The following is a 72,089-nucleotide window of genomic DNA, read 5'->3' as shown; positions in this document are numbered from 1 at the left end:
ATATTTCAAGGCCTTTGTAAGCAACACTGGAGACTCAAACGTATTCAAAATGGATCAATGTGTGTCTGAGCAAAAGAAAAACGCCCTTTATACAATATTTAATGCAAGTAGAACCGCAATATCCACTTTGTTGAAAATGTAAATATGAATGTTTAATTTATTTGAATGTGTAACTGTGCCATAGTATTCATGCACGTAGTGCTCATTCATATTTCATTCTTATGAATATCAGAATACTCTGTAGGCTCTGATGTCAAGTTTGGTGTCATCATTGCTGATGTGTGCTGTGTATGTGCATGTGTGTATGTGTGTGTGCAAACTGTCCTCCAGCTCTTTGGTCTTCACAGACAAATTTACAGAGAATAACAAAGATATGAAGAATAAAATACAAAGAGGGTTCATAAAATTGCTCTTTTTGATTGTTGAAAATGTTGCTACATTTCTGTACTTAAAAAAACAGTGAAATAAAAATTGAATCCTAATATAATATGTAAAAAAAAAAAGGATATTTTTTTAAATGGTGAGGGAAAAATCTTAAAGCAGAAGTAAGTGGTCCGGTCGTTTTCGCTAATGCTGCGTTCCAGGCAGGCTTTTGAAATCATATATTACAGCTTCAAGTCAGAATTTACGACTTTGTAGCGTTTCAAGCAACAGACTCGTGTTTTTCCGACCTGTTTTACCGGTGAAAGTCACTATAACGGCCACTCGTAACTTCCGACCGGTGAACTCGTACCAGATCGAACTGGTACCACTTCACGGTCGGAAAAATACGAGTTTCCTTGAACGCACCATAACAGTCCTCGTCCCTACGTCGCCACATTCACGGCGTTCCTTGGCTGCACACACAGCCCTGCATGCCGTTCTCTCTCCTCATTGGATAAAAACTGTAGGATACGATAAATGTTTTCTCTTCGACTCAGAGCAGAGCAGAGGGACTGACAGACCCGTGTTTCAGACCAAACACTCTATGTAAGTGATTGCTGTCGGAAGATATAACTATTTAAGACTTATATTAACACAAATATATCACTTACTTCTGCTTTAAGGCACATCTGTCATTTTGACAGATTGAAATTCACACCCATGGCCGTCTGGCCATGTGCATTTGTTTACAATGAAGCCTGCGTATAATCAATGATTGGAGCGGTGGATAACGTTATATAACATACGATGTCATGAAGTCACTATACGGTGTCAGTGAAAATATGACAATCGATAATGATTTAACGGGCAAGATTCAACTGCAGTGTCCGAGGGACCAACAGTAGTCAGACGCTGTTGTTAAGTTACGTGTGTCTCGGTACAGGTAGAGCAGTCGGGGGTATGACATCATTGTTACAGAAAAGATCAGTTTCGGGTGTTTTCGGACCACAGATGTGCAATGCTTCATAAAAGTAATGTCCAGGTGCTTCAGCTGGCCTTTGAGAGAGACTTGACCCGAAAATGTACAACCCAGTGGAAAGACACTGTTCTTTGAACTTAGGTTTAGTGGCCATACAACTCTTCTAAAGGTAAGCCTTCTTTGTATTTTGCCCGCCATAGCTGAGTGGGGTTTTGTCCTGTCTGAATGTATGCTGCATCTGGCTGTGTGGTGTAGCTAGTAGCAGCTTCAGTTGCTTCAGTGACGCACAATGGCTGCGTGCGTGCGTGCGTGAAAGAGAGATGAGAGGCTGTGAGAGAGAGGGGGCTAATTTTTAGACAACGCGAGTGCACTATGCGGTGCCTATTCGAAAACGTGCTCCTTTGGATGTTTTGGTATAACACATGGATTAGCATGTTGATTGTTGACAGAAAACTGATGTCATCATGTATTTACGTTATTGAGTGGCAGAAAGTGACCCTCACATTCACTGAAAGCCCTCCGGTTAAGCCTACCACACACATAAAGATAATCTGGCTGATTTTGCCCCGATTTTCCCCCTTCCGACCAAAGACAAAAATCGGCCGATTATCTTAAGCTCTTAAGATTATTTTATAAGATTCTCTTGTAGTGTGTGGTGTGTTAAGAGTCAAAATTCTCCCGACAATCGGCTCGGAAAACGTTCGGCGCCGATAATCGTAAGTATTAAACATGTTCCATATTTACGATTATCGGGGCCGACAACCGTGGCCGTTTCAATCAAAAGTCATCTTGTGTGTGGGAAGCCGGTGTTGTGCAGAGAAGCGCCTGCTTGCCGAGCTCTGCATGCTGCTCGTGGCAAGTCACTTCTCCGCACAACACCGGCAATCCCACAGAGAGCCACAGTGCAGCCCTGGCATTACATGAGGTTCCCACAGACATTCACGCATACACGGGAGATTTCCTGATAGCAAAGACGGTAGCGCTCATAGCCGGCCGGCAACAGCCAGCAATCGAGCAGCCATGTTTAAACGATCATGTGACCGCCGCTCACAGCCCGTCATGTGACAGCGCACGGGTCCCTATTGGACAGTCACTTGACTGCTCGGCGTCCGGAGCCACATACACACAGACACACACAGATGGGATCGTTGTAATGGCTGAAGTGTCCCGCTTTCATTAAAAAAAAAAAATTACATTGCTCTCATTGTCCATTCCGGAAATAGACCCGAAAGAGTAGCTACAACGACACCCCTGGTATCGCTGGTGATGCCGCGGGTCTCTTTCTGAGTTTTCTGACAGGAGGATCAAGATTCTGAAAAATCTTAATCTGTTCAATCACAGATTTTTTATCTTCATGTGTGGGGTTTCTCACAGATAAAAAACCGGTTGAGATTTATAAAATCTTTATGTGTGTACCCCCCTTTAGATGTGCTCTGCTCTGGAGCATTCTCTGTTCAGCTTGTTTGGACTTGATATGAATTAAAAATGAATGAAAATTGAATGCTATTGAATATGTTATTATTATCATTTAAAAAAATTAAAGTGACGAGTAAAAAATAGATTGTGACGGAATTTTTATGACCCCGTCAGTCAAACCTCTGGTGTGATCATAGGTTTTTGGTTGATTAAACCTCTTTCTGCATGAACCACCGTTAGCAGAGGTGTTTGTGTCTTCTCTGTCTATGATCCTCATCATCCTCTTCCCTTTTTCATTTTACACTAACTGGCGAGGTGGAAATGTTCAAAGCCAAAACATGGTGGCTTTAACGTCCAGCCAGGGTTGACTTTTTCAGTATTTAGCCAGGATACAAATCCCAGTTTGCAGTGTCACAACACTGTGTGCTGCAGACACTGTGACACAATTGCAGCTATAGCCATCAATTGCACTAGCTTTTCTCCTCTAATACCTGCAAGGCAACAGTTAAGCAGACCCCTGGTGACAGTGATTATCAGCAGAAGTCACAGAGTGAATTGAGCTTGTAACTCAAACTACTGCCCTTTTCTAAGACTATTTGCTTCACGTGAGCTTTATCGAGTGAGCAAGTTCTTTTTCCTTACATTTATTAAGATGTAACACTTTTAAATACTCTAGAAGGAATTTGACGCACAAATTGTCCTCAGTCTCATGTTTGAGGCTGCCAGATCGCATGAGCTGTCAAATCAACATTTTGCAAAACCAGAAAACTGATGCCACTAGGGTAGCCCCCATCTCCCTTCACCATAGTGAACACAACCTATATCTATACAACTTGGTAGAAAAAGTATGAAAGGAAAAGGAAAGGAAATATCTGATCTGTGTCCATAACAACTGTGCATTACATTATTGATGGCAGAGTGACGCAGCATTGTTAGCAGATCAGAGGCCACACAGGAGCTGATTAAGACTTGGGACTTTGCAAAATCTGACTTTGACAGTGACTCAGTGAGATCTTTTGTTTTTTACATTCAGGTAATACCAAATGAGAGACAACAGCACCTGCCAACAAAAAAAAATAACATCTGCATCATGCATTAACAATCATCCTATGAAAGACTTTTAGTTTCTCTGGCAGATGTTTTTATTACATTGGGCTTTAATCAGGAGGTCTGTTCATTGTGATGTTTGACTTTTCAAAAGTTTACCCAGACTCACAGTGACAGTAGCTGCAGCTGGGCAAACTGTGCTTCTTGTGTGGCCAACAACTTTTAAAGCTTAAGTTCTCCTCACACTGAGCTAAAAACTTTTTCCTCCCCGATGTTCTTTGCCTTCTGCTGTCTTAGCCCTCCCTCTCCATCCTCTCACTCCCTTTCTGTCTGTGCAATTGATACAAGCCTGTTTGGCTGGCAACAGGCAGGAATGCAACCTGAGTGGGCTGAGTAGAGGGAAGGGGCAGAGGCCAAGGCAACACAGAGCTGATCCGAGAACAGCCTCTGCCAAGGTAAACACACAGTGAAAGAGTCGGGGGCCGTTGATGTAAATATAGAAAGATTATGGTGCTTTGACATGTATCCCACTCCATCTGATTCACATCCTGGAGCATTAGCTATCCAGATACGCTCTGAGGAAAGCAGCAAGTGGAAAAATAATGAAAAAAAGTTTTTTGAAAGATGTGAGGTAACATCCATATATTTCTGAACAAGTCTATTTTCAAAACTGCAAAGACTAAGAAAGAAAGGTGTAAAAAAAAAAAAAAAAAAAAAAGACTAAGATAACCTGAAATCAAGTGAGTATTGAAAAAAAGCAGCATCAATCATTACCTGGGACAAAAAAAAAACCTTGGAATTTCCTGATCAAAGATGGACTGGAGAATTAAATATGATACTATTCAGCGTGGTTTACACGTAACCAGGATATCATTATAATTTACAATGTCAATAAATATTCATAAATCTTGTAGAAAAACATGGTGAAAGACTTTCTAAGACTTGCCTAAGAAGGTTTGTAAGTTCTCTACATTTCCAAAGACAACCAGTGACCTTTTTGAGTTTTCTGAGTACGTTGCAGATAAGAAATCCTAAAAGTCAATTTGGCATACTGTACTCTCATTGGTGCAAGTGAAGCTCCCAACACTCAGCCAGGTGGCCAGTGGTGTAGCTTTGTCTGTCAGTCAGTCACACTCACATTTATATAGGACTGGCCTACAGTCCAGGCAAAATAGCAAGAGGACAATGAGCTTGTTATAAGCAAAACAGAGACACTTACTGTATATACCTGAAACACTGTGTTAAAGGGACTCCTGCTTATAATGTGTGTAGTAAGTATGTAGTGTGTAAGTTATTCCTCTATTGAGTTTGCAGTACATAAGTTGTTTATTGGTGTATTTTTGCAATTATATTACTTTCTTGATAAACCCACAGTCTAACAAAGTTTAAAACAGGTCAAAACACACCCACGTACTATAACACTTTATAAAGTTATTTATTTATTTTCCAGCCACAGTGAGAATTTGAACTTAGGCGACACAAACAGCAGCTTATTGTATGTATTATGTAAGTTGTTGAGGGAAGTTTGGAGGATATTTATACACTGTTCGATATTCCCGCACAAGAAGTCAACGAGCAGGCTACTCTTCTACTCCACAAAAAACTTTTTTTTCCCCCGTCTTTGTGGTTTTTATTTAACATCTCCTTTATGGAATGTGACAGCTTCGATCGCCTGGAGACTTTCTGTGTTCTTACTGTATCTGATTGGAGACAACACAAGGTCATCTATCTGGTGCAAACAAGACTCTCGAGGCATCCGCCCACCACTATCATCAGCTGACAAGGTTAATGCATTCAGGCTGATGTAGAGTACACACAGATTACACAGAAAAGTTGTGTCTGTCTAACCTCTCAGACCCCAGAGCACCTCGCAACCTAATCAGGATTGGTATTTCACATCATCATAACATAACACGTTCAGACTGTGTAAAGGAATCACATCACGCCACCTAGATTTTAATCAATTTAGCCAATAGAGAGTTTGTGGTCTGAAAATATCAAAATATTTGAGACAGATTTTCAGTTATGGGTTTTTAGAATTGCGCATCTGTGGTTTTGTTTCTTTGGTGCAATAGCAGCTACATGCTTTAATTTTCCAACATTGAATTTTAAACCAGCACAATTTAGCTCATCTCTTTTAAGGAATAATGTGAGTCTGTTGATGTGTTAAGTGTGTGAGATTGTCTTGTGCTCATATAATAAGTCTTTGTTCACTACAAAACTTTTCTCTCTAAAAAAAAGCCAATGCCAAACCTTTCCATCTGCCCTGGAAAGTCAGAGCAGAGTTTATTTTTCAAAAGAAACTTCAAAGCATAAAGACACTGAAAGCCTGGTTTTAGGTCTAACATGTTTCTTTTGTGTTAATGTTTATGACAATCAAAGTTAAAGCTGCTCTAATCAATATTTTCATTTGAACAATGGCTGAAATGACTGCAAAATGCGAGAGAGGCTGCTGGAAGTAATAAAAACAAATTACTTATCACTCTGCTCTGTAGTTTCCCTTCAGCTTGGAGCGTTTTAACAGCTTTAAACTCATGTTTGGTTTTTCTCTTTACAGACTCCATCTTTGCCGTTCTTTTGGTTCAGTCTCATCAGTTCAGTTTCCATACTCAGCCGGCAGCTATTTTCAGCAAAGAGCTAAGAAACCCCAATGTACACTAAATGTACTGCCAAATGGCAAACAGACAAAGTTAGCAACCAGCTGGTGAACAAAGTGGAGCATTTAGCAGCTCAAAAGCCAGATTGTCTTCAATGGAGACCTTAACAGAGCTAAAAGGAGGGGTTGGATGTTGGACTTCAGTTTGACAGGTGGACAAACACAACTCCAGGTGAATGTCTGTCAGGTTCGAAAACAATGTGTTTTCAAATAGCACTTTAGGCTGTGACAAATAGCAGTGTTGTGTTTACAGCTTGTTTTGTTACCTATGAGTGGCTTGAATAACAGTTATGGATATGAGAAAAGTCTGACCAATCATTGCATTTGGTCGAAATACAATGATTGGATGAGCATCCTGAACGCGCTCAAGCACTCCTTTCACCCCCAACCAGGAAATACACTGTTTTGTAAAACAGACCAACAAAGACCACAAGCCACCGCTTCAGCAACAGGAAGACTGTTTTTGAAAGAACCACCACTAAGAGAGTTTCTGTGATATGTCTGAGCATGGGGCATGGGGGTGTAAACCTCACTCCACTCTTGCTGGTGTGATCTACTCCAATACTATGTCATGGTGGCAGCGGTAACAATGTATTTGGATGTTTAAATTTCCTCTAAGTGTGCTATGTGAAATGCCAGAAAGGTAGTAGGAGTTACTTTTAAAGGCTGGGGACCGCTCAATATAATAAGATAATAAAATAATAATAGCCTATAAAATATCTTTTTTTGATTTTAAGGTATAGGTTTAGGTTCTATATTCATACTGTCCAGAGAAATACACACAACCTGCATTCAGAAACTGAGCCCATCAGGCAACCGATCTCAGCCCCAAACCCAGGCTCCACCTGGACCCGATCCATCTTGCAGCATTTGGTTTATGTGTTTTACCTGAAATCTGCTGTATTTTTCACAGCCCAGCATTAGAAGCAATGCAACTCACAGGCCAGTGGGTTTTTAGGGGTTAAAGCTCATCATAATATGAGTGTGTACAGTACAGACAACTCTGCCTTAGTAATATATTTTATGAATACTGAATTTTCATATCCTTTGCTTTGATCATTTTAAAACATTATAATTTTTCCCTCCTATTGAGTCTCAGATTTTTGGACCTCACTGTCCCTTTTGTGATGCCTGGTTGTGCATCCAGTCACCAAATACCACTCCAGAATCCATTTGATGTTGATTGAGCCAGTAACACCTCTACTTGCTGTTCATGTGGTGAATATCAGTTGTGTGTCAGCTAGAGCCAGTGTTTCTTTGTGTAAAATAGACTTAAGTGATTCCAACAACCTAAATCTGTATAATTTGCGGTTGAAGCTGGGCTCATTGTTCAGTGGGCAGATGGACGTTCGGACAAGGCAGGTGGGGTGCTAGACGGACAGACTGGAGGGAGGGCCTCTTGCCGCGGCCCACAATGCCTTGCCACAGTCCCTCATGGTATGCAATGCCACCTTTTTTTCCCCTGCCCTCCATGTGTCTGTTTCACCCACATGTAAACAGACACACACATATATAAACACTCTGAGCTCGTGGTTTGGGTGCGAACTGAGAAAAGACGATCTACGCCATCTGTTGTGTAGACTTAAGGATTTCCCGGCTGAAGCACAGCAGAGATTCCCAGGAGGGAGAGAAGGAGATGGAAATAACTTATTTTTGTTTGAACCTCTTTTCTTTTTCTGGGGGAACAGTGTGCCATGGTTAAAGTTGACATTACCTATGGGAATACCTGTGCCAAAAAAATGCCTGCACCTCTAACAGTGACTTGGGACTCTGTGGCAGCTTTAGTACTGTACCAGCTACCAACACAGTGCTGTCAAAAGAGAAATGTAGTCATCCAAAAGCACCACTCACAATAACTCTGACCTTAGTAGTGATGCAAAAATGCTGCTTTTACAGTGAGAGGGCTCCGTGGCGCCTTGTGTATAGCTCCTGGTGTGATGAATATTGAGGTACAGGCACTCTGCTTTGGTGAGAATGTCATATTGTCATATAACCTCTGAATGTCATGATGTTAAAGAAGAGTATGGGTGCAATTTAGAAGACAAGCTCACTGTGTGTGTGTGTGGAGAATGGGAAAAACAGCTGAGTTGGCTTTCTGCAAGAGTGTGTGCAGGGGACACAAACACACCAGAAGATACAAAAGAAGTGGTTCAAACAATTCAAAGTGTGTGTGAGTGAGTGTGTGTTCATGCAAGACACCGGCTCTTTCAAACACAGCGTTAAAAGTGGTAGGGCTGCAGGCAAGGCCATCCATCAGAGCAGGGCACAGGCAGGTAACTCCCACAACTCTCTCTCTCACTCGCTCTCCTCTCACTCTGGTTTACTCTCATCCCTCACAACATTATTATCACTCTATTTAACCCTGAACCAAAAATGCTGGATTTGGAAGTGACTTAACAGTGACGAGGGCAACAGAAAGATTGAGAAATCATGGGAAATAATAGACTGAACAAAAATTAAATAGGGTACTGAGTAACACCTAATTCTGTTATGATATACTGTATGTCCACATTATCTTAAGCCTTAAAGCTGAACTAATAGACAGTTTTATAAAGGTAAAGGTACTTTATTAGTCACATATACAGCTAGTACAGTGAAATTCTTTCTCTGCATTTAACCCATCCCTGAGGAGCAGTGGGCAGCCACGGTGCGGCGCCCGGGGACCAACTCCAGATTATGAGCCAGTGCCTTTGGTCAGGGGCGCTGACTGGAGGATTAACCTAGCCGACATGTTTTTTTTTTTATGTCATCAGTGGATCAAATGATGATGTGCAACATAGTTCCACACTTTTACTTTAATTTTATTTATGTTTTTCTGCAAACATAGCACCATTCATGCACCTTCAAAGCCTCTTTTATAATGACCCAAATAGCCTACCTCAGTATGTGTTTTAATTTTAAGTCAGTATTGAATTTGCAACTGGAGACTTTAGGCTGTACATTCATTAAACAGTTTGATGGTGCCTCTGTTCTGTATCAAACAGCATATATTAATTCAATTTAGTTATTTATTTATTTGCATTACTTTTCAGTCATTTTGTTTGGCGCTGTATTTTGTTTTGAACTTTGTGTTGTAGCTGTAGACCAACAAATGACAGAACAGCTGCATACCTGGATTTATGGTTTAATAATGACGTTAAGTTTGTTTTATATTCTGAAATGTCAGCAATGTGACTCCTGCTCCTTGCTGTAATGAGCCATTAGACTGAAGATCTTGGGTTTAGCTTTTTAGCTTTAATCATATTTGTTTCCCTTGTGTGTAATGAAAAATGTATTCACACCATTTCTGAAACATTTATTTGTGGCATCAAGTACTGTCTTATTTTACAGCTATCTAGCATTTAAAATCTGACTCTGCTGCACGCCACAAGTAACATAACTTGATCGACCAATGTTTGACAAGACTGACATCTCGATGAAATGTTGTCAAATTAACATTGGACAAAGAGGAATATAGAAACAAAGCCTCCAATATGTAACTGCTCAAGATCTCCTTTCACCCCCGACCAGGAAATAAACTGTTTTGTAAAACAGACCAACAAAGACCACAAGCCACCGCTTTGGCAAAAGGAAGACTGTTTTTGAAAGAACCACCACCAAGAGAGTTTCTGTGATATGTCTGTCACACACACACACACACACACACACACACACACACACACACACACACACACACACACACACACACACACACAGTCCCATGTGTGGCTGTACCGACATGTACTGGCTAGTTCAAGCATGGGGGAGTAAACCTCAATCCACTCTTGCTGGTATGATTGTTGTCCACTCCAATACTATGTCATGGTGGCAGCGGTAACAATGCATTTGGATGTTTACATTTCCTCTAAGTGTGCTATGTGAAATGCCAGAAAGGTAAGAGTTACTTTAAAAGGCTGGGGACCGCCCAAGATAATGAGATAATAAAACAACAATAATAAAAAAAACAAAAAAAAAAACATATATATATATATATATATTCTTTTTTTAAGGTAGGCTATAGGTTTAGGTTCTATATTCATACTGTCCACAGAGAAATACACACAACCTGCATTAATTAGGCAACCGATCTCAGCCCCAAACCCAGGCTCCACCTGGACCCAATCCAAGTGCACTATCAGGAGAGGAATATAATATAGAAACCAAGCCTCAAAATGAGCTGTTATGACATTTGTCACTTGTGATGTCATAACAAAGCAGTCACTGCACTAACCCAAGACCTATTATTGATATCTCAGCCAATCACAAAAGAGGGATCCAGAGAGAAAAGTTAAAAAAAAAAAAAAAAAAAAACTGTGCAGATGTGCGCATGGTTTTATATGTTCTTAAAACCATCTGAATTCATATGAATCAACATTTCAAATAAAATAGGGAATAAAGTAAAATATTGTTGTTGTTTGTTTTAAGTATATTTTTTGGGCTTTCAATGCCTTCAATTGATAGCACAGTTGAGAGAGAGAGAGAGAGGAAATGGGGAGGCAGAGAGGGGGAATGACATGCAGGAAAGGGCTGCCCGATGAGGGATTCGAACCGGGGCCGCCTGCAGTGAGGACTATAGCCTCAACATGGGGTGGCAGCTAAACGCCGCCCAAATATTGTTTTTAAAAAAAATAATAACCAATGAACCTATTGTGCCATTGCTTTCAAGAAAAAAAAGATCACATCATCATAATGGAAACATAGTGAGAACTCCTTGTTTATCTTTGACAGCCACTGTAGTTGTGATTGTATCAACAGGCATCATAGATTTCTCTCAGCCCATGGAGAAGCACGTCATATTCCTTCAATTTCAAAGACAAAACCAGAAAATGTGGCATTTTAAGTCTCACCAACAGCAGAAACAATGCACTGGACTGCTGATCCATCGGGATCCCAATTATTTCCCTAATTCAAAGCACCGATTTTACACACAAACACCAGAAATGTGTTTCCTGTGTAATGTTGCTGTCTGAATGCGGCACCATAGACGTGCCATTGATTTAGCTCCAAGTGATTTTCCAGCCTTTTTTTCTGGATCCTTGGCAGGATTTTTCTTCCTCAAAGACAAGGTTGCCAGGGCAACAGCCCCAGGTTAAGATGACTTCAAAATTCTGGTTTGATTCCACTTGCAAGGTGTGTATGTAAGTGTGTGACAGCTTTTAGGCATATACACACAGAGTATGTCTTTTCTGTCAACTCTTAGTTAACTGACTCTGTGGCAGCTTTAGTACTGTACCAGCTACCAACACAGTGCTGTCAAAAGAGAAATGTAGTCATCCAAAAGCACCACTCACAATAACTCTGAGCTTAGTAGTGATGCAAAAATGCTGCTTTTACAGCGAGAGGGCTCCGTGGCGCCTTGTGTATAGCTCCTGGTGTGATGAATATTGAGGTACAGGCACTCTGCTTTGGTGAGAATGTCATATTGTCATATAACCTCTGAATGTCATGATATTAAAGAAGAGTATGGGTGCAATTTAGAAGACAAGCTGAGTTGGCTTTCTGCAAGAGTGTGTGCAGGGGACACAAACACATCAGAAGATACAAAAGAAGTGGTTCAAACAATTCAAAGTGTGTGTGAGTGAGTGTGTGTTCATGCAAGACACCGGCTCTTTCAAACACAGCGTTAAAAGTGGTAGGGCTGCAGGCAAGGCCATCCATCAGAGCAGGGCACAGGCAGGTAACTCCCACAACTCTCTCTCTCACTCGCTCTCCTCTCACTCTGGTTTACTCTCATCCCTCACAACATTATTATCACTCTATTTAACCCTAAACCAAAAATACTGGATTTGGAAGTGACTTAACAGTGACGAGGGCAACAGAAAGATTGAGAAATCATGGGAAATAATAGTCTGAACAAAAATTAAATAGGGTACTGAGTAACACCTAATTCTGTTGTGATATATGTCCACATTATCTTAAGCCTTAAAGCTGAACTAATAGACAGTTTTATAAAGGTAAAGGTACTTTATTAGTCACATATACAGCTAGTACAGTGAAATTCTTTCTCTGCATTTAACCCATCCCTGAGGAGCAGTGGGCAGCCACGGTGCGGCGCCCGGGGACCAACTCCAGATTATGAGCCAGTGCCTTTGGTCAGGGGCGCTGACTGGAGGATTAACCTAGCCGACATGTTTTTTTTTTATGTCATCAGTGGATCAAATGATGATGTGCAACATAGTTCCACACTTTTACTTTAATTTTATTTATGTTTTTCTGCAAACATAGCACCATTCATGCACCTTCAAAGCCTCTTTTATAATGACCCAAATAGCCTACCTCAGTATGTGTTTTAATTTTAAGTCAGTATTGAATTTGCAACTGGAGACTTTAGGCTGTACATTCATTAAACAGTTTGATGGTGCCTCTGTTCTGTATCAAACAGCATATATTAATTCAATTTAGTTATTTATTTATTTGCATTACTTTTCAGTCATTTTGTTTGGCGCTGTATTTTGTTTTGAACTTTGTGTTGTAGCTGTAGACCAACAAATGACAGAACAGCTGCATACCTGGATTTATGGTTTAATAATGACGTTAAGTTTGTTTTATATTCTGAAATGTCAGCAATGTGACTCCTGCTCCTTGCTGTAATGAGCCATTAGACTGAAGATCTTGGGTTTAGCTTTTTAGCTTTAATCATATTTGTTTCCCTTGTGTGTAATGAAAAATGTATTCACACCATTTCTGAAACATTTATTTGTGGCATCAAGTACTGTCTTATTTTACAGCTATCTAGCATTTAAAATCTGACTCTGCTGCACGCCACAAGTAACATAACTTGATCGACCAATGTTTGACAAGACTGACATCTCGATGAAATGTTGTCAAATTAACATTGGACAAAGAGGAATATAGAAACAAAGCCTCCAATATGTAACTGCTCAAGATCTCCTTTCACCCCCGACCAGGAAATAAACTGTTTTGTAAAACAGACCAACAAAGACCACAAGCCACCGCTTTGGCAAAAGGAAGACTGTTTTTGAAAGAACCACCACCAAGAGAGTTTCTGTGATATGTCTGTCACACACACACACACACACACACACACACACACACACACACACACACACACACACACACACACACACACACAGTCCCATGTGTGGCTGTACCGACATGTACTGGCTAGTTCAAGCATGGGGGAGTAAACCTCAATCCACTCTTGCTGGTATGATTGTTGTCCACTCCAATACTATGTCATGGTGGCAGCGGTAACAATGCATTTGGATGTTTACATTTCCTCTAAGTGTGCTATGTGAAATGCCAGAAAGGTAAGAGTTACTTTAAAAGGCTGGGGACCGCCCAAGATAATGAGATAATAAAACAACAATAATAAAAAAAACAAAAAAAAAAACATATATATATATATATATTCTTTTTTTAAGGTAGGCTATAGGTTTAGGTTCTATATTCATACTGTCCACAGAGAAATACACACAACCTGCATTAATTAGGCAACCGATCTCAGCCCCAAACCCAGGCTCCACCTGGACCCAATCCAAGTGCACTATCAGGAGAGGAATATAATATAGAAACCAAGCCTCAAAATGAGCTGTTATGACATTTGTCACTTGTGATGTCATAACAAAGCAGTCACTGCACTAACCCAAGACCTATTATTGATATCTCAGCCAATCACAAAAGAGGGATCCAGAGAGAAAAGTTAAAAAAAAAAAAAAAAAAAACTGTGCAGATGTGCGCATGGTTTTATATGTTCTTAAAACCATCTGAATTCATATGAATCAACATTTCAAATAAAATAGGGAATAAAGTAAAATATTGTTGTTGTTTGTTTTAAGTATATTTTTTGGGCTTTCAATGCCTTCAATTGATAGCACAGTTGAGAGAGAGAGAGAGAGAGAGAGGAAATGGGGAGGCAGAGAGGGGGAATGACATGCAGGAAAGGGCTGCCCGATGAGGGATTCGAACCGGGGCCGCCTGCAGTGAGGACTATAGCCTCATGGGGTGGCAGCTAAACGCCGCCCAAATATTGTTTTAAAAAAAAATAATAACCAATGAACCTATTGTGCCATTGCTTTCAAGAAAAAAAAAGATCACATCATCATAATGGAAACATAGTGAGAACTCCTTGTTTATCTTTGACAGCCACTGTAGTTGTGATTGTATCAACAGGCATCATAGATTTCTCTCAGCCCATGGAGAAGCACGTCATATTCCTTCAATTTCAAAGACAAAACCAGAAAATGTGGCATTTTAAGTCTCACCAACAGCAGAAACAATGCACTGGACTGCTGATCCATCGGGATCCCAATTATTTCCCTAATTCAAAGCACCGATTTTACACACAAACACCAGAAATGTGTTTCCTGTGTAATGTTGCTGTCTGAATGCGGCACCATAGACGTGCCATTGATTTAGCTCCAAGTGATTTTCCAGCCTTTTTTTCTGGATCCTTGGCAGGATTTTTCTTCCTCAAAGACAAGGTTGCCAGGGCAACAGCCCCAGGTTAAGATGACTTCAAAATTCTGGTTTGATTCCACTTGCAAGGTGTGTATGTAAGTGTGTGACAGCTTTTAGGCATATACACACAGAGTATGTCTTTTCTGTCAACTCTTAGTTTGCGCGTGTGTGTGTGTGTGTGTGTGTGTGTGTGTGTGCATGCTTGGTTGGCTATTTGTGTTATCTTCCAAATCTATCTGTGCGGCCCATGTATCTTTAAATTGTGTTTTAATTTATTGTGAATTCACGAGGCAGTGGTATAATGTCACCGCATCACAAGAAGCAGGTTTTATGGTAAATAAAGTCTATAGTTGCAGCAGTCAAATCCGCAGCCTGGAGGGGGTTCTGATGCAGCGAAAGGCATCATAGTATTAGCATGTGCAAATAGGCTGATTTACCAGAGCCACTGGCAGAGTGTGCTTGAGTGCGTGTGCACACGCGCACTTATGCAATTGTTTACTCCAGTTTTCATCAGTGTGTGTTTTCTTGCTGTGCCTGCCTAAGTGTGTTTGCATTTGTGTGAGTGACAGGAATAGGAATAAGAAGAGAGAAAACCATGGTTGCACATAGACAAGGGTCTCTTGTGTGCTTCTATTTATTTATTTATTTTTTTGTTCCATACTCTTGTGAGGCGATTTGTTTGCCCTCCCCTCCGTGCAAACACACACGCACACACAGAGGGAGTGAGACTCCCTGAGTGAGAATCATTTTACATTATACCCACCTCAATATGAAATCATGTCATTCAAAACAAGTCTCGCAAGTCTTACAAAAGACCTAAGTGCCTGGGGGTTGGTGGGGGCTGGTGGGGGGTCTTCAGGACAAGAGTAAGCGAAAGAAAAAAAATAATTGTTAGGACTCTCTATCATTATGGCGTTTTCATACCAAAAACCTATTATGATGTTTGCGGCATGATTACATGCTGTGGAGTTTGAATGTATCTGCCTGTGTGCGGATGTGTGATATGCGTCTGTTTTTAGACGAGGTAATTAGAGGCAATTACAATGCGACTGTATCCACCGCCAGCTCTGCCTCGCTCTGTACCAGCAGCTGCAGCGTCATAGACAAGAAAGGATGTTCTGTTATTCTTTAAAAAAACAAAGAAAAACACACACCTTTTTTGACACCTTCATGGCTACAATGATCCACATCACACTGACCCTCGAGTACACCCAGGATGCCAGAGAGAGTCACATTGCCGCTGGGCAAAGAAAGAAGGAAAGGGGGAGTTGGGGGAAGTTTGGGAGGGACAGAGGAAGACACAGAAAGAAATATAAAATCTGTGTGATTCAGGTCTTTCCACAATCATTACAATAAATATAGATTTCAGAGTAGAAACACAATTCCTGTCCTAATTTAGTCATTTTGTGCATGGAGGAACCAATCACCTGGACATACTCCTGGATGAGCCACATAGCCTACTTTCCAGTCTTCTACAATATACAACTTTACCCTAACATCTGCCTGTGTGTATGTGTTAGCTGTCTACCCCAAGATGGGTGGGGTAGCTAGCCAGTGGAAGAAAAGACAAGATGGAGAAGAGTTAATTCTGGAAACAGAGATTGTTGCCTGTGCCTCAGACATCAAAAGGTTAGGTAGTTAGGCATTGTTAGGCAGATTGGAGGCTTCAGTGAGAGTAACGCGATGGGCCGGGGCTAGCTGGTTAGCATGTTAACATCAATACAAGAAAAGAACAAGAGTTGACATTAGTGTCACTTCTCATTGCTTGAAACAGCTCTTGGCAAATAAACGGATAATGTCATGGTTTTGGTTTTGATTTGGATTTTGTGTTGGCCTGTGCTTGTGTTTCTCTTTTTTTTTTTCTTCCCTCCGTTTAGGTGTGTGGTGACAGGGGGCGGAGCTGACCCACTTCCAGGTTGCACACCTGCATCCAATTCCACCTTCATCAAGCTCCTCAAAAGCTCCTTCGCCAGTGCACCCAGCTGCCAGATTATTCCGTTCCATGCGCCACGTTTTGGAGTCCACCGTGCCTTGGGTCAGCTCGTCCCCTGCCGCCACCACCTTTTCAGTTCTCGCCCCTCAGTTGGTGGTTGTTTTTCGTTTGTACTTTTGGACTAACCATTTTTTGTTAATAAACTCTTTTCATTACTTGCACCCCCGAGTCCGGCTCCACACTCTGGTCCAAAACCCTCCCACTTGACAGAATAATCTGGCCAAGATGGACCAAGAGGAGTCGGACCGCTTCAACAAGGCGATAACAGCTCATGGTGTTTTGCTCGGACAGCATGAGTCGGCGTTTGCTCACATAATTGAGACTCTACAACGATTAACCACGAACGTGGCGGAGATCGGCGGGCGTTTGGACAACGTGGCAGCGCAAGTCTCGAACCTCGCTGGAGCTGCCCATGGACTGGGTTCGCCATCTGATGCGCCAGCTGCGGCCGGCACCAGGGCCGCATCCCCCAGGTTCGGAGCCACCCTGCCTCCTCAGCCTCGAGAGCCTTACATCCCCATCCCCAACAGGTACACAGGAGATTTAGGGACATGTGCTACTTTTTTGCACCAGTGTAATTTAGTGTTCAGCCAACAGCCTAGTACCTATGCTACAGATCGGTCCCGGGTCGCATTTATAATGAGTCTGTGTTCTGATAAAGCTGCAGCATGGACCCTAGCTATGTCAGAGAACAACCCTTTCTTGTGCTCAGACTTTGAAAGTTTTACAGAAGAGATGCGGAGAGTGTTTGACCACCCAGTGAGAGGCAAGGAGGCAGTCAGCCAGTTAATATCTCTTAAACAAGGCAGAGAGTCAGTATCCCAGTATTCTCTGAATTTTCGCATCCTAGCTGGGGAGAGTGGGTGGAATGAGGTGGCGCTCCAAGGTATATATTTAAAGGGGTTATCTGATGAAATCAAGGATGAGTTAGCGGTCCGGGACGAGACCAGTTCCTTAGAGGAACTTATTAGTTTAGCCATTAGATTAGATAACAGACTGAGGGAGAGACGCAGGGAGAGGTCTGAGAGGCAGAGGGTGGTTTCCGACTCTTCCAGCCTTCGCCATCGTCTCCAGCCGGTGGTTCCGGAGTCTACAGCCAGGGTTCCCGGCAAGCCACCTGGAGAAGCCACACCACCCAACTCTTCAGTGGAGCCTATGCAGTTGGGACGCTCTGGATTGCTACCAGCAGAGAGACAGCGTCGGTTTCAGCTGGGTCTGTGCCTCTACTGCGGGCAAGAGGGACATCATCTGGCAACCTGCCCTACCCGGCCAAAAGAGCTGGCTCACCAACCGGTCGGGGGGCGCTGGTGAGCCGCACGACTCAATCCCCTCTCCACACCAGTCGTCTTCTGCTTAAAGGTACCCTACTCCGGTCATTAGATTCGCTTTCTGTGGAGGTTTTAGTTGATTCTGGGGCAGATGATAATTTTATGGATGAGGGTTTGGTTTCCACACACAACATCCCTCTAGTGAAATTACCCCAACCCAAGTCAGTTCTAGCTTTAGATGGCCGCTTGATCTCCTCTGTAACTCATACCACTGTTCCCATTACCCTTGTACTGTCAGGCAACCACACAGAGGAGGTGGTATTTCATGTCATGTCTGCTCCCTCCACGCCTGTGGTATTGGGGTTACCGTGGTTAAGGCTCCATAACCCCACTATAGACTGGTCCACTATTTCTGTCACGTCATGGAGTAGGTTTTGTCACCTTCATTGTTTGAAGTCTGCTATTCCAGCTAGTGTAGCTGAGGTTCCTAGTCCCATGGAGGACATTGACTTATCAGTGGTGCCTAGTGCCTATCATGATTTAAGTTTTGTTTTCAGTAAGGATAGGGCCCTGTCCTTACCCCCCCACAGACCCTATGATTGTGCTATTGAGTTGCTGCCAGGCGCCCCCCTTCCGACCAAGAAGCTCTACAATATCTCCAGACCAGAGAGAGAGGCCATGGAGACCTATATTCATGACTCTCTGGCAGCGGGTCTCATCCGGCCCTCGTCTTCTCCAGTCGGTGCAGGGTTCTTTTTTGTGGCAAAGAAGGACGGGTCACTTCGACCCTGCATCGACTACAGAGGTTTGAATGACATAACTGTTAAAAACAAGTACCCATTACCTCTGATTGACTCTGCTTTCTCTCCCCTGCGTGATGCCGTCCTGTTCACGAAACTGGACCTCCGGAATGCCTACCACCTGGTAAGGATTAAGAAGGGAGATGAATGGAAGACTGCCTTTAACACTCATTTAGGACACTTTGAGTACCAGGTAATGCCATTCGGCTTAACGAATGCGCCCGCAGTTTTTCAAGCTCTCATGAACGATGTTCTTCGGGATATGCTTGATAAATTTGTTTTTGTTTACATTGATGACATTTTGATTTTCTCCCAGAGTGAGCAGGAGCATGTCAGTCATGTCCGGGCAGTTCTCCAGAGACTTTTAGAAAACAAACTGTTTGTGAAAGCTGAAAAATGCCAGTTTCATGCTCCCTCTGTTGGGTTTCTGGGGTATGTGGTTGGGCAGGGCCAGTTGGAACCCGATCCGACTAAGATTCAGGCTGTTTTGGACTGGCCAACTCCAGAGACCCGAAAACAGCTCCAAAGGTTTTTGGGTTTTGCAAATTTTTACAGGAGGTTCATCAGGAACTACAGTAGGATTGCAATACCATTAACTCAACTCACCTCAGTTAAGCGTCCCTTTTTGTGGACTCCTAGTGCTCAGGAGGCATTTGATGTTTTAAAGACTATGTTCTCCACTGCTCCTGTGCTCATTCATCCAGACCCAGATTTGCAGTTCATCGTGGAAGCTGATGCCTCCGACACAGGAGTTGGGGCCATTCTCTCCCAACGCTCTCCTGAGGATCAGAGGCTCCACCCCTGTGCGTTTTTCTCACGTCGTCTGACACCTGCAGAGAAGAATTATGATGTGGGGAACAGGGAGCTTCTTGCAGTTGTGCTGGCCCTGCAGGAGTGGAGACATTGGTTGGAAGGTGCAGTACATCCTTTCATAGTTTGGACTGACCATAAGAACTTGGCTTATCTTCATTCTGCACGTAGGCTCAATAGTCGTCAGGCCCGGTGGGCTCTGTTCCTGGGAAGGTTCCACTTCACCCTCACCTACCGCCCTGGGTCCCGAAATGCAAAGCCTGATGCCCTGTCACGCCAGTTCGCACCGGTGGTTGAGGAGACTCCGGCTGAGAGGATCCTTCCGCCCACCTGTGTGGTTGGAGCAGCCAGGTGGGAGATTGAGAGGGTGGTCCAGGAGGCCCACCAAGATCATCCACCACCTGATGCCTGTCCACCAGATCGCCTTTTTGTTCCCTCCTCCCTGAGGTCTCCTGTGCTCCAATGGGGGCACGCCTCCAAGGTGGCGTGTCATCCGGGATATCACCGGACGCTTTCCCTCCTTCAACAGCGCTTCTGGTGGCCGTCCATGAGCACTGACACCAGGGAGTTTGTTGCTGCCTGCTCTGTCTGTGCCCGAAGCAAATCCTCCAACCGAGCTCCAGCTGGCCTCCTGCGTCCCTTACCTGTCCCTCAACGACCCTGGTCTCACATTGCTGTGGACTTTGTCACGGGGTTACCACCATCTGAGGGTAATACGGTAATTTTAACCATTGTTGATCGTTTCTCCAAGGCAGTCCATTTTGTTCCTCTGAAGCAGCTCCCCTCAGCATTGGATACGGCTGACCTGCTGGTGATTCACGTTTTCCGCCTCCATGGGATCCCCTCAGACATCGTTTCAGACCGGGGCCCCCAGTTCACCTCCCGGGTGTGGAGGGCTTTCTGCCAGGCGCTGGGGGCCTCTGTCAGTCTCTCTTCTGGGTATCACCCCCAGACCAACGGCCAGACGGAGCGCGCCAATCAGGATTTGGAGGCATCCCTGAGGTGTGTTGCAGCTCAACGCCCAGCCTCCTGGTCCACCCATCTGACATGGGTGGAATATGCCCATAACACCCTGGTCCATTCTGCCACAGGTATGTCACCGTTCATGGTTTCTCTGGGTTTCCAACCCCCTCTTTTTCCTAGTCAAGAGACTGAGATCGCTGTGCCATCGGTCCAGGCCCATCTTCGACGTGCCCGTCGGGTCTGGCAGGAGGCCCGGGCTGCCATCATACGGACCACGGAACGTAATCGCCGCATCGCCGACCGCCATAGGACTCCAGCCCCAGAGTATCAAGTGGGTCAACAGGTATGGCTGTCAGCTAGAGATTTACCGCTGCAAGTGGAGTCCAGGAAACTCGCCCCCAGGTACATTGGTCCATATCCTATTGACAAGATCATTAACCCCTCTGTGGTCAAACTTAAGTTGCCTCCTGCTCTCAAGATCCATCCTGCCTTCCATGTCTCTCTTCTGAAGCCCGTTGCTCTGAGTCCACTTAGCCCTCCGGCCGACCCCCCCCCTCCCGCCCGTATCATTGATGGGCACCCTGCACACACGGTCCGCCAGTTGCTGGATGTCCGTCGCCGGGGCCGTGGTTTCCAATATCTCGTGGACTGGGAGGGGTACGGCCCTGAGGACCGGTCATGGGTGAGCAGGGCTCTTATTTTGGACAAGACTCTCCTTCGGGACTTTTATCGACGTTGCCCTGGGAAACCTGGTGGGCCGCCAGGTGGCGTCCGTTGAGGGGGGGGTACTGTCATGGTTTTGGTTTTGATTTGGATTTTGTGTTGGCCTGTGCTTGTGTTTCTCTTTTTTTTTTCTTCCCTCCGTTTAGGTGTGTGGTGACAGGGGGCGGAGCTGACCCACTTCCAGGTTGCACACCTGCATCCAATTCCACCTTCATCAAGCTCCTCAAAAGCTCCTTCGCCAGTGCACCCAGCTGCCAGATTATTCCGTTCCATGCGCCACGTTTTGGAGTCCACCGTGCCTTGGGTCAGCTCGTCCCCTGCCGCCACCACCTTTTCAGTTCTCGCCCCTCAGTTGGTGGTTGTTTTTCGTTTGTACTTTTGGACTAACCATTTTTTGTTAATAAACTCTTTTCATTACTTGCACCCCCGAGTCCGGCTCCACACTCTGGTCCAAAACCCTCCCACTTGACAGGATAAAGTTTGATGCTTAACTTAAAAAGTTTCCTCTCTACCACCAGGGAAACAACTGTCAGCGCTAAAAAGCCAAACCTACCACTAGCTCAAGTCAAGTTATTTTATGTTAGCTACTTTTCTAACACATGGCTTATACAGACTCTCCTCTACATTTACATTTTCAAACAGTAAATGGATTTTAAAATGAATCACCAATATTATAATCTTGGACAATATACTCCATAAAGTGGAAAATATTGGTTCTATTATTTCAAATTATCCAAAGAGGAAGAAGTTATAGGTGATATAAGGCAAGGGGCAAACTTTGTTCATAGAATCTGAAAATAATAGCCTATACTGGATTCAGTATACACGACTTGATGCTTTATGTATCCACTCTAATGCAGAGTGCCAGGTACCCCCCAGCACCAGCCCACTGAAGCCCTTTGTGTCTGAATCACGCCTTATTGTAGAGTCGAAACTCGAATGCAATGATGAAATGCTTTTTCTACCCCAAAGCACATCTTTATACTTTTGAACAACTTGTAAAGAAATACTGTAAACAGCACTGCATTTGAAATGGATGCGCTGAATAAATAATATATTACAAACATCAGTGTTCATAAGTAATGAACTGCTGAAGTTTCTAACGACTCTTTTGAAGAGCTACTGTCTTATATACAGTATATCTTCTAACCCAAATCCAGCACTGAATGATTTATCCATTTCATCCATTTATGGGGAGAGGTTTCAGAAGGACTTAGAAGATTGTGTGGATATTTTTTATGTTGCACCTTTGAATTAAATGAAACAGAGCATAAGACGTATTTTTTTTTAAAGGAGAGTAAATCCCTTTGATGATAAACATTAGTCAATAAATAATTTATTGTTTATAGAGGGAGCCACAATCAAGCTTGAGTTGGTGAAAAAGAAAAAATCTTACTATTTAAAAGCCACAGACAAGTCAACATTTAGTTTTGTGGGTTCAACACTGAAACCCAGTTATATATGCGTGCGTGTATGTGTGTGCATGTGTGTGTGTGTGTATACCCCTTGCTGCGCTGTGTCTCCTCCTAACATCTGGCTCAGCAGCAAAGAGGGTGGAGTCGCCAAAAAAGTGGACCACGAATTCAAAACGGGTGGGCGGCGTGACTTCAAAAACAGGGTGAAGAGGAGAAGCACGTCTCCAACTGATGCACTTAAAAAAAAAAGAAAAAAAGAAAACACTTTGGAAACATCTGCAAAAGCCATTTAAGCCAATTATTCCTGTTTGATGATAACTGAGCGATGAAACGACAGAGTCTGTCAGTTACCTTGATTATTTTCATTCATTATCAGTGATAAATGTTCCAATAAATTCACAGTGTCGAGGTAATGTTACATTAAAGCTGTGCCTGTGTTGCACAGCTGTGGACTAGATTTGCCACAATAAACACAAGATGTTTACTGAAACGTGGGATATACGAAGGTTTATCTTAGAACATGTGGAAGCAATTACTTTCAGTCAGTGGTGTAATGTATGTGATACACAGGTATATGCTTTATACCTACTAGGAAAAGCACAGAATTTCTGTATAACCACTTTAAAATGCCTAAGGACACATAACAATGTTTTTGTTGTTGTTGTTGTTGTTTTTTACAAGAACTTTAGCAATTTGGTTTTGTGAAAGAAAAGAAAAATAACAAGAGATTTGACAAACTCAAAAACCTGTAATGTTGTGTTTTACCCACAGCAACATCTGATTATCATGTCACTAGTGGTACACAGATGGGTGCAGACTGCAGCAGCTCGAGTTAGAGAGTAGAGTTTTGTCAAAAGCAAGACAGTGAAACATCGATGAAGTTGTAATAAACGTCAAAAGACAATAGAGTAAAGTTAAAACAACACCGCACTCCAATTAAAGGTGTTCAGAAATGGCTGTTTGTCCTGTTTGTCGCGCCTCCTTCCACAAGTTGCTGCACGAGTTTACCCGAGTAAGGAAAACAAATTTAGAGTTCATTTGCAAAAGCAGATAAGTGCCATTTTGAAAAAAATGAGCTGAGGCTTTGTAATTATTCTTTGCATAGTGTAGTTTTCAATAAAACTTTTTTTTTTTGAGATATGTCTGTTTTGTTACATCTCAAAGTCACTCAACTTTGGTTTGACTGGTATCACCTTATGTAAATAAAAAATAAAAAATGAAGATTCTAGAATAAAAACGGAGTTATCTGCTTTTGCAAATGAACTCTTCAAATGTAATTGGTCGTTATCGAGCGGGCGGGATATTCAATGTTTAGAGCGAGACCGAGCTCGGTGTGTGTGTGTGTGTGTGTGTCTCAGATGTTTGATTGACGGATGACAGATCCAATAGCATTGGCCCCACTTTCATCCCGGATTTACTCGAAAATAGAATTTTGCACAAAGTTTGGGCTACATCGTCTGATAGATGAGTTATTACACTAATGTTAAGACCCACAGTGGGCTTAAATTAAATTTTCTTTTCTGAACACCTTTAACAAGTAATTCATCTGTTGATCCAAGACACACCATGCAAGAGAGACAGCAAAGCCATCACTACCCAGTAAAGTTAAGGAACAAGCAGGTTTAAATGTCATGTAAACAATTGCCAAATTAGTGATAATCACTTAAAGAAGTAGCTCTCATGGCTTTTGGTTGTAAATGCAGTTAATTTTCTATTAGAAGAAGTTATATACAGTATGATGATCGACAGTATGTTTCAGTACATATCAGTTAACAACTATTGACATTTATCTGACAATTTTTTACCATATTGCCACATACAGTATTAACTCTTGCTTACAGTAAATGGTTTGACATTCTAACAAACACTGGGTTCACCAGGAAGTCCCAAACCACAGGCGAGTTAGTTTTTCTGGGTTAAAGGTTACCCTCTACCATCAAAGGAGAGGCTGTAAATCTGTCTTACTTTGCTGAATGACCTGTTGTTGTTTTAGCCCTAGAAAGAAGCTTGAGAGAGTAAAATTGCATTTGTCTAAAATGATGAAGCTAGTATTCATTTTGAACTTTTTATTCTTTACATTTTTCAGGTCAAGGTATCTTTGGATTTTGTTTTATTTCCCAGAGTGAGTTTCTAATGGGTGACCCATGAGTAGGCTGCAGTTTGTTAGGTGGGTAAACCTCAGAAATAAAAATACACCATCACTTCTGCTTGGATTTAACTTATCACACTGTTCAATGAAGCAGTTGAACTCCATTATTGGAGAAAATCCCTAAACAATAACACTTGCTGTTATTTGGAACTGATTCCCCTAAAGGCTCCTCTCGTAACACACCACTGCTGGGTTACAACTAAGACAAACTAAGCTTCAAAAAATTAACTTCAGAGTGGATAGAGAAAAACAAAAAAGAATCAAAGCATGAAACAGTCCCGGATGATTTTAAACCAAAAACTTATGAGAACCTGGGGGCCTCCTAATGGGTCTCCATACAGAGAGTGCCTGCAACGTTGCCACCTCCTCCCCTGTCAATCTGTAGTGACCGTCCAATGAAGTAGAGACACTTGTCCCTTCAATTATGTATTTGCCACATTCAAACTATCCTTTATGTATTCACATTGAATAATTAACAGGGATGAATATCATTTGTCTTCATCTGGAGAACTCTCAGAGGGCTGTGAATGTAAACATTAAACCACACAAAAGTGGCTGTGGCAGACCAGTCAAAGACAAAGGGAATACCAAATCTCTAAATGGCTTCTATTTACACTTTCAATGTGTTGCCTCTGCTTTTGACTTAATGTTTAACGAGGAGAAGCTGCATGCACAGTTTTTTAATGTTCCAGTCTGAAATCAGTGGCAAAGACATCTTGAATAAAAAATATATATAATTTCAAACTTTCTCACAGCAGCTTCAACTTTGCAGAGTCTTTTTCCAAAATAACTGAATTCTGAAGGACATGTTTGGCAGTACTCATCTTGATAATTATTTAATGGGTTAAATGTGAGTCATCACACATCACCTACATCTATAAAACTTGATGTTTAACTCTGGATATCAGTCCTATGACAGCGATTCACTACTGAGGTAAATTACTATGGTAACTACTGTAATCTATACTATCTAAAACCCTAACCCTAACCCTATGTAGATTACTACCCACTTTCTTAACTTAACTTCTACCCGCTTCATTTTCACAACAAGTCCAACTGACTTGAGTCAAATTTGCTATTTGGGTACCTGAGCTTCTAACAAACAGGGGAGAGCATACCACACTAAACAACAACATAATGATAACTATAACTTCATTTAACTGAACTAAACTGAAAGTTGTTTTTTAATGCTGACAGGGTTCCTGACAGAGTTGAACAGTTAAAGCTTTTGATTCAAATTCAGGAAAACTTTGGTTCCACTTAATAGGAAGCTGCGTGTTAATTTCAGGTGTATGACAGGAAGTAAACTCCAGTCTCTCTGTGCGGAAGTCAGATGTGTAACTCGCCCCTCCACCGCCACAAACTCCACACAATTACTGTCAGTCTCACTATGGATAAGGCACACTAAAACTAAATTTACACCTAACTCAGAGAAAATAAAGTTTTAAACATAATCTTTTAGTACTGTATCCAGACTGAAACCAACTGCTTTAATTCACACCTACCATTTTAAAAGGGAACAACATAAGAAGCCATTTGTGACATAATTTTGTGCATATAGACCTACTGGGGAAGTAAAGGCTTTTCCTTTGAGCCATTTGGCCGATTATGATGTTGGCTTGCTCCAGCTTGAACTATGCCAGAGAGGCACATTTCCAATCGTGTCACTAGTGTTGCAGCAGTTTGAAAGAACATAGCAGTGGCTGCCCTGGTGGTATAGACACTGTGTCACTTCACTTGGCTTTGAGATTCTTTTTATTGACCTGTTTCACTTTGTTTCTGCTCTCAACTAACTTCTTGAACATAAGTGGATGGAAGCAGCTCCGTGACCTTTTTTATGAGGCTGTGATACCCTACTTCTGCTGCTGCTGAGTATTACTAAAGTAGCCAAAAGTGGACTCTTCCAACTCCAGCCTAAAATCTGGGACAGCTTGTGGCTAGACTCGAAGCTGACTCTTGATGAACGATGAAGCCGAACAGGTCCAGGTACACTGCTGAAAGGTAGCTGGAGGCAACTAACAGCAGCTGAGGCTGATCCCAATTCAGCCCAGGTCTGCACCTTTTAAAAAACACTTGGCAAATCTAGCAATCCATAGATAGCCTGAGCTGGTTCCCCTTTGGTCACCTGGAGCAAAAACACAGTCAAGTGTGGAAACACTCAGCTGCGAGTTTCAGGTCACTTGCAGCAATGACATAGGTATTTTATGCTCTTCAGCTCCAGTTTAGTCTGCAAGGTTATTGATTATTTTGGATGTATGGCTGTGTGTCTTACTGAGGAATGAACTAAAACATTTGACTGCAACAGAAGGATGATTATGATTAATGTCATGAATTCATGTCATAAACTACTGTTGACTACTTTCCTTCTGAAAATAGCTAGCTTGCTAGAATGTAGCACACTTGTGCTGGACAAATGTACATGCTTTGATAAGGAACTGATTATTGCAAATATAATATTTATTGTACTTTTATATTGTACAGTATTCTTTATTATTATTATTTATAAGAAAATATAGTAAAAAGTGAGGGTTGGGGATAGGAAATCTAATGCCAGACGTTCATGCTATTCAAAGGGCTTTGGCATAGGCTATATAAAAGTTTAGAAACCCTTGGACTAAGGTGTTGCCATGTCCTAATAAGAAAGGTCTTGCAAGCTTACTTGATGAAAGTCAACACAGGGGACATGTGGGAAGCAGATTAAAATAGATTCAAGTATATGTCCATCCACCTGTTTTTGTTTCATATGCATTTTCAATTTGTTAATCAAAAAAGAATGCAAATGCTGAAAATGTGCATTTCTTTGAGGTGGAGAAGTTAGTGTATCAATTACTAATAACGCATCAAAGTGCAAGGAGAAACATTGTTAACAAATTACATTCACAAAGCAAAGCTTAATGGTTTCAGTGAAGAAAAGGAGATACAAACCTCAGTATTTGATAATCAGGAGACACTTGTCACATTAATACATGAAACAAATACTAATCTCATATTTTAACATAATTTATATTTATATTAGTTTTGGATATTACTCTAAATTATGTCATCTTGTTGCATCACCTTTATCTGCAATCAGCAGCACCTCTCAAAACTCAGGGTCCACAGGGCTCAATATCACAACTAAGGGAGTTAGTAAAGTTTGAAAATGTTCAGCTTATTAAATCTCATTAGACAGAAGCAGGCAAGAGCAAACAGTAAGCAAAGTCAGGGCAGTTGTCCGTACTGGAGGGTAACAGACAGTTTGGTGCAAATGACGGGCATGGGCTGATATAAATAGTCAGAGCTGATGAGAGGATGGAACAGGTGAGTGGGTGGGCGTGAACACTGGGTTTACTTCAGGGCAAGGGGGCGTGGCCAGCTCTCAAATGACAAGAGAGTTAGGCCTTGTTCACACTACCACTCCAAATTGATTTTTTTTTAAATAAGTATATTTTTTGGCTTTTCACACCTTGGCGCCCCTCCAAATTGAATTTTTAGCATATCCAGTGTGGTATATTTCGATGTCGATGCTGTAAGGATGGAACGGTTTATGAAAACCATCCAAACCATTCGGTTGGACTGTCTCGGTTTGGTTCGCATGTGTGTTGTTTGGTTCATAGGCATGCGCTACTCTCATTTACTAACGAGGCGAAGCGTGTACACTCCAGAGCAGAAGGTGGCAGTACTGCGCCTAAAGCTGGATGCCAATTGTTTACTAGCAATCCAGCGCGACCTGTGCATGCAGCAGCAGCAGCAGGAGGAGGAGGGGCGGGCTGACACAGATGAGAGATGGTGAAACACTGTTAAACACCACAATAATATATATATATATAATTATTATTAATTTTTTTTTTCTGTGAGGGACTATGGTGGGCTGCCATAGTCTTGTTAATTAATGAGAAACACTGTAAAAATGGGCTATACAAAAAAAAAGCCTAAGTTTAGTGTTGATAGAGCCTATGCTTCACTTTAATATAGTTAAAGCTGTAGTTGTAAAAGTAGTTAAATTCTTTTGTATGCACTAATTCAAGGGTCAGCAATTTAAGCCAAAAAAACACATGAGAACTGATTTTTACAAATGTGATTCAAACCACAAATGTGGTTCTGGTTGGATTTTTACGGCTCTGTTGCTCAAATAGGATTTCGAAGTGTCACTCACAGCACAACATGAACAAATACAACAACAATGACGATGGCCCGTTAATGGCCAACACCGACAGGCATCCCTGGTCTGCCTGCACCAAATGCCCCCACTCCACTTTCATTCCAGCAGTGAGGATGAATGGCGTCAAAACTCAGCAGTCACCTCAGTTGCTGTCGCTTACTTGCGATTAGCAGACTTTTTTCTTATGCAGACTATTTGCGCTGCAGCTCCACATGATTTGGAACTGAAACATACAAAGTTAACTTTTTTCCATTTTGTTTGTTTTTTCTGGGCGTATCCTGTTTCCATAGAAATTAATGTGGATACAGGCAATATGAACACACACAGATCGGATCTGATCAACAGTCAGTAAGATCGATTCTGATAGGATTTGGAAAAAAAAAAACAGATTTGAGCTGCAATCTGAACAAAGCCCTAGTGATATGGAAAAGGCATATAATCAGTGCTATATATATATAAAACACAGTTTTTAAGTGTAATCCCTTTCACCTGAAGGCATGAGGACATACGTATAATATTCCTGGACCTAAATTAGCCACAAAGGTATAAATAGAGTTTTGATACCTCAAGACCAGCGGCTGAGTTTGAGCCTGATAAAGCACTGATCCTCAAGGCCACACACACACACACAGAGTTTAACACATTGGAACAGGACAGAAGGAACCTCTCTTCCTAATTAATTCCCATTTTCATCCCAGATCTGATTGCAGGAAAGAGGGATGCGAAAAAGGCTGCCCTGTTCAAAATGCCTAATGAGCTTAATCGACCACACTCTACAATCTCATTTAAGCTCGTCTTCTTGGCCATGAATTAAACTATTACAAAAACCTGCTTGAACTTAACTGGTGGCTGCTTAATCACAGCAAATCACTCTAATCCTGCATGTCAGGGAGGGGGAGCTGCAGAGGGGCAATGCAGCTCGGGGCCCCTTTGGCTGGGTGATATGAACGCAATATGTACCATATGTTTCCTAAAGTTCATGTAAATTGTGTGTGTGCTAGTAGCTGGGAAAACATCCCATAATGCACTGCAACCTCATGGTAACTGGGTAGTTAAGGGCGAGGCAGCTGAACACGTAGCACATCCTCATTTTCCTGTTTTTCCCTTTGGGGATACAGTGTTTATTGTCTGTTTGTGGGCCCCTCTCGCTCATTGTGCCCTCCCTCCATCTCCTTTGAAGCGAGATTTGTTTCAACAAACCCTGTTAGCTGATCGTTCAATTTTCTGCTCCTCTCCACCCCGCCTCTGCACCCCCCTTCCCCTCCTCTTCATCTCCTCATCTCCGCTCCTCGTCTTCTTCTGCTCGTGTTTCAGATCTTCCTCAGCAGCTGCCAAACATGAAAAGACAAATGAAACACGCTAACTGCAAGTGTGATAAGGATAAAGGACACATTAAAAACCTTCTGTTTGTTGCTGCCCTCCTCTAGTTGACTTCTTGTCAGTGATTCACTCCCTCTACCTGCAGTGTTTGTATTTGTATGTGTTTATTTATTGAATTACCACTAAATAATAAAATAGGATACTCTTATCAATATTTTCTAATGTCACATGTTTTCTCTCTGTGATGTGGGTTGTGTGAGTGGTTCATCTAAAAAAACATGAGTAATTAGGGACATAGAGAGGAATGGCTGACATTTTAAATAAATGCTTATTTACAAAAATAGAAGCACTAGATAGTTAGCAGGGGAAGTGATAACCCTGGTGGAGCAAGAGAAAACAAGCCAACTGCAACATTTAATCAACATTTAATTCTAAGATAAAAGTTGCATTTTTGGACAGAAAAAACTTGCGAGTGATCTGTGGGAAGTGTAAAGTAGATTCACAGCAGTTTTTCCTGAAAGATCATATTTTTAAGTAAAGATGATGACTTTAAATCCCTCAGTAATCAGCCATGCATAGTTACTGCCGACATCATTTACACACATGAACAGGTAATGGGACTGCAGGCAGCACTAATCCTTAACATCTGAGTGACACATCGGGCATCATGAATCCCTCACCCTAAAAAGTTATGACAACACCTGAAATGATCAGCTGATCAGATTATGACAAAAATATGCAACTATTTTAATAATCAATGAATAGTTTCATTCATTTTTCAAGTGAATAGTGGAGACTGATAGCCTAAATATTGTCTTTCAGCCTCTCCAAAATATCAGTCAAAATTATTTGAGGGTTTGGACTCCCAATGGAACATAAAAATGCCTGTACTTATTCCTTTTCTTGATTGTTGCAAATTGAATATCCAATAAATTGACTATTCTTGAAAGGTGGGACTGCAACTGACAAAAAAAAAGCACACAGGCGATTTTCAAAATATCTGGGGGGGCCGAGGGGAGTCCAACGCAGAAGGTTTGGTTGAAATCGGGCCAGTGGTTTTGGAGAAAATGACCAAAAACCACACAGGCGATTTTCAAAATTTCTAACCCCAGGGGGTGTCGAAAAATGTCATTTTGGTCCAAAATTCAAATTTCTCCCAACTCAAATAGCGATAAACCAATCACAGACTTAGGCTACAGTGCGCAGTTCACATTTACGTCAAGATGAGTCTCTGTCTCCATGACTGTCAGTGCGTTTACATGACATTTGAAAAAAACGAATTATTGCCTTAATCCGACTATAACTGGACAACTGAAGTGCATGTAAACACCTTAGTCCGACTGAAATCGGAGTTGGAGAACTCCGATTAAGACACCCAGATAATGCGATTGGAATTCGATTTTCTCCGTCATGTGTACACCTAGTCAGACTGAAGCTGGACAATGCATGTGCGCATGCTCCACAACAGTAGACACGGCACAAAGTGGAGCAGAGAAGCCGCCCGAACCCGACAAGGTAAAGAAAAAAACCCCAACGTCAGCGCCGATTCAATGCATTTCACACAGCGCGACCAGCAAGAGTGTTTTATTTTAAAAGAGAGAAAAAGAGAGAGGAAGAGAGGAAGCCCGTATCCTATTCTCAGCGCGAATCCAGCCCAGACTGGCGCGTCTGGTCGGGAACTACAGTTGAGAATTTATTATTAAGCTTACTAAGTTGTTTATATTCAGTTTTTTACGAGGTGACAGAAAAGTCAGCAGGACAGGAGGCGTATTAACCTGCTGAAACAACGGATGGCGCTGCATGAGGGGGCGGACCCCGTCAGTTATTCGATTTTCTCAGTTGCATGTAAATTGAGACAAGGACAGAAGTCCGACTTGACGCCAAAATCTTATCTTATTTGGGACACAAATCAATGCTCACTGACTTAATGACAACATAATACTACCTATCTGCATTGCTCAAAGAATGATGGGACGTGTAGTGTACTGGTTTGTGCTGTAATAGACAACATGTTAATTCATATTTGTTACAACTTTTTAGTGATGGTGATTGTTCTATAGTCCTTACCAAATTCCAAAGGATAAATTCTTTAAAATTGCATTAAAAGTTTTCATTCAAAATAAGTGTAAGACAGTGTGCAGTACCCGCCTCCACACACACACACACACATTGAAAATAACAGTATATGATGTACCAAATACCAAACCATGTCACGAATATGGGTATGTAAGAGAAAGAGATAAGCAGCAAATAACAACACAGAGCTAAGGGTTGAGGGTGAGTATTAGTTTGGAAATGTTTAGACTGGGGAATGTTCTTGAGCTGCAAGTTATGTGTCATGTTCCCAAAAAAAAAGGAGGAAAAAAAAAACGCATTTTACAATAGCAGTATAGTCAATTTGCAGACCATTAAACCAGCATAACATAAGTGTTAACAGTTCAACTGCTCAAATCGCCTGCACACATCACAATTCCACTGTGGCAATAGAAACAAGTGAATAAACTGACATTATTGATGTAAGAGAGAGAGAGAGAGTGCATAACCAGACCAGGGGCATCAGATTGAGGCTCCCAATGTGCTGTATTTCCTTGTGTTGTCTTTGTGAAGCGCTATCATTAGAGAGCTCATGAGACTAAGTCTAATTAGGCTGTTTAGTATGGAGCTGGGAGGACAGGGGCTAGACTGAGTCCAACTCTGCTGCTGCCTCTGAGCCCTCCGAGAGACACTTTTAATGAGCTCCAGGCTGTGTGTTTACTATGAGATCTCTCTCTCTCTTTCCCTCCACCCCCCCGCCCGCTCACTCGTTTCTCTCACCTGCTCTGGCTTTCCCTGCAGCTCTCTCGTGTGCTTCTGCGTTCATATGTGCGCCATATTCACAAACACACACATGCAAAAGTACAATTCACAGACAAGAGATAGCAACACTTGCACAACATAATGTAATCTAACCCTTTATGAAGCCTTATGATCCATCCCCGTTGAAAGCGAAAACTTATAGTTTGTTCCACACCTCTTGACACAGGCACAACAAAAAAATGAACATTATAAGCTTCCTGCACAGCCATTAAATTGCATTACACTGTATAGGTGTTGCTTTTATTGCATCCTTCTTCTCAATCTATGCAGATACTTTATACATAAAACACAAAGCATAAACTCTCCCTGTTTTTCGTTCCTCTGTAACACAGATACACACATACACGCCCTTCAGGCTTCCTTTCCACACGCACCACTGAACCCACTCAGTCCACTTTTCATTGGACTTTAATTTCCAGCAGCGATCGACCACATTTCAACACCGCACCGCTGCTTCTATTTTATAAGCGTGTGGAAAAAGTCAGCCACGCTCTGAAGCGGCAAGTGGGGAAAACTAATCAACTCTGCATTAATTAATGATAGTGGAAGGGCTTTTTAGTGACTCTGGTTTTTGGGGAGAGTGTTTTAAAGTTGTGTGGAGAGAAGATTCTGGAGAAGAGTGGACTCACTGGAGTAAAGTCGCATAGAGGAGACAATGTCTATACTTTGCTTTGCCCCCACCTCCCATCCCCCGGTTCACGCAGATGTTGAATTTAATGCTGACATAAGTGGAGAGAGGTCAAGAGCTTGTGCAGTCTGGTCAGCAGGTACCACATGTACCTGTGTGGAGATTAAATACCAGGAAACAAGAGTTGCACATATGGAAGTTTGAAAATGTATCAGGTGCAAAAAGGTTACACAGCAGTTTGTAATATCAGTCCAGTAAACTCTGGGCACAGGAAGGAGAATCATTAAGAATGGTCAGATGAAGTGTGGTGACCCAGTCAAGGATACTATTTGACTCATGACAGTGTCTGGCCAACTCACTGCAGTCTGTGAAATAGTCACAGTGATGTTATTGGACCCATTAATTCAATGCATTTGCATTTTTTCACAAGTTTCTGCCTCTATTGGAAATGCATTCTCTGAATGAGGTGCTACATTCATTATCAAGAAAGTTCAGATGAATGGTAGTTATTATTAAGTATACATCTCTTACACCAGAGACCTGTGATTAGGTCAAAACAAAGCAAAGAAATGTGTGCATGTCCATGAATGTCTGCACAGATATAGGGAGTATGGCAAGATTAAACTTTTACACATCTCTCAGTAATGCTAAGATTGCAGTGGTAATAGTCTTCTAATTCTGTAAAATTTCCAGTCATAAACACTGATGAGGTAACAGTCTTGCTCACTCTGCTGAGACTGATAATTAAAATCATGACATGTGTGCATATGATGTATCGTTAGGAGAACATGGAAGCAGCGTCTCACAGATTCATGAGAACTCACAGGTTTTAATTTCCTGCAGTGAAAAGTGCCTATTACAAGTGAACTAGCACTAGTAAACAAAGTCATCTGCACGCTGATACACATCAACATTGATTTTAAACTCATTAAATCTTGAATCTGGTGTCGTTCCAGCATTCTGGTTTGAATTATATTTTCACTCCAAACTAATTGCACCACTGTTCTCTTGGAAAGCTCTGAGGCTTTTCCCCCCTCAAAAAGTCTCCGGCTTAGGAATAAAAATAAAATGTTAGTGGTATTATTGTTTTGCTGTAGTGATGGTTTTGGCCTTCAGCGGCCAAAACAAGGAGGCAAACAAGGAGGAAGTAGGAGTGTGTGCCATGTTTGATTTTACATGAGCATGGAAGTCACACCCTCCCTGTCAAAAGACATTGTTGTCTTTGGAAACTACAGTTTTTACAAGTTCTGAATTTGGACTTCTCAGTCAAAATAATGAACTTGTTCACATTATTTGGCATTATTGTCGTATTTCTTTTTCCGTAGAAAAACTGAGTTTTCTGTTGCTCTGATGGACTCCAGACGTTACACTCTCACTGTAGGTGGACAACATGAATGAATAACCCTAACCATAATGAAGGAGGCGAGGAAGTGATCAAAGCGTCTGGACACAGATAAAATCTGTGTGGCTTCTGTTCACACAAAGTGATGCAATTCGCTACCTTAAGATTTCAAGCAAGGGAAGAAACACCAGCCACAGACCGACCCACACCCCACCTCCCTCAGCTTCACCGTCAATTTTCTGCCTTGATTACTAAAGCAGTAAGGAGCTCTATACACCTTCAGGTGCATTAGCATCACTGATTGTCTCCAGAGCAACAACGTTAATGTTCAGTTGCAAACAGATACTTCAGTTCACTGTTGACCAAAAGATTACGTTATTCACTTAAAGCAGAAGTATCCGGTCGTTTTGGCTAACTTCTTGTCAGCCGATGGAGTTAGCAGTCCCCACCCTCGTCCCTACGTCACCACATTTACGCGCATCCCTTGGCTGTACACACAGAGAGGACCGCCCCTTTATGCCGTTCTCTCTCCTCATTGGATAAAGGTTGAAGGATACAAGGAAAGTTTTCTCCTCGGCTTACAGCAGAGCAGAGTGACTGGACCAAACACTCAATATAAGTGATTGCTGTCGGAAGATATAACTATTTAGGACTTCTATTAACACAAATATTCCGCTTACTTCTGCTTTAACTGCACTCATTTAGTGCATTGAGTACTTTTACACCTGGTCTGAGAATGTTTCTCTTGTCGTATAAATCAAAGATTACCTTAAATGAAAGCCATTCAGGACCATGTTCCTCTGAATGGTCTCTCTTTAAATTAAGTCAATTTCATGGCCCCTGCATGGTGTATAAGCTGAATTTAATATCTTAATATCTTGACACATGAAACTAGAGATCTTCTGGGTTCTCTTTTTGTCTCCAAATGCTGTAAAATGACAACACACAGGACATCATGGTAAAGAAAAGGGCAACCATGGTGGCCCCATCAACTCAACCTGCTAAGGCCACAAGTGGGTGATAACACTAATTGACAGTTGGTTTGTTCCACTGTCTGAGCACAACAGGTCACCTTGCCATGTCTGAAGGTAAAATGCCTTTTGGGAGCTACAATATAATGACAGCGCCTGAAGCTGGCATGTTGACCAGGGGTCCATTTCCTCCCTCCCTTTCCCCCCCACCACTCACATTTCCCCTATCAACCCCCACTTCTCCTCCTCTGTGCTGTCTCCACATTTTTCTTTCCCCTTTTCACTTTCTGTTGACCTCCTTCATCCTTTCCTCCCTTCTCCCTCCTCCCTTTACCTCCCCTTCACCCCTTTCCCTGTCCCATCTCCTGATTCCCCTAGCTCCTTGTTAGGCCCAGGCTCAGGTGGCTCACGGAGGCTGAGATGGATGAGGTGTCGTCCCAGCGTCGACTCAACGGCATCCTCAAAGAGCTGCTCCAACAGCCAACACCCCCGCCAGCCTGTCAGGTCTGGACGAGTGTGGTGGCAGCTATACACGGTAGTGCAGAAGAGCACTGCTCCTGATCGTACAGGCAGGAAATTACAGCAGAACCTCGCCGGTGCATGTTCTAAAAACAGATTTGACATTGAATTAATGTTAAATAACTGCTGCTTAATTATTAAAACTGAACGTAGCTAATATAATGGAGCTATTTAACACTGTAAGTGTATGTTTCTCATAGGAACTTTATTTGAAACTCCACAATATGTTGCTCGAGGTTTGTCACAGTGAAAATGTTTAGAGTGCACCCTGTACAGGCTTACTTTTTCATGAATTGGAAGGTGAGCAATTACTCTGAAAAATCAATGCTCCCCTCGAGAATTCTCCCGTTTTGACGCATTCAAAGTGATAGATTAAAAGCCTTTATGTAGAAGTTTTAGGAGGAGCAACGGCTTCTTTATAATTTATATTGTCAAAGCTCTTCCTCCCTGTTTGCCTAAATCAATCCACAACATTTTTACCCACCTCAATATTTTATAAAGCGCCTTGATACAAACATAAATAAAATCAATGTTCCATTTTCCACTGAAGTGCTTCTGGAGGGTTGCATTTTACTGCTAATTAGCGGTAGCAACAAAAAAAGAAAAAGAAAAAAAAGTTTCACAATAAAGAGGGGAAGAAAAAAAACAAAACAACAACAACAAAAAAACAATGTTGCCAACCCCACCTCTAGAATGATGATGTTTAACCTCCCTAGAAACCACCGGCTCTAAACAGATATTGATTTGCTAATTGCCTTCACTTTCAATTCTATTGTTCCTTAAGGTGGTATTTAACCCCTGTGACATCCAGCATTTACTGAGAAAAGAACACTCAACATCCCAGCCTCCAAGGACCACAGTGCTCAGTCCACGGTCAAGGCAGGACTGCAGCTCTGACCTGAACTTTTTAAATACGAGTTTCCTGTATATTTATTTGTGTTGGTGTCATTGTTTTTGTTTTGTTTTTTATATCATATCTTTTTTCCCCTCCATACACCACACTGTAGGTTGTATTATGATTCCACTGGTCCTAAATGATCATGTACCTACAGCCACACGGCCCTTTGTGGAATAGTTTGCCCATGCCTGCACCAGAGGGTCCAGACAGATGAACCAAGGACCAAGTTGCAGGTGGTGAAAAATCTAATCTGAACATTCAAACAATCTACAGGTTTCAAGGTACCATATCTCAATCATGTCAGGGCCATCTTTGCATGGTCCCTGAACAATGCACTCATAAGCAGCCATCTCTCCTACAGAGTTGTTGTGGGAAGGAAGTCTCAACAGGAGCAGACAATAAGCAAGGAATCAACAGTGAAACATACTATAGGGGGACAAGTACACAATAATTGATATAGAGGTGATGTAAGAACTGACTGATTGTGGTTCAAATGTTTGATGCACATGCATGTGGTTCTTTGTGTATGTAAAGTTTTGTTCAGTGTAGGCCTTATGCAGGTTACCTCTATTCTGAGTGGCTCTTATGTTTAGTGTGAACTACTGCCCTACAATTTAAAGTAAATATTGCACTAAAATGTTACATTTACAATGGTAAAATGAATAGTACACTAAAGCAATATTGCACTGAAGTGCAAGTCTAAATATTACAACAAAGTTACAAAATGAATGTCTTACATATTGCACAAAAGTAACAATGGTAATGTTAATGGGCATCTTTTTGTTTTTGCTTTCGTACATGTTTTTGATATGTGAAATAGTCACACTAACATGTGATAAAGCATCTGTTAGGCTATGTATGCTGGTACTGGCAACAGTAAAAAACAAAATTAAAAAAAAGTTCTTTATTACAGCCCAGTTAAAATTGGGCTGGAATATAAGAAATTTGATAGCTATGATGGATAAAATTAGTATACATATTATCCCACCGGTCACAATTGTGGCTGACTTTAAAACAGACATTTTTACCTGTTTTTCTGTAAAAATAAAAATAAATAATGATTGACTATTTCAAAGGGGTGCTAAAGGCACATGATTTGGATATTTTTATGTCTGCGAAAAAATTGGGATTAAATAGTATGGCACACTAAGTATAAATGTGATCAAATCTACTGCTTTTGTATCACTACTAAGCTCAATAATAAAACATGATGATACAATTATAGCATCTGCAAAATGACTGTCTCTGTAACTGCTGTTGATAATCTGAAGAAAATCAACATGGACAAGTAGTTGGTTTAATTTACTGAGCTGGGTGTAAATATGGTTTGATTAAAAAGTCAAATTGATAAAAGGGAGAAAAATTAAGATTTACAGAGGTTGCATTATTCACATTAATTGCATTTAATCTGTTTTGTTCTGTGCGATGTAAAACATTAATTGGTCAGTGTTTGCTCAGAACAAAGAAAATTACCATACTGGGATCAAGCTGATGAAAGTGCAGGGTGGGGTGTGGGGTGGGGGCAATGTCTCCAGATAAAATTAAGATTGATCTTATTACAACAACTCATTTAGAGGCCAAGACTTAATCAATAGTAACTGTTTAGTACAAGGCTCTGGTAGCCTCCAGGCAATTCAGTGCCTTGTCTAGCGCATCATTATGTTTGCCGGCCCTCTTGTCTGACCATACTTTACGGTCAGGTCACATTTGTGATCATTGCATTAATTCATTACAGAGTGAATATGAAGGGAGATATAATCGTATTGTCTGCCAATGCCAAAGACTGAATGATGTTTTAATACATTCTCTAATTCAAGTCTGTATTCAAGAAACATTGGTTGAATCATTTCTAGAAGGAGGAGGCCCAGGAACCTCAGGCTCTAGGACACTGAGAAGATACAGAGAACATTTCCTTAGTTGACTGTAGTTATGATTTGAATGTAACAACTTCATGTAACCAGTTTGATAGAGTGACTTACAGGCTTGAGCCAGGTTGATGAATACAATGTTTTGTCTCTTTTTAAAGGGACATTGTGTAGCATTTTCAGTTGTTTATTACTGAAAATGCTACTACCATGGTTTAGTTAGACAATGTGGTGGTGGTTTGTAGTGAAACCGGTTATACTCCTCTGGTGGAACTGTATGTTTACGTGGTTTCAGTAGCTTTCGTTGTCGTGGTCAATGGCTGCTTTAGGTTGCGATAAACACCGGCTTACAGTCACATAACTGGCTTTTACTATATGAAGTGTCTGTGTCTGTCTGTCTCCATGAAGTGTCATATGACATGGTTTCACCAATGTCAAGCCTTTTTGATACACAGCGCCTAGTTGCAATACGCATTTGAAAGAGTGTGGCACTAGAGTGCACTATTCGTTAGAATGCAATACACAATTTCATCGTTAGATGGGAGTATTTCTTTTTCTTTTCTTTTTGCTTCTCTAATCATCTTCATCAAGGTCATTTTCAGCACTATGGGTACAAATACTGAATTTATAAGGTAGTCCGTTAAGTAAGTTTGTGTAAGTTTAAAAGAGGGAAGTCTTTTTTTCTCATTCATTGTGGTCATTCTGAGTGCAGCAGTCAGTGGTCACTGTGAGTGCAGCAGTCAGATGCCTGCAGTTCAGCCTGTGTGATCGTACAACAACATGCATTCTGTGTAGCTACATCATTTGACAGACAACAGCATAAAATTGGATCTGTCAGTTTAAGGTTGATGGAATTTTATTAATCTACTTTACAGAAAACTTTTCATGAAGCACCAAGCATGTAGATGAATTAATAAGTCCAAAATATAGTTTAAAAGAAAGATGTTGTTACAGCCTCACAGCCTCAAAGTTGAATGTGCCTGATTGCGATCATCTTAATAACCAAACAAATTGTAAAACAATGCAATATGAAAGGTTTTTTTTTTTTTTTTTTTCAAATATAATCAACCAATTTAGAATATTCCACCTTTTTGGCACAAATTGATGCATAAACTGAAGAAAAACTGTTTTTAATGAATGTCACTTTCTGTTTGGTACAGCGCAAAATGTCCCATTCTCGCTTCATTACAGGAGTTGCCTAGCAACAAGACTCTAATCATAATCTACCTGTCATATCCAGGGTTGGTCTTTGTAATTACACACCCATTATGTCATTCAATATGTGCTCCTTTCTGACTATCAAGACTAAGAAAAATCCTGGGAAGCAGTCATTATGTTTCAGGTGTCATTTTGCTTTCAATAATCTAAAAATCTGTTCCTAACTTGAACTTTCTCATTAATTTATGCATCCCACTTGAACTTTTGCAGGCTCCTCCAGCTGCTGGCTCATGGATGCATCCCCACCTTTTGACTTCACAAGAGACGGCAGTGGGTGGGAGCCAAAAATGGGAGCACCATATTGCAATCACAGTCTAGAGCTCTTATCCCCACGGCTGCTCCATTCCTTGTCTCGTCTTCCCCCTGTGGTCTGTGTCGATATCTCATGCATGAACCTCACAGCGACCCGTCAGCGCAGCAGCTAAAGGTATTGCCCACAGCTCCTCTGTGTGTTCTCATGAGAGGGAGAGAGAGAGAGCACAGGCCTGCTGCTCTGATCCTATTGGCTTGAGAAGGATCTGGAGCCTCATGCTACAGCTGGCGCACTGGCAAGCTGTCTACTGCCAACCAAGTGTGTGTGTGTGTGTCAGTGTGTGATCAGAGCTGCTTCACATTGAGACAAAAAACCACCTACTACTGTACCAGTGTGTGTGTGTGTGTGTGTGTGTGTGTGTGTATGCATGTGTGTCTCTTCACCCCACACACACACTCTGGCTCAAAAGACAAAACCCGCTATAACTAGCAGCAGCACAGAGGGATTTATTTCACTATCAAATATTCAGAGCATCAAACATTTCAGGTCTGCCATGTGAAAGTAAGTCCACGGTGCAGTAGTGCGAGAAACTACAGTATATAATCCTGCTGCCAGCCTGTTATTTTCCCTCACTTCAGAATCTAAATGATGCCTCATCTTCACACGCAGCCATTTCTGAAATTAATTAAGTCTTTCTGAGATACATGTTGTGTTGTGACTTAACAAGGACACAGGAAGTATTAAGCCATTAGTTTTTGTTCAGATTATATATTATTAAAACCCAGTGAGTGGGTGTAATTTTGAGGTGGAAGCCTCCATTACAGTTATGGCGAGAGGTTTTAGTAGTAATATAGAAATGTGTCTGCAGTGCATTAAATTAATTTAATAAGCGGTATTATTGCAGGATGAATGCTACAGTGTGTCACACTGCTATTCATTTGGCTCTGAAAGATGTGTCGCTTGTACAAATTTGTTTCCAATATGACATTTTGACAACAAATACAGTAATGTTATTAATATTTGTCATGACTTGAGTTGCCGTTCCGAAATAGATAAAATTTGGTGCAAAAATGTGCAATCTTCTAACAAAATGCAAAAAATATGAAGTCAGGTCATCAGGTTAAATATTTTAATAAAATCTGCAGAACATTTAGTCATAAAACAAACATTCAAATCGGCCTGAGCTCCACTTTGTATTTAGCGCTAATCATCAAATGTTAGCCTTGCTAACACACAACACACCAGGGTGGCATTATCCCATATCCTTTCCTCTGGCACCATCATCAGGTTTCAAGTTTTTTCAAGTTTTATCAAGTTTTTTTTATTGTTTTATCTTATCTTGTATCTGTGTGGGTATTTTGCCCGGTGCAAAAAGGTTGGCTAAACTGCAAATAAATATAGCCTTTTAAAAGTAAACAGGGCTTAAAACCTGACACCAACTTCCATTATTTGACTGTCTCTTATACTTGGTGCTACACTCACTTTTCAGTCTGTACATAAACATACTGAGGTTCAATAGCCATGCTTGACCATGAGGCAGCAGTGATATTTTCCAAGAGTTGGCTGAAATGCTTTTTTCACACCCTCAGTGAAACAGTCACTCACCCAGGCAGCTCCAGCCTGCCATTCTTTCACGTGTCTAGCCATAATCAGGGTGAAGCCCAAGGGGACACCCTGTTGATCTGTAACCCTGGTTATTCCACTCAGACCCTCACCCACCTCCCACTAGCATTCAACTGGAAGCCTCAATGCACTGGTGTAATTATGGCCAAACAAGTCCCACATGTACACACAGAACCAGCACAGTCAGACACAAACGAGCATGCACATGCACACATACACTACAGCTACAATCTGTGGATGAGCACAAGCTCACAGACACACACACATTAATACATCTCACTCATTCAAGCATGTGAGGGTGCACACACAAACATTATACTTTGTATGGATGAACACACAAACACACACTATGTGAAGGGTGTAATGGCATGTTAATCAATGCAAAGCCCTTGATGTAGTGGAGCAGATGGCCTGAGGATGAATGGCACACAGCTGACAGGTACACACTCCTCCTTTTTTCATTTCATTTTCTTTCATTTTGTCCTACTACTGCATTTTCCTTTCTTTTCTGCCCCTCCTCATGTTTCCCTTCATATGTCTCTTTTTTCTCTCTTCTCCCTGAACTTTTATTTCGCTCTCTACCAATATTCCCCTCCTCTAATCTCGCTCTTTCGTCCTCTTTCATCACTATGCCATTTCACATGATTTTTTTTTTCCTTTCTCCGTTGCACAGAGTTGATATGAATAATCAACAGGGCGCGTGAAGAAACTAAAACGCTGCTTTGGCTCTGAAGTAGTAAACAGTAAAATGATGTCTGATGTCTGGAGGGCAGCTCTTTGGAAATCCAAACTAGAGACCAGAAAATGGAGCGGAAACAGCAGTGAGAGAGAATTAAAAATAATAATACAAAAAAGTCAGCACCTTTTAGTGCCAAAACACATCAAACACCTACTTCTTGTGACATGGATGTATTATTTTATTTTATTTTATTTTTTAAATCAATCACTTTCCTGAATCTTAAAATAAAATGTAAAAATGTTTCCATTGAAACGGCATGACTTTTAATGAGTGGGTTGTGGGTGATATAGAACCTGACATGTTTCAACGTTTTCAAGGAGACATTGTGGGTGGTTAATAAGAAAAAAAAAATCAGTTTCACAGCCAACGTATGAGTCATATCACATAATGAAAGATGACAATATCTCATCATCAAAGCACAGTCAATATATCTTTCCCTGCCTTTATGTTATGAATGTGTAAGAGAAAGTTCCCACATGCACCTGCGTTCTTCCTCCTTTGCCCTTTGAAGCTATCACTTTTTACCTCACTAGCATTTCACTAGTGGCCCTCATTAAGCAATTGTGCATAATGGAACCTAATGTGCTGCAGAGAAGCTTTACACAATAGGTTCACTTTCTCCCAGCGCTGAAGTGAAATTTCACCCCTGACTTCTACAATGAAACGCGTTGATGAATCACTGGCAGCTGACGGATGAATCACAGGCAGCTTTTGAAGAGAGGACCTTGTAAGTCAGCTGATCATTTACATGTGGTACCAAGACAATTGTACATGTTTGGTGGCTCCTGGTCATTACGAGGAAGGCGACTTGGTACAGCAGAATCAGAAATGTACACCACACACACACACAACACAATAGAGAAAGGAGGAACCACAGTCTGCCAGGGTAATGGGATGCAATGGATCTGGCCTGATACTGGCCAATGCTGTCCAGTCCCTTAGTAATGCTGTGTCCTACTACAGAGCCAATTCAACAATGGGTGCTGAATGTTGGATTACATTTTTTTTCTTTGTTTTATTTCAAGTGTTGATCCATCCACCCGATTTGACTGTTGTCATATATGAATAGCCCAAAACCACCTCAGTATAGTTTTACATCTCCTAACTCAAACAAACAGCGGAAGCTCTAAGCTTCTCTTCTGATTGGTTCACAGTTTTTATTTTTTTCAGTGATCAAATGGACGGATGAAATGTTGATGCATGCAAATGTTTTGTATCATGGTTTATTATTGTAAACAAACTAGTTGGTGAGTTGAGTTGGTCGAGAAAACGGAGACCTTTTTACTCCATCACCCGGATCACAGTATCACCCTTCTGTTTTCATGCAGTATTAAATGTTGAAGGTGTGTGACGGCCCTGGGAACTTGACTGGTTCTCTCTGTAGTTCCCTTTCAGGAGATCTTGAAGAAGTGGGCCGTCCAAATCACTCCGCACCTCAGGGTGTGGTCTCACATAATAAAAGGCCGCCTCAATCACATTACCAGCCACACACATTTCCCTTTTTGTTTAGTTAAATAAATGGTTAACATCCCCAGACACCTGTGTGGCCTCTCTCTTTTGTTCCAACCATTGAGAGAAGGTTGGAACAAAACAAAACAGAGGGAAGGGTCACTACAGAATAGATCTGTTGTACCAAGTAGTTCATTGACTTACTTATTGACTCTTCAGCAAATTGCAAATTGTCTTTTTTGTCTTTGTACACATCATGGTCTTCTGTATTGCCAAAGGGAACTCAAATCACTGGACTCAAACTTTACATCAAGTAGGAGGCTCAAAACAACACAAAAGATAAAAAAAACAAAAAAAACAACCTCAATCAAATCCAATTCAGCAAACGTTTATTCTCAAATATCTGTTTGAAACAAGGAAGCGAAACACATATGAGCTGCTGGCGAAGAAACTGCTCCTCTATGTGAGGGTTGGGAAAAGTGAATGAGCCGAGTGAAACCCTTAAATAATGTGGTAGTGCCCTGGTCAACTCAATTAGGTAAATGAGGGGTGGTAAGGGTGAAAACAATAGTCAATCAGAGGTAAAGACAGGGAAGGAAGTTGGGAACCAGTTGGGCAGAGAGTGGTATAGTGTGGAGAGATGGTGAATTGGGATGTAGCACATCTGATTTTAGAACAGGTAATGAGAATTCACAGGCTCCATCACTGTACTCACACCACGTTTGCCCTGTAGAAAACTAATTTTGTTTGTGCAGCGGTATACCGGATGTAAAAAGTTTGTCGTCCTTGAACGTGATCCAGAGTTTTGCAGAACTGCCTGATATCGATGTTGTTGTCTGGTGAAAGGATTGTGATAAACCGGCTGATCTTTAAAACAGACTGCGCATCCAACGTGATACAGTATTCAGGGTGAATATTTCTCTCCATCTCTTTTTTTCCCTCATCCGTCTCCATCTCTCTCTGTCTTCTCTTGTCTATGGTGAGAGCAGTGGTGTGTGTGTGTGTGTGTGTGTGTGTGTGTGTGAGCAGGCCTGTAGGGGTGAGCTCCAGGACAACCCTCAGGCACAAGCCCCACACTGAACCAGGAAGATGACCCTCCCCAACCACCTACATCTACCGCACATAAACACACACATAATATAAATGCTAGCAAGATCAGTAAACCCACACACTCCCCCACTGAGCCACTCCATTATTCAGCAATCTGCCAACAGAGCAGGGAATGAAGAAGCAAGAGATGAAGAGATAGACTGAGACGGGATGACAAGCAACTTGTTTGTTTGCCAAATAATTAAGGAGACATCAGTCTCTGCCAGAGCTCAGATTTAAAGAGGGGGAACACAGGCAGGCACAAAGAGTAGTAATGACGCTGACGGCTGTGCTGTTGATTCTGTCACTCATGCACATTTTATCTCTTCAAAAGAATCAGAGGCACAGACAAGGACAGGAAGTGCTTTTATTACAAGCAGGGTTTTAAAGCCTCACATGTGAGCTGAATAAACAGGGAGGAACTGAAAGAGCACAATGCTTACTCACGTTCTTATTTACGATGTGCAGTATTTAACAGCAAGCCCTTGTATCACTTTATATTCACTGAATTACACAAATAATCACATAGACATTTAAAGGTACAATTTTTCATTGGTTCAGTGTTTTTAAGGTTTGATATAAGTAAGTATATTTGTGGTTTCAAGAACCAAAAACCGTTTTACATCTCCTCTCTCAGGCTTCTTGCTGGAGCCCCGGTAACAACAGGTTGGTGTCAGCCAATCAGAAAAGAGGGGGCTCTGAATAAAAAATATGGAGGAGTGCCAATAAACATTTAGAGACACCCAATCCTGTGAGTTTGGGTGGTTAGTTCAGGTGAGTTTTATTTCATTTATATTGGGAGCAACTATCAAACCATTACTACTGTAATATTTTGTTACAGATAGTTTTATAGTATTGGTTACAAAATAAACGTTCAAGCTGTTATCAAAGGCACAGGCTGTAATTTCGAAAGGATGGCAGTAGAATGCAGCAGGATGTTCCGTCACTGTTCAGTCTAGATAAGAAATGAGAAGCGTTCGCAAAAATGTCACCTTGTGGCATGGTTATGTAACTTATATGTAACGGATGTCACTGTGTTGTTTTCCAGCTGTGATCTGGCTCACTTGCGGCACTGTTGCATATGTTTCAGGATCAGATCTGTGTGTCTTCCAGCAGCTACATTTCTAATAGTGTTAGATTATAGAGTTGTTTGCCTGCCATTTCTTTACAGTCCAGTGAAGTACACAATTTCAGTTCATCTAGCATGGTTGTTCTTGACTATGGCAACATTTTGTGTCACCAACCCTTCCTGTCATCACTCATTGTGACTGTCAATATATATCTGAGCTCACAAAACAACTGTTGTCAATAGGAACTGGGTTTCTGCTGTTTTTGCCAGACAATGTAATGATTGTGAAGTCAGTTTATCTGCAGCACACACATAGTCAAGTGAAAAGTGTTCCACAGTGATCATTAGTTACTGGTACAGAATAACCAATGAATCAGTACAGTGATCAAAGGCAGACTCTGTCTTTTAAATGATCAGTGACCATAAACAATGAGAAATCTAAACAATACCTCACTCACTTGGTGCAATGTTACTCTCACAGTCCTCTTCTATTGTGCCAGATGAAGAATTTGGATGGACTAAAAACAAGCAGCAGAGTGAATGGGATGGAGGGACAACAGTGTGTGCTCCTTTATATCAAAGCGTCTATGCTAATCAGCTGGCTGGTAATGTGAGGTTGAGCTGCTCAGGGCTCTGTGGGTATTTGGACCACATTGCTCTGCTGTGCTGGCCAGGTAAGGCATGATGCCAGCACCAGGCTCTCTGCCAAGCTGGATTGGAAATGGCCGCCAGATCCAGTCGCCATATTAACCTGTGGCTGCTACTGTGAGAGAACACAGAATATACAGGTAATTGCCAAAATTCAAATCAAATCTCAAGCTTATGAACTAATGTATACACAGGGACATGGACTGGGAGGAATGTGATGACATACAGAAAACCAAACAAAAAAATTGCGTCAATTAAAGTAAATTTGAAAAATGTCCCCTGGAAGTTAAGTTATTATTACGTGGAGGGGACAAGTTAAGCTACATCAGGACCTTGGTGCATCAGCAGAGTGAAGTTATGGCTTCATGGGGATGTGAAGGAAAGTGAAGGCAAAGCTGTGATCTGGGGTGTAAGGGCTGTAAGAAACCCACACACATTTGCTCCCCAGCACTGACACAGTTGAAGTGTTCTGAGGGGCATCATTGCTATGAAACATGTTGGGCAAACTGACTTCTAGGGCCAGTCCCAATGTCCCCTTTAAGGCCTAACATCTGAACCCTAATTGACTTAAAGCAGAAGTAAGCGATCCGGTCGTTTTGGGTAATGCTGCGTTCCAGGCAGGCTTTTGAAACCGTAAATTACAGCTTCAAGTCACAACTTACGACTTTGTAGCGTTCCAGGCAACCCACTCGTGTTTTTCCGACCTGTTTTACCTGTGAAAGTCACTATAACGGCCACTCGTAACTTCCGACCCGTGAACTCGTACCAGATCGAACTGGTACGACTTCACAGGTTGGAAAAACACGAGTTACGAGTTGCCTTGAACGCACCATAATGCCTAAATTCCACTGAACGCGGAGCATATTTCCTGCTTTACACCTTGAAAACGTTGTAATGGGCAGCGACCGGCCTGAAGTCAGCAGCTCGGAGGTTTTCAGACACCATTTCACCCCGTTTACACCATGGACAAGGAGATAGTGATTGTAAAATCAAGTCAGGTCAGCACCAAGTTGTTTCTCTACTACTCCTCTGGATTAAATTAATTGTTTTTGATTTTGTGGTTCACTTTATGGAAACTACAACCCGCTATATCGCAAGATCACGTGTTCCCGCTGTGCGGCGGAGCCGCAACAATCAACATCACGGACGGAACCGGTGTGAGTTGACGGAGTCGGAGTACGCAGCCGTTCCGTAGCGGACCCGTTTCGGAATCGTTCCGCATCCAGTGGAATCCCGGCGTAACAGTCCTCGTCCCTATGTCACCACATTCATGCGCATCCCTTGGCTGCACACACAGCCCTGCATGCCGTTCTCTCTCCTCATTGGATAAAAATTGTAGGATACGAGAAAAGTTTTCTCCTCGGCTCAGAGCAGAGCAGAGTGACTGACAGACCCGTGTTTCGGTCCAAACACTCTATGTAAGTGATTGCTGTCGGAAGATATAACTATTTAAGACTTATATTAACACAAATATATCGCTTACTTCTGCTTTAACTGAAGTTCACATCCGATTGTGTTCCTTCCATCATTGTTAATCATTGTTACAATCATTTTCTATATTAAAGCCTTAATGCTGGCAAACAGAGTAACCTTATGTTTAACGTCACAGCATTAAGAATTATCTCAGAAATGCAGACTTGAGGAAAATGTGCATAAAGGTCTCAAAATATCAGTAAGAGTCAGAAAGTGTCAGTGAGGGTGGACAGTCTTATTGGGACCTAACCTACCCAATTCATCACCCTGCTCTTCATCTTCATTTTAATGCTGGTACTGATCTGTGTAGTGTGTCTTTCTGTCTTAAGAGTTGTGTCAAGCGTTTGACCCACCATCCCTGCGATTAATGAAAAACCCACTCAAGCTCAAGTCACAGCTAAGTATTTAAGTGCTGGACAAAAATAAAATTGTGGGTCTTGATAAAAAGTTTACCATAGATCCCCAAAGTCACATTTCATTTCAAGTTGTCCATGGGACGTGGATGTGTAGAGGCAGTTTAATTTGGCTTTTTTCTTTTCTTTTTGGGCTTGGTATGCCTTTGTTTGATAGTATAGTTGAGAAAACATGAAATGGGGAGGCAGAGAGAGGGGGGATGACATGCAGTAAAGGACAGGCCCGAGGGGGGATTCAAACCAGGACCAACTGCAGCGAGGACTGTATCCCTGCATATGGGGCGCCTACTTAAGCTGCCATGTTGCACCGCCATCTTTGAATGCGGTAGCCGAAAGGGGGCAAACTTGGTTCACCTTTCGCGTTTTACCTTTAACACTAGAACAGCCAAGACGGTCTCACAGACCGTTTGGGTTTTTCTTTTGTAAATAACTTTGTTTACATTAAAACTACAGGTCTCTCAGTCCATGACTTTTCCTAAATATATGGCCGCGTTCAGACTGCCAGCCAAAATCCAATTTTTAGCCAATCCAGACTGGATTGGATTGGATTCTTATTTCTTCCACTTATAGAACTGTTTCCGACTCGAAAAAATGCAATGACGGTCTGGGGGAGCGCTGTGGCTGTTGAATGCTGGTGGTTCTAGTGATAAATCCCAGTGTGTTGTAGGGGGCAGGGAGGAGAAGCAAGCAAAGATGACTGTGTTGGTAAAAGCGCTCTGCAGTTCATTCTACTTGCCTTTTTCCCTTGAAATGGAGGACCATGCATACTCTTTGTCCAGTGAGAGGCACACACACATTTTATTTTATATTATTTGTTTTCACTCACCACACAGCAGGCAGAGCGTCATGTTTCCATGACAACTGACCGGAGAAAGATGCGCATGACGTTATGTTCATGACTCCAGATTGTAAAGAGTATCTAAACTTTAAGTATCGATATACAGTACTTTAAGACAAACAGAGAGCGCTGCTCATTTAGTTTAATAAACGGACCAGTTCGACTGTAGCCGCTTACTGAGATAACGGAGCTAACAACGCTAACGGCACAAACAGAGCTAACGGAGCTAACGGCCTAAAGGCTTAATGGAGCTAACAGGTACTCGCCGATGACATTTTCGACAGTATTGGAGTCATTTCTGATACTTGCTGAAAGGTTTTGTCCTCGGAGGCCACTGTCTCTGTGCCAACGGAAGGGGTGAATGCGAGCAAGCAAGTGAGGGAGCGCTGCAATCTAGAATCAGAATGCTATGTCACTGTTCCCTTCCCTTTTAACACAATGGACCTTTAAAGAAAAATTTCATCCAAAACTAGGATGATCAATGTAGGGGGTATGTATGAAAGTCCATCCAATAGCTGAGATATTTTATTGTATAGGCCTACATAAGTGGTGATCATCATTGCCACCCCTGGAGCCACGCCTATAGACTACACTAGACTAGTGTTTGGAGTCTTTGCAATGGTCATGTGACACTCAAAGCACTATCAAAACTAATCTATACAATACTTCCTGTTGTTAAATTAACCAGTCACATCAAATTTCTCAGTTTGAGAACTACCTTACAAAATTAGATTAGACGTCACTACTGTGTTCTCACATAGGCCTATTTTTATATATGGGTGGATGACGTGACATGGCAGTTTTGCTGTCTTCAGTGTCAAACATGTATGAATAAAAAATATATTTGCCAAACACCTTCTCAATATTGTGCAGAACATCATGCTTTATGTGAACATACTCAACATTTAAACAGTTCATCACTCATTCTTTCAGAATTTTCAACCAAACATGACAAAAGTCATATGGTGTGACTGTCCGACACTTGTTTCTCAAAGTGAGAATATGAATAAAACTAAGAAAAATAAGTGCAAAAATTCTCAAAAAATACAGAAAAATAATACAGATGTCTATTTGTGAGCCTACTCTTTTCAATGTCCAAGCATGATGTTTTGAGTCAATTCTAATCAAAAAGATTTTGTCACAAAAATCAAAATCATATGGTGTGACACTGTTTTGGGATATTTCAACGGGCAATTGCTTTGACACCCTTGGGAAGGAGAGGATCCTCTTCAAGAAGACTGTACAGTACTGGCAATGTATTTAGCCAGGCTAGCGCCGCCTACTGGTTCCGGCAAATTTCATTTGCCTCAACAATGTAGTCAGGACACTAGCAATGCGTTTCGGTTTGCTCCGTCCGCCAGAGCGGACGGACCAATCAGCGAACAGACGGGTAAGTGAAGGCGATGACGTTGAACTCAAGCGCTCAAGATTAACCTATGAGCTTAACCGGTGTATAGCACACGTGACCACCAAGCAGCAGCGATTAGTTGAAGCAAATGTAAGCAACCGCCTCCCGGAAGCAAACAAATCCCTATGGCTCAGGTTCAGACGCTTTTTGAAATGTAATGAAATAAGCGGCTGATGCATCAGGCTACAATGTATTGCCAGTACTGTACAACCTGAGTTGTGCCATCATTTTTATTTTTACAATAAATCAGATCTTGTTGGCACTCTGACAAAGGTCCCACTTCCAGATGTCTTTTGGTGTGACACATTTTTCATAAAAATGCAAAAGAAATTTTATTATTTTGTCATATTTTCATGTAAACCTATGTTGCTTTGTTACATCTAGCATGTTGTTAGTATGATAATGTGTAGCTACAAGACTCAAGGTTGTGCTAAGTGCAGAAAAAGAAAACATCATATGGTGTGACACTTGATCATAATGGTGTGACATGTCTGCCTGTCACGCCATATGATTTTATTGTCACACCATATGATATGAATTGTAATTTCCTGCTATTATAACTATAAATAACAAAGTAAAATGTATGTTTTGTCCTTTTAAACATTTATTTGGGTCCATCATCACATAAAGGCTGTAATTATCCACAATTTATTGTGTTTAGTTTAGTTTAGTTTTATTCGGTGATACAGATTTCTAGTTTATCAGACAGACACAGCAGACCCCTTCACCTTAGAATGCTGTTTAAAGCAGATATCAGTGGCACGGCCGTTTCGGCTAATGCTGTGTTCAAGGCAGGCTTTTGAAACCGTAAGTTACAGCTTCAAGTCACAACTACGACTTGGTAGCGTTCCAGGTAACCCGTAGCTCGTGTTTTTACCGTCCTGTTGTCTGTGAAAGTTCCCTATAACGGCCACTCGTAACTTCCGACCCGTGAACTCGTACCAGATCGAACTGGTATGACTTCACAGGAAGGAAAAACACAAAGTACGAGTTTCCTTGAACGCACCATTGAGTTTAGCAGGCCGCCGGCCGCCCCCATGAGCCCCCGCCCTTGTCAGGCATCAATTGGTCCTCGTGCTACGTCACCACATTCACGCGCATCCCTTGGCTGCACACACAGCCCTTCATGCCGTTCTCTCTCCTCATTGGATAACACTTGTATCCCACAAGGAAAATTTTCTCCTCGGGTTACAGCAGAGCAGAGTGACGGAGAGACTCGTGTTTAGGCTGAAATACTTCATGTAAGTGATTGCTGACGGAAAATAGGACTATTTAGGACTTATATTAACAAAAACATTCCACTGATATCTGCTTTAAGTCTAAACAATGTTTTGTCTTCACCTCAAACCATATTCCCCTTTCTTTGGTCAATTTGAGGCAGTAATGATGACAAGTGCAGAGAGGACAGAGACATACAGGGAGAGACAGAATTCTGACCCTGCAATGAGAGAGGAGTTGCTGAGGAAAAGAAAAGAAAAGAAAAGTAGCCTAAACAACAACTTCTTGTTTCCATTCATTGACCAATAGGAAGGTCTGAGGGAGGGTTTTAAGGGGTGCTTTCACTGTTGATTCAAAAGGCCTTTAGGCAGATTTCTTGAAGCCTGGCAATACATGATACTAAAATATCATAGGACTAGAACACTGTAGGCAGTGCAACTAATATTATAGTAATAATAATAATAAAAATAATAATAATAATACATGATAATAAGTTGGATAATACATGGTTTGCATTCACACATGGCGACATGATCATATGGTGTGACACTATATCATTTGGTGTGACATTCCAAATTGTGAAAATGACATACCTTTATTAATGATAAAATGTGAAAATGTTCATGGAATACATAGAAAATAGTATCAGCAAGAGTCGCAAATATTTTTATAATTTTATAGCAATGTTTGTCACAATAAATAGAAAATATGTTGAAAGACCGACGGCATAGGTCTCACATTGAGCAATGATTTAGAAAATAATACACAAATTTAATTAATTTCCACAAAAATATAATGGATCACAGTTTAGTTATGATAAATTACTTTGATAAAGTGAGTAACTTAAGAGAGCTATAATCCATTTTCAGTTTATATACAATTATTTTCATGTCACACCATATGACGATTTTAGGCGCTAATAAAACAAATTGTCACATAAATTCTGATTCCAACTGAAAATCTAAAAACCACATATGTTTCTATAGAGATGAGAGTTAGTAGAACAAAAGTCAACCATTTTCATGCTTGTTATTTGAAATTTTTGAAAAAACACTTTTTTCTGGTGTATATGTCACTGACCCATATCTACATTATTTTTCAAGTTCACTTAAGTTCAAATTTAGTCTTTAGGTTTCATCATTTAAAACCGAGCATGATTAATTCATAAAGTTGTCAACATGTACATCCATTGAACTCCTTTACCTCCTTAACCTCACTTTTACATAGGCTACAGTACACTGCATGAACACCCTCCACTTTTTATACTGACACTTAATGCTAATGCAGATTAGCTGCATATAAATGCTGCCTGTTGGCTGCATGTCTGAGTTGCAGACTGGTACATAGAGTTCACCTAAGTAAAGACAGCCCTGGGCTATTTGTGCATATTATTGGTTTTTGGGTATGTTTTCTCCCTCAAAACCTAACTCCCACAGAGGTGTAGTTTTCTGGCAGTTTCATATGAGATATGACTATCATGTCATGTTTAAAAACCGAAAAAAAAAAAATTCTAGAGAGGTTGAAACTCAGTGTTTAAATCTAATAAAAAAGGGTTGATTGATTGAAACTAAGTTTTGAATGATTACATAATGTTTTCATCGGATGCAATAAGCTCAAATCTCAGTTATTTGAGTTTCCCTCCGCTGCAGCACTCTGTACAGTTCTTCTCTGACTCCCTTAGCAATTCATGTTCATGTAAATGTAAATGTATCAACATCTTTTTTTATTAATTTTATTTACTTTTGATTTTGTGTAAACTATGACAAAATGTGCTTTTGCTGATGTATTTCACAATCAGCACCATGGACAGCGTCATGGGCTGACACAGAGAGATGCTATCCATGGTGCTAACACAGACCGCAGTACAAAGCACACTTTCAGCTTAAATTAGCAGACTATTAATTATTAATATAAGACAAATAGCTTACCTGGGCTTAACACCAATGCCTCACTCAACAGGTGATCTAGTGACAGTGAGGATGGTAGGCTACTTCTCTTCTTACTCAGTCCCTATTCATGTGGGGAGATCCATGTAATCTTGCTACCAAACTGAACCTGTTATTATTAAACCCAAGGCTTCCAGGGTTGTGATGAGTATGAGTTTTTTTTTTAGGCTTTCATTATTTTTGACGTATGGCATAATGTATGTGTCAACCTTGCATCCCATCTTAAAGCAGAAGTAAGCGGAATGTTTGTGTTAATAAGTCTTAAATAGTTATATCTTCCGACGGCAATCACTTAGAGTGTTTGGTCCGAAACACGGGTCTGTCAGTCACTCTGCTCTGCTGTAAGCCGAGGAGAAAACTTCTTGTATACTTCCTTGTATTCTACAACCTTTATCTAATGAGGAGAGAGAACGGCATGAAGGGCTGTGTGTGCAGCCAAGGGATGCACGTGAATGTGGTGACGTAGGGACGAGGACCAATAGATCCATGACGAGGGCGGGGACTGCTAACTCCATCGGCTGACAAGAAGTTAGCCAAAACAACCGGATCACTACTTCTGCTTTAACCATGTGACTGCTTTTTGCAAGAGTCAAATTAGTAGTATAATTTTTATGTGCATGTAAAATGTCAACCAAGCCACTCAAAGACAATTGATAACCAATGATAAAATCAAAAACCATTAAGAATCTTTCATTTTGATTGATACAACAAAGAACTGAATTAAAAAAAAAAAAAAATTTTATTGTTGAACCACAGCCTTCTAGAGGTATCTGCTCCTCCACCACTGAAAGGTACAAGTTAGTTTTGAATATTTGTCTGACACAGAATATGAACAAAGGAATAAAATGTCTAGACCGGTCCATCAAAGAATTATTAACAGCCAAGGTTCAAACCTAAAATTGTTTTCCTCATGAGGATTTTTTTCCTTTATTTTATTTTTTTTAAAACCCCAACAAACAAATACATCCACATATTCAAATAAATCAAAATGTGTTGCAAATAGTTTTATGCAATCCATTTTCCCTTGCAGTTTGGTTGTGGTGCAGCTATTTGGTCTGAGGCAGCTCCTTTGATGAGTACGCCTCTTCAGATGATACACCGGATAATTGTGCAATAGAATTTTCAGATAGAAAGCCAGTAGACTCTCTCCACCGCATGCTCCTCCACAGAAATTAAATAAAATTGGATGACGCCATTTAATTTGCCAATGCCTCACGTATCCATAACTGTCTAAATAAACAGGTTTTGGGGTGCTAAGTGACATGATGAAACCTCAGGGTTTTTGGATTAGTCAGGGTGCATCAGTCTGTTCAGTGATTTTTCAAATCATTATTATTATTTTAACATAAGGCAACATAACAAACTGCGGGAAGAAAAAAATCAGTGAGTCTGAATATTGTATAACTGGATGTGTGATGAAGTCTGATTTAACTAACATGTCTGAAATGAATGAATAAATAAATAAATTGTCCAATGCACTCTACTATAAACACAGAACACATCATGCAAATATGAGAGCTGAAACAAGTTGAAAGACATGTTGTCATTTAGTTCAACATTTTGGCAAATTCACCCATTGCCATAATCCCTATAGTCCCTATAGTCTTAGGTAGTAGGTTCGTTACCTTTAATTGTCATTGCAAGCTATTTTTAGATCGATGGAGCAGAAAAGTGAGCTGCTCAGATACTGCTACGGAGGCTAATTAATTTCTTGGTTTCCCTCATCAAACTCATCAAATACACAATCTAACAACTCCACAACGCTCTTGTGGACAAGTTGTGACCTGCACATTCACCACACTATGAGATACAATGTAACGTTACGAGACAGAGTTGTTTTCAAGGTAAATTCATTCATACAGTTTTCGGCAAGCAGTCTCTTTTCGGCACTGCATTTGCCTTGAGAACAACTCTGTCTCGTAACGTTCAGAGCGTGGTGAACGTGAAGGTCACAACTTGTCCATGAGAGTTTTGAGTTGTTGGATTGTATATTTGATGAGTTTGATGAGGGAAACCAACAAAAACATTGGGAAGAAAGATTGGAAAGGTGTGACATTGTTGACCAAGGGTTTATTTTCCTTTGCAAATGCAAGATGAATAAAATGTGGCAGTTTCTTAAACCTACACGTAAAAAAGAAGGGCATCATCATTTTGCATGTTGAAAAAAATGACTGCACTCCCCCACAGCTACACAGGGAGCATCAGTAGCATGCTCTCTGGCAAAGACAGACTGAGTGAACCAGAATCCACACACTGGTCCCTGGACTTAAAAAGCATCACATTTTGTAACCAGGTATAATATCTCTCCAACACTCTCTAGATTTGCTTCAACAGCCTGTCAGATATCAACAAACCTCACAATACAGATGGCAATCTGTCATTACTTAAGTTGGCTACAGCCAGTTATACTCCATTTTACTTCTTCACTTCAAATATCCTTTTTTTGGCCCGTGTAGTAATAACACAAGTTCCACATAGTAATAACCACTGACTACACATGGCATTTAGCTCAGATGAACATATTCACTTAGAAAAGGCAAAAACTCAATCTCAGAATTATAAGGTCATTTTGAATCACCAAAAAATGAAAATCCAGATTATATGAATATGTTATGTCCTCATATAAAATAACAACTAGAAAAGCTTGTGTTCCTTTCACTCAATGGTCATCTCTAAATCCACTCATACTGCAGCTGTTTTCATTGATCAGTAACAATATGATGGACTTTTGTGTAGCTCTTTTAAAGCTATATGAAAGTGCCTATGAAAACAACAACCAAAGAAAAAAAAAACACACACACAAATAAAATGCTATAAAAAGACCCCCAAAAAGTGTATGTGGTTCTTAACAATTTCTCTGTAACTTTAGATATTCACCACTGAAATAACAGTAAAAGTTGTAAAGAGTTTAACAGAGTCTAAAACTTAGCTGGTCTGTTTCATCATGACTGTTTGGTTTGGGATTGAAAGGATACAATGGACAGATTGGATGTAACAGAATTTGCAAACAAAACAACAACTGTCATCAGATTCAGATTCACATTTTGATTTGTGCATTGAAAGTCCTCACATCACCTAGACCCTGTCTGCTGTCTGTGACTCACAGGCGGTCAGATACAACAAACACATCAAGGCCAGGAGCAGGCAGCAAGAAAACAAGTGGGGGCAAAGGTCAGGGTCAGGTAAAGCTTGTCAGTAGGCTGTGAAGCTGAGACTATTGGAATGAGTATAGTCTGGATACCAAGAGGATAATGAGAGTCGGAGCGAGAGGTGGGCAGGGAGGTCAAGTGATGGAGGTGGTGGGAACATTGTGGTGACTACAGGGCAAGTGGGGGTGGTCGGGTCTGCAGTGCCCAGAGATGACCGGCAGTGAAGAGCAACAACAAGAAGATGCAGGAGAGAGAGATTACAACACAACACAAGAGAAACAAGAGTCTCTATAGCTATCACAAGTGAAATTATTTGGTTTGTGGTACAGTACAATAGTAATAATATAATAATAACATGTTTAATTTAATATTTAATTCATTCTGTGTTAAAACTAGGCTGCCATTGCAGTGGGAGCAGGTCCATGATTGGCAACTTTTTACAGGGGGAATATCCGTGCTGTAACAAGTTCTAAAAACTGAGTGCAAACTCAAAAACGCTATTTTTGTTCACAACAGAAAAAAAACCAAACACTTTATCTAGTATTAGTTGTATTATTCGAAGCACTTTGTAACTAAAAACTGCTTCCTCCAGCCAAGTGTGCCAGCCGAGAGTACTGAATGTTCATTACTGGCGTGACTCTTCATTGTTGAAATGCATGTGGGCGGGATGAGGCGTGCAGCAAACTGGAGGCAAGAATACAGTAGTCGTGGTATTATAATCCCATCAGAATGCCAAAGTACCAAGTATTTGATTATATTAAAAGCTGCTTGATAAGTGCTTTCTTTTTCTTTATTCATCATCACAGGATAATCTAAATAACTTGATCTAAAGGTTTTGCAGCTTTCTTGTAACAAATTTGATAAGCTCCACATTAAATGATTCTTTTCTCTCTACTTGACACTTTCTGTTCTCTCATCGTTACCGTCTTCATTTCTACACTCTCTGACCATCACTTCCTTTCTACTCATTTTATGGTTCTCTCTTTCTTTGAAGCTTTCTGTCCCTTAACCAAACAGTCGTAACTCTGTAATTGGATGTGCTGAGATCCTTAATGAAGCAGCTGACAGCCCTTCGGCTGTCCTGTCGTCTTCTGCTATAAAGAAATGTGCTGACACTGTATCATAGAAGTTATGGGGCTAACTTCTTGCGAGGCCGCCATAAAACTTATGATGTAATCCACCCAGCTGGCGAACTGCAGTGCCAGTGTGTATCACTTGCTTTTGTCTGAGTGACAATGTGGGTGGAAAATTTGTGGAAGTAAGTGTGAAGATCTGTGTCCCATCAGTGAAAACCTTGTAGTTTAGTAATTATCATGTTCTCAGATGAGTTTATGGGCAATCTGGTCTTCTGTGAGTTAAAAGAAATGCAACCTCTCCTGCTTGTAAAACCATTTCCAAACCCATTAAAATGTGTCAGGTATATTGTCATCAAGCTTTAAACTGCTCCTTGGATACTGACTTTTTGGTGATATGTGGTTTCACCTGGCAACTGCTGTGTAAGTCTCAGAAGTAGATTATAATCAGAGGTACTGATAATTAAAATTCTATTTCAAACTGATTGCTGTTGCCAGCCCTGCCAGCTTGTTAGAGCTTATTTACAGGCCTACTTCATACGTCTTAACTTAAATTTACTGTATGACAAATGTGTTGCTGCTGTGACATTCCCCAGTAGACAGGATGTGATATAATAACCCCTTTGGTATTTAAGGAGCTGAGATGAAAACTTGTCTGTAAAAGTGAGGAAGTGTGTAAGCAGGGTTTTTATTAGTTTGACCTCAACACCACCACATTCCTTGTCTTCACAGCAAAACAAAACACAAACCCTATCTACATAGTATATTAATATCATTGAAACATGTTGTGTGTGTTTTCAATTTGCACATTTAAAAACAAGTCTGAGTGTAAATGCTGGAAATTTGAAAATCATCGATAAAAATCTGATGTGAAAAAGTGCAGTGAAAACAAACTCAGCGAATAAATCATTATGCACTTGAAGTATGTGACTTATTTGTCACTCAAACTTCTGCTCCACTGAGGAGAAAAGAAGTGGCAGAAGAAAACATGAAGAGACTGTAATGTTTATCAAAATGATCTATGAAGCAAACATAAATGTCATACTTCCATCATGTTCCATGTGGTTTTCCATCATTTCAGGGTTGACTGGAAAGCTTTTAATCAAGTCATCTCATTGCACCCACTTCTCCTGCTACACCTGAATGACAGCTGTTTATCTCAATACATCGAGGCTCCTCACTGTGTGCACAACAGCAGTGGCAGTCAACATGCAGTCATTTGCATTTTTTAAATTGATTTTGTGGAACAAAAGTACAACCATATGGGGACAGGTGTGTGCGCATTGATGTGTTTGTGTGTTAGTTAGTGCAGCTCCTTAAAAGTGGACTGGGTGTCAAGGTGTCAAAGGAAGTTAGATCCGTAGTGCAGACAAGCACAAAGGGGTAAATGTAGAAAAAACATGGCCAAATGCAGGACGTTTTTACATTTTTGGTGTAATTTTTAGGTGCAGATCAGTCCCACTTGACACTCATAAAGTTAATTAAACTCATTTTGATGGATAGCTGGGTAGAAGTTTGTGTTTGAAAGTGACACATGACCCACACTCGATGCGCGTTATCTGCTTGAGAAGATTAAATCTCTGTTACTTTTAGTTCCAAAAGTGCAGAATATTAAACCAGCAGAAGTGTGGGATTTCCCCTTTTTAAAAATTCTGTATCCTCTGAATTAAAAGATAAAAAGTAGCCTGAACAGGTGAGCCTGTAAAAATATATGGATCCATGTTTCCTGGTACACAGGGGGTGAAAGAAATATGATAACATGGGTTTAGTATAGCACCTTCAACTGTCATACAGCCCATATACAGTAGTGTTAGAGGAGACTGCACTAGTTTCAGTGTAGTTTTATGCGCTATGAGAGAAATCTCCCCACAGAGATCATTATACAGGCCAGTTCAACACAACCACCTCCACACAGAAAGATAAAGAAAGCAGAAAGCCCAGGAAGACGAGCAACCACTGAATGGAAGCTAATGGGGATCCAAATAAAGAAATACAGAGCAAAAGTAGAACAAAGAGCTTTTCCTCCTGTGATTCTGCAAACAGCAAATGAGAGTTTGACTGTTGAACCAGGAAAAACACAAAACGTTCACAAGGCTGTTAAAAAAACAATACATTTAAACACTTTTCTTCAGAAAAGCAAACCAAAGAAAGGAATACATTTTTCAGTTACAACAACGATAAATGAATTCATTAATGTACATGGGACTGAGAAGGAGACCATTGTTGTTTAACAATGGTCAAGTAATTCAACGCTTCTCTAATTCAACATTTTCTCACTTCATTGACAAAACACAGAGCCTGTTTCAAGGAAAACAAACATTTGATTTTTGGTGAAGTGATCTCAGACGTGAGCAGAGCATGGCTGATTCTCAAGCAACTGGGTAAATTTGCATGTGCAGTTCAGTGCAATTGTTTTTGCACAAAAGGTAGGCCTGCTGCTTCTGAATGCTTAATGATTCTGCCTAATGATTCTGATAATAACAGGCAGGGGGTGGTGAATTAGAAATAGAATTAGCACAAATAATTAGCTCTAAAATACCAGAGCTCACAGAGAATGATGATTTAGCGTGTGCTAAAACGTGTTCCTTTGGTGTAGTAGAGTGCTGAACAGAGCCTTAACCAAAGAGTCATGTTAATCATGGCTTATTTTACACGCCACAGCAGGGGAGCGAAAAGGCTTTCTGTGCCCTGTTATACATAGTTTCCTTCATAATTTATTGTATTTCGTCTTTGTAACCCTAACCTCGGTCTATGGGTTCAAGGCTCTCATATTAAAAAATAAAAAAAAATAATAATAAAATGGGTTTTTTTAAAATCCCGTCCAAACCACATTTCTTCACAACTGCCATGAATTTAAGGTTACCGCAGCCTCTTCTCTGCGTGAAGGTTGAATATAACAAACTTTTAACAACCACCTTTCAAAGCCTGTGAGGTGAGTGTTTGAAAATACTTCCTGTTGACACCTGGAAATCAAACACTGAGGAGCATCCAGACACTTTAAAGGAAATGCTTCTCATTGTGCTTTTAGTTTTACCCATTTACATGTAAATGTACTTGATCCCTCGGCTGCTCAAATCATAGTCTTTCCTTGTTGTCACATGTAAATGGTGCAATCTTACAAACATCAGCTGCTCATGAGAGAGTGCAATTCAACACCACATTCAAGGCATTATAACATACACTCCGGTCCGGGATGCAAACCTCTGCAATTACATAATTGCAAGTTACCCACTGAACCTGTGCATGCCTCCACAGATATGGAAATTCACAAATTTCCTGAGACATGATCATAGAAATGTAACAATATAATTGTAATAACCTATCTTTCTAAATGTTACTGAATTCTAGATTGATTAATGGAAACCTCTGGATATAGATTGTTTCCCCTGCATCCATTAAGAAGTTCAACAAGCTCATATGTGGTAGCTGTGCATGAAAGATATTTATATTGTTGATATTCTGCATAACATGCTGTGAATTTTTTTCTACAGGAAAAAAGTATGGCTGCAAGATTTTGAGTCTTCATCCAGGTTATTATTGAAAGTAAAGATTAAATTGAAGAAAGTATTAACATCTAACAAAAGGTTTTTAGTCCACTGTGTAGGAGTAAATTTTTTTCTTTTTCTTTTTACAGTGCAAGTTTTAGTCCAAGGACACGTCCTTCACTCTTCTCACAATCTGCCCATCCTCAAGCCTCCCCATGTTTTTTTTCATTTGTCAGTTACAAATCTGCCATCACCTCCTTGTCATTCATTCGTCCCCACTCCAAGCATTCGCTCAAGGTCAGAGTCATGAGTGACTCTCCATGAGAACACAATGAGCCATTTGGTGAGTGAAAGACATTTGAAGGGTCAGATGATGTTTTGTTTGGTGGTAGCTGTTGAGGCACGAAGGACTTTTTTTTTTGTTTGATTGATTTTAATGTGTGCTTATGTCTATGCCCACTTCACTTCCTTTGTCTCTATTGAGAAGCAAATTCAAAACCACAGAGGCTGCAGCTCTGTGCAAGATTCTTATTCTTCTCTCTGATGTGAAATGTTTTGTAAACCGTGCAAAACAGTTCAATAAATATTATCTTGCATCCGACCTACATGTGCTGCTTTTAAGGCTCCATTACTAACCACAAATAACAATCTCAGTCCTAAGAAAATGTTGAGCCGACACCAAAAGTAGAATCTCAAATGTTTACGTTTTGTGGATTTCATTCGTGATATTATTATATTTTCTGTGTATTTTGTGGTACACTGCATCTTGTGTGTCCATTTGGACATGAGACCTGCAGCAGTTTTAAGATGTCTTTCTACTTCCCTATATTATGCTAATGCTTTAAGGCTTTAAGTGAATAATATTTAACAATTCAGCAGTTTCCAAGTACAGAACACTTGTTGACAGCTGGTGGTAAAAAACCAAATGCAGCTAAGAAGGCTGTAACCTAGCAAACATGCATTTGAATGGAGTGGGATTTGCTTGCAGATGCACTATGAATAAGGAAATGTGTTGAACCTGCCCTTAAAGATACACACAAAGCAGGGATGAAGCTGTTTGAAAAGAAACAAAAAACAGTCCAGCTTTCATTGTGGATCTCTGATGGGACGCTGCCTGCAGTCTCTTTCAAGGAGCTCAGACATGCTACAAACCTGCCAGTCAGGGTGTGGAGGTATATGGCTGTCTACCTCACAGTCAGGGTAGGCAGCTACTTCCTGGAAAATAATAATTGAGCGTACACTTAAAGTAACATAATTTCAAAAAGTATTGTGCAGTATCAATATTTGAAGAATAGAGTTGATCCTTACTCCACAGGCTGTTTCCTCTGGTGGAGTGTGGGTGGTCAATGGGTCAAATTGGGTTACGCTGAGTGACAACTGGACAGATGATGACTCTCAGTCCTATTAGCGTCACCAGATTGGGAGTCCAACTAGATGCATGATAGCAATTAGAGCGTTGGTGATGTATTCCCTACAAAACCGCTGCGCTGCGTCCCAAGACGTTTGCCTACAGGGATAATAAGTCTCCAAGTGTTAGCATTTTCCTAATTGTATTTTTTCCAACATACTACCCCCTCTCTGCCATTCCTTCCCACCTATCTGTTCCTTCCTTTTTCTCCTCTCCCAAATGAGATGGGGTGATGGACTCCTCCATTACATGAATGCTATCAAGGGAGTGGTTAATGAGAACGGATAAAGCTCTCCCTATCAGTTAGCTGACCCATTATCGTCCCTTATTGTGGCAAAATCTCATTTGACTGTGTTTTAATTAAACAGCACTAGCTAAGTAAAAGGCCGCCTTGCATTCAGCGCGGCTGAACCCGGGGCACCTCAGAAGTAATCATTTGGCACAGGTAACTTTTAATCATTCTGCCAACGCGACGCGGGACTCACCCTCTGCTGTGATATGTAGGCAGCTTATTAGAGGCCCCCTTTGTTGGCTGCCCCCAATTGCTCTTTTTGAAGAACACAAGGAAAGAAAAAACCCTCCCATTTCACAGCTCGCTGTATGGTGTGGCATCAAGAGAAAAAGAGAGGGGGAATAAAAGGTGAGAAAGAGGAGGGGGAGAAAAAGAAGAGAGGAGCTCAGCGAAGCAGAGAAGAAAACCAAGCCTTAATCACCCCCTCGCACACCTAAAAGTTTTATAACAAACGCTACCACCACCTCCGCTGTGTTGCAAACTGTCTGGCTGTGAGTAAAGTTTTGCTGGTGAGCTTTGCACTAGTCCCTGGAGGACAGAAAGTTCTCCAGACAAGGGAAAAAATGGAATAAAGAAAACATTGATTTCAAGATAAGGAATTTCAGACAGAGGAGAAGGGAGGAAGAAAAGAAGAGCACAGAGGAGAAGGGTAAACGACAAGAGACGGGAAAGCAAGAGAGGAGGAAAGAACTCAAGAGCACGAGAGAGAGGAAGGAGAAGTTTCTTTTTTCTCTCCTGCATGGCCTGGTTGTGCAGGCTGCCTGTCTGGCATGTATACAGCCCAGGGGGGACAGTGAATCTCCCTGAACGACACCAAAGCAAGAGAGCTACAACTGGTGGGATGAAGCCGCTCACATTGCGCCGTCTCCCGCTGCTCCGAATCAAGAGCTGCAAAAAAGCGAGAAAAACAGCTTTGATCTGTCCTCTTCTTTCTCTCCCTCTCCTCTGTCTGTGACTCTCTCCGTCCTTCCGCCTCTTTTATGCTGTCGTTAACATCAACCTTTTCTCTTTTCGCGTCAGCCCCTCTCTCTCGCTCTCCCAAACTTTTCTCAACATGATATTACCAAACAAGCGCTCACTCGACCAACATTGTGTGTTGTTCTCTGTGCATACATTTAAAAAGCAGCGTACAGTGCATATGCCGCAGTCACACTGTAATTGAAGTGTGATATGACACATAACTACTGTAGTAGATCAGAAGCCCTCCAGACAAATAGATTTTTATTTATTAGACTTTTTACTCTTTCAGGGAATTAATCACTTCATAATAAATACACATTTTATTTGAAGTATTCTTCAAACTGTATAATGAAACAACCGTATATGTAGTCAATAATACTTATCTGAAATGAAACAATATACACATTTTTGAGTCTGTATGATTTTTTTTTCAGGTTTAATCCTAGATTGGGATTTCAAAGCAGTCACTTTTTCAAAGCATGTGCATGTCTAAGCGTGTGTATGGTTGTCTGTGTGTGTGTGTGTGTGTGCGTGTGTGTGTGTGTGTGTGTGTGTGTCAGGTGGCAGTTGAATTATGCATCTGGTGTTTAGGGCTTGTCAAGTGAGAGCAGTATAGTGGAGTGAATGCGAATTGGATTCATGGATGGATAGAAAGGGGAGGGGAAAGAGAGAGGGGGGATATTCATATTTAATACCCACCATCTCCTTCCCACACTATCTTAACTTTTATCTCTCGCAGTCCTTTTCCTCTGAGCTAAAACAGGTCAGTGAAGTTCTCTCTCTGGTTCCAGCTCAGCAGAGAAGTCAAGGGAACTCAACTCATTGCTTCGGCTTTGCTTGAAGGCTAATTCTGGCTTATGACAACTCAGTAGTAGTGGTAGGCCATCATTCATGTCAGCCATAATAATATACTCAGTCCAACTCTGTGTTGCTGCCACATGTACAACAAAGTTGTTGCAATCCTGGTGATTATTTTACTGAGTTTGAGCCTTCTGTAATTTCACAGTGCAAAAACATGAGGGCCAGGTACACATGTACCCTGATTACACCAAAACTAGTCTAAGAAGAAGAGCGGTATGTGCGGAGGAGGGAGGGAGAGACAGAGATGGCAGTTGGATTGACACATCACAATCCAATCATCTTGAATGTGATGTTCAAGATGATTGGATGGTGTTTTTCCAGGCTTGTTTGTTCCTGCTGCAGTTTTTCTGGTGTAACAGCACCATGCTGGGTGCGCTTATCCTCTAAAATCACTGAACTTCATGTCGGGTGAACTTAGCAGAGTGGCTAAACAACAAGACATGCTACGTGACCTGAGATAAAGCAAATGAAAAACATGGTAAAGGAGAAAGACAAGAAAATAAACAGCTTGGAACGGCGAATCGAAGACTTAGAACAATATACAAGAATGGATGATTTAATCGTAAACAGATGTTACACCGAACCTATGCCAGAGCTACGGCAGGAGATAATGACGGTGAGGACGCCCCAGCAGAGGAGCTACAAACGCTGGAGCAACAAGTTATAAAATTCCTCCTCACTAAGAATGTAAGAATTGAGAGCCATCACATCGCAGCCTGTCACATGCTCCCCAGAAAAAAACTATAAAAAAAGGTGCATGGGCAATCATTGTTCGGTTTGTGAGCCGCAAGACCAAGATTGAGCTGAAAGCAGACAAAGAAACTAAAGGCTAAAACTAAACTAAACTAAACTAAAACACCTGTTTTTTGTGCGCTAACCGAACGCGCAAATTTTACCAGGCACGTGCAATTTAGCACCCCTTGTCTTGGGTCTTAGTAGATCAGGCCCTTGGACTCTTAGGAATTATGGCCAAAACTCTTATAAAACCAGCTTAAAGTAGGACTTCTCTTTTCTTTTGGTCTGCAGTTAACATTCAATCACACATTGGCTCAATTGAAAAAGCCGACAGGTTTGGGAAAATGTACATTGTGTTGTCTGGTCTTTAAAGTGAACTTGATATGTATCCAAAATAATTATCCTCTGCGCCGTTGGCCCACACAGAGAGATCAAAGGTGTTAAATATCTGATCCTGCTTCCTCCCTGTCAGTGAGTTTATTAGCCCCCGCCACAGAGATGTCTCCTTCATTAGCCTCAGTGAAATGTCAGTCACAGGGTGCGAGTGTATGAATGCGCGTCCATGCTAATCAGATGTACGTGCATCTGTGGAGCCTCTGATGCTGGGATTGATCAGTCACAGAGCATCAGACATCAGATGAGCATTAATGATGGAGAGGGAGAGGAGCAGCCCTCAAAGCATGCATTAGTCAGGAGACAGAAAGTGTGTGTTTGCATGACAGAGAGAGCGAGAGAGAGATGGAGGGAGGCTTAATTTGCTTATATTTATGAGGCTGTTGTATGTGTTACTAAGTCCTGTACAGTAGGTGAGAGGATCTTAGCATTATGTCAGTGGTGTGCAGTCAGGTCAGCTGTGCTTGACCAGTAAAAATAAGAAAGAAAAAACTAGTACTACCCAAGTGGAAGCCATAACTCTCCTTACATCTGATTTATACAGCCACCTCAAATCAAATCAAATCAAAACTTTATTTATAGAGCACTTTTCATGCAAGGACATGCAACACAAAGTGCTTGTGCACCTGTCTCATATGGGATCTGATATTGCCACTTGTAGTGCTGCCACCTGTTGACTGTCACATAGATCTTCGTCAGGATGACCGATGATCCATGTGATCAAAACTTTGATCTTATAGCCTACAATCAACATTTGAGGAGCTACAACAGTGTGCAGACTTCACCCTTTTTCAAAAAGTCTGTTTGTTTGTTAGTCCTGCACCTGTAATACTTTAGTATCCTCAGACTGGACTTCCTTTCAGGCATCTCTGACCTAAGAGACAATACTACAAATCTCTTTGCTCCTGTCAAATTACCTCCCCCAGTTACTAGGTACTACCATTTCAGCCACAATATTCAACTGACTCTGCAGTTAGAAAACCTCACAAGAAGCCATCCTCAACAGCCTGGCCCCAAGTACTCTCTCAGCCTACCGTACAGGGCGAAATTGCTTCAAAGCATATCAAGCCGCATACCAGCTGCCATTTCCCTCTCTGGACATCATGTCCATCTGCAATTTTATCACCCACACTCATTCCATCCAAAAATACGACCCCCTCAACATCCAACATACTTAACAGGAATCAGTTTCATCATGAAACTAGCCACTTGATTCCATTGTCCTTCTACCTCTAATTCTCACATTACCATGCTAATCAAAGGCTTGTGAATACAGGAGCCTCCTCTTATAGCAAGACGCTTGCTGCTCTGACCTTCTCACCCTCTGCATCCGTACTCTGTACAATCAGGCTATTATGTCCCCTATGGTGGAGTTAACCCTCTTATCCATGTTCATTCTGGCTTCAGGAGGTGCTTTGAATCTGCCCCAACCTCCTCTCATCCCTCTCATCATCCAAGTCTGACATTATCCACACTAATATTTCATATATTCACACTCCAACAGAGCAATTAAAATGTTTAATGGGAAATTGTTGTGGCTTGATCCTTGCTAGTGAATGGTTAGGATACAGCCCAGGTTGGAGAAGGACATCACTGACCTCTGGTCAAGTTGTCCACCAGTCAGGAACACAAGATCTGCTCTAATCCACACAACTGTATTCACACTTATGTGCAGCACAACAGGCTGTCCTAATGCCTGCAGAAGTTGTACAGTATACTATCTGATAGACAAACACACAAGCACAGGATTATTTGTGTAACATAGTGCCTCAACCTCAACCTCCTTTGGTCTTTAATCTTTTTTGTCTGTAATTTTGCTGACCTTTGCATCCATTTAACCCTAGTACAGAAACGCACACAGACACACACAGTCTTTTTATTCCATCACTAACTCATGTCATGGTCATTCACACTTGTGTTCTGTGGGGTGGAGATAAATCCAACACAAAAAAGTAGGTGGAGCAGCATTGTTCTTGATATCATGTGAACCATGCTGCCTTAGTGTGTGTGTGTGCATCTGCGTGTGTGTGTTTCCAAATGCAGTTCCACTTGATCAGTGCCTCGAAGAGTAAAGCCCTTTTCACATAGGATGCGTTGAGCGAAGCCTGCGCACAGGTCACCATTCATTGTGTATTTGTTGCGTAATAACTCATCTAAACTTTTCGAGTAAATCCGGGATGAAAGTGGGGTAGTTTTTTTTCACATTGGATAATGCAGACACGTTACGTCACGTTGCGCACGATTCATCAGCCAGTGCTATTGGATCCATCATCCGTCAATCAAACATCTGAGACACACACACACACACCCACACACACACCAAGCTCGGTCTCGCCCTAAACATTGAATATCCCGCCCGCTCAATAACGACCAATCAAATTCGTTGTCCTAACGCGGGTAAACTTGTGTGGCAACTCGTGGAAACTCGTAGAAGGAGGCGCGACAAACAGGACAAACGGCCATTTCTGAACACCTTTAAGAGATCACTCGTTTTGCATGCGCTAACCAAACACGCAAAATTGTACCCAGAACACACAATTTAGCGCCCCTTATCTGGGATCTTAGTAAATCCGGCCCTTAGTGTACAAACAAAGGAGCATAATGTTAGCACATGTTGTACAAGCTGACAAGTACCTAAAGTCATGTGCATAAAGATATTTAGTGCAGTGACTATGACCCACCACTTTTCACTATTAGAGTTGTGCACTTCAGATTTAATTTTCACGTCTCGAGTCTCAACTTGACGGCTGGAGGACTTCAGACTTGATTTCCTACATGGTTGACTTGATGGGTTGAATGCAAAGAGCTGTGGAGACTTGACCTGTTAAAACATCCATATTGAAAAATGCAGTGCTGGACGTAGTTTTGCATTTTGGAGCGCTGCCGAACTGTCATGAATAATTAATAACATCAACAAGATGTGCACAGTCTTGCACACTTGCAGTTACAGCTGCTGACTTAACAATGAATTGGGGAAAAACAAATTCTAAATTACAAGAAATCATGCGTCATCATAAATTAAAATTTCTGTGTATATATGCACATGAATAGTAGTCCCCTCCTCAGAACTCGTCTATATTTTCCTTACTGCAGACTTGACTTATTTATGTGCTAGTTTGTGCTTTTATTAAAAGAACTTTATTCCTTTTGTGTAAAATATTTAAGATTATTATTATTTTAGCTTGTGTAGAACCAACTCAAGTGAGGGATTTGTGGTGAAGATTTAATCAAAAATATATCTGCATAAATGCACATGATGTATGCACTTTGTTTTAAGTATACAATACAGGAACCATGATTCATTCATACCACATTCACACCAGTGGTGGTAAGCTACATCTGTAGCCACAGCTGTCTGGGGGCAGACTGAGGCTGCCAGTGTGCGCCAAACCAACCCACCACCACACATTCATACACATTCACACGAGGCAAGGTGGTTAAGGTATCTTGCCCACGGACACAACGACAGCTGGGATGGAGCCGGATTTGAATGGCCAACTCTCCAGCTATTGGACGACCCACAATACCTCCTGAGCCACTGTTGCCCCATCAGGTGACATAGATTGCATACAAAAAATTGCATTTGGGTCATCCTGATTATTCTACATTGACAACCATGTTTGTTCTTCTGCAAAGTTGCATCCTAGTGTGCCCAAACTTGTGAGTGTAGTTTTTACTTAACTGTTGTTGAGACCAGGATCAGTGCTGATTTTGGTTTTAATTTGACCATGCAGGGATGTTTGGTGCTCAGAATTAGCCATTAGTATACGTTTTTTATCTAGATTTATTAAGATGGTGTTTAGTTTTCCAGCTAAATCTTTAATGGGGCTTTGACTGTTTGAGAGCTTCCTACTGTACATTTACGGAACAATTCCTGACCAAACCTGTTTTCACCCATACACTGTTAAACATTTTCCATGTACAAATGAAGTCTTGTATTGTATCTTGGTGAAATAAACTGAGGATATAGGAACAGTCAAAAAGAGTAGTTTGAGAATTTTTTTTATGATTTGAAATGTAAAGCTTCTTAAAGGGGACATGTCGGGTTCCTTATTTACTGTCATGTTCATGAAGTTCAGTGAGAGCTCAACCACGATGACTCTCATTCTTTAATGATTCTCTTCCTCCTCCATGAGTTAACTTCAGGCGATGGCTTTTATTTTCTCAGAACATCCAGGATGAGTTGATGCTCCATCCACCATTGATTGCAGATAAAGATGGGTGCAGCCCACAGGGCAGAGGTGGGAGGCCTGTCAATCCAAGCAGTGTGCCCTCAATTATGCAAACATTTAAGCCTTAATAAAATTTAAACGGGTGAGTCAGATTAAAATTCATCAGTTGTGCAGTTGCCACAAAGGAGTCAATTAGCTATCAAGACTGAACCCCTTTTTGTAAACATGTTTTTTAAAAAGACTGAACCCCTTTTTGTAAACATGTTTTTAAAAAAGACTGAACCCCTTTTTGTAAAGATGTTTTTCTGCTGTAAAGATAGACAGTTTAACATGGGGGTCTACGGGGACTGACTCGCTTATGGAGCCAGACTCAAGTGGTCATTGGAGGAACTGCAATTTCTGGCACTTCTGTGAGGCCTTATTGCTGCTTGGTGCACAAGCACAAAGGCACTGGGTGCTGGCAGTTGGCCATTTACAAGAAAGTGGGATTTTTTGAGATAAATCAGGGCTTTATTTAAACTGTGAATGATACAAAGCCTACCTGGTGGAGACTCAGAATAAAAATACAGAGCTAGAAATCAATATAATTGTTCCGCTTTAAGTGGTGCCTCACCTGGTGGTTGCTGTTAAACATTCTGATCAAGCATAAAAAGGT

Source organism: Trachurus japonicus, chromosome 7, assembly GCF_045865225.1.
Source record: "Trachurus japonicus isolate A0001 chromosome 7, Traja_1.0".
Lineage (NCBI taxonomy): Eukaryota > Metazoa > Chordata > Actinopteri > Carangiformes > Carangidae > Trachurus > Trachurus japonicus.
The sequence above is the reverse complement of the archived record's forward strand: the minus strand, read 5'-3'. Positions refer to the sequence as shown.